This window comes from Arachis hypogaea, chromosome 18 (genome assembly GCF_003086295.3).
Source record: "Arachis hypogaea cultivar Tifrunner chromosome 18, arahy.Tifrunner.gnm2.J5K5, whole genome shotgun sequence".
Classification (NCBI taxonomy): Eukaryota; Viridiplantae; Streptophyta; class Magnoliopsida; order Fabales; family Fabaceae; genus Arachis; species Arachis hypogaea.
In genome coordinates, this window is record NC_092053.1 from 29,147,728 (window position 1) to 29,206,013 (window position 58,286).

Below are 58,286 nucleotides of genomic sequence, written 5' to 3' on the forward strand. Positions count from 1 at the left end.
CGGGGACCCATATCCGTCGGGGATCGGAGTCTCCGCGGGTCTCCACGGATTAAAAAAAAATAAAAAAATTCAGAAAAAAATAAAAATTAAAAAAAAAGAAAGATCAAAGATAATCTACAAATTATCATTACAATTTACAAGCATACTCTTTATAGCCTTCACAGACTTAAACAGCAACAACTAATATTGTCTCAATTCAATCATCAAACATATTAATAAAATAACTAAAATAAATCTAAATACTAAACTTATTCATCACATTCCAAAAACATAAATCTTAAGCCTTTCTATAATGGCAGTGACAATAGCTTTTGAGTTGTTTGAATCTGCATAAAAAAAATCCAAGGTTACGTAATTTTAAACATTCAATCCCAGTTTCTTCTAGCTACTACATTATTAAAAAACAGAGGCCCATATATGAGGCACAATCACAAGATACTTCTATGAAATTCAAAGAAAATCACAGAAATCACAAGATAATTAATGAAAAATGCTTCAAGGTAAATAAAATCTAAGGCTGACTTACCGGAAAAAAGAACGGCGAACGTAAAAAAGGATCTTGCTAGATGCATGCTAAGATGGAGACCGGACTGCCTCTGTTGAAGACAAAGACGACGACGGGGAACAATGCCCCTACCGTAGACGAAGATGGCGACGGCGAAGAACGATTGTGCCTCTGCCGAAGATGAAGATGACGACTGTTGGAGATAAGTGTGTATGTCCAACAAAATACTATTGTGAATTATTATTATTATTATTATTTCTTTTTATAAGAATAAACTTTTATAATTTATGATAGTGTCCTTAATTAAAATTAGAAACGAATAATTACGATAGGGATTGTAATAATGAGATATACGTTTTTTTAGTACTTTTAATTTAAATTGTTCTTAATCGTAGAATCACTAAAAATGGGACATTAGTGATTCGGATAGATTAATATATATATATATATATAATAGTCTTCATTGGATGAAGATTAATAGATCTCATTTATTAAATTATATATATAAATGGTATATATAGAGATATAACCATTGAACTGACTCACTCTAAGAATTCCTAATGGTTATAGTTACCGTATATTTGTCAATAGGATATTCTTATGATGAACATAATATTAGAATTTTCCTTTGACCTGCGACTATCATAGTAATTGATAATGTATTTGTTATACTTTGATTCCGGACACCTAACACCCTACGGTGTTAGTTGAATGGACATTGGGTATGATTTAAATACTTGTAGAATTAATGATTAGTCAAAATGGAATCCATCAACTATGGTAATGAGTTTGAGCTCTACGATTATAATGAATGAAATAAACAATGCCTTGGCCAACGGGGTTTGAATGAATTAAGAAATGAGTTTCTTAAGTCATTCATAATTCATTATAATAATGGTAACAAGTTAGAGTTTGACAATTAAACCGTACTCTAAAAGTTAGCCAAGAGCTGAAAAGATGGAATGAGTTGTATTTTTTGTTCATCTTGGGTTCTTAGTAAAAATATTATTACTTCATACTATCGGGTCGTCAAGGAGCGTTGCTAGACGCCAACCTTGATTAGTAAATTTAGTATGACTAATTTACTACCCGCTTAGTATTGAACCTATGGGGTCACACACTAATGAGTGTTCTAATCCTTGGTAAATAATCGTTTAATTATTATTTTGATAAGATCAAATAAATAATTATATTAATTCAAATAGAATATTAAATAATTAATTATTTATTCTATGATGAGTTTTAATTATGGATAAGATCCCAACTGATTCTGTTTCAAATTAAATTGTAATTTGATTCACAAATCAGTCACCAATCTCATACTATATATATATATATATATATATATATATATATATATATATATATATATATATATATATATGTGTGTGTGTGTGTATATGATAAAAGAAAGAACCAACAAGTTTTTCTTTTACCTCCACATACACAAATATTCCAATTCTTAGTGAAGAATTGCTGGTGCAAGGAGCTGCAAGAAATTTTTCAATTAAATCCATTGGTCAACGAGTTGACAACAAGGATCCATTCACTAGGGTACTCAGGTATTGGCATCTAACCCATCTTATTTCAATAAAGTTTTAAGCACAAAATAGATCAATAGGATTACTTTATTACTTCCGCTGCGTGTTAAGAACACTTGTAATCCTACAGTGGTATCAGAGCCATGGCCCTTTTGTGTTTAAAATTTTATTGCAAAAATTTACAGAATTAATAGAATTAATTTAAATTTTGTTATTATAGTGAATGTGATTCCTAATAATGGCATGGGATGCTATTATTAAAATTATAAATTTATAAAGGATAAAATTTATATATATGTATTTGATACATGGAATGAATTAATTTTTACTTGAACCTACACAATCAGGAGATTCGTACTCAAGGTATAAAATATAATTCAATTAAATAATAACCTGACAACCAGGTAATTATTTGGGATTAAAATTGTATGTGATACATTTAATCATCTGTTTAAAAATGTATGAGTAATAACTTGATAACCAAGATACTCATTCATGATTTTAAATATTTTTTTTTAACACTTAATTTAAGAAATAAAGATTTCTTAATTTTCTATAATAATAATTATTGTAGAAAGTGTTATTTGTATGTGTGAATACGTACTTATATTTATTTTTTTCCTTTTAGATTCATGAATAATATGTCTACTCTATCACTGCGTGGCATACTTGAAAATAACAAATTGGCTGGAGCCAATTATGATGATTGGCATCGCAATTTGAGAATTGTTCTCATGCATGAAAGGCTAATTGATATAATCGATAAGCCTGCTGTAATGGCCCCAGTTCCTAAAGAGGATGGAAGTATTGATAATGAGGCAACCAAGGCTTATGAGAAGTACTTGGAAAATTGTCTTACTGCCAAATGCATCATTCTGGCATCCATGGGTTCTGATCTTCAAAGGCAACATCAGGATATGGATCCACCAACTATTGTTGAACATCTTAAGAAGATGTATGGTGCACAAAGTAAGACGGCCCGATATCAATTGTCCAAAACTTTGTTTAGATCTACACTTGATGTGGACTCTCCTGTTGGACCCCATGTTCTTAAGATGATTGATCTTATTGAACAACTTGAGAAGTTGGGATGCAAATTGGGCAAAGAACTTTCACAAGATTTGATCTTGCAATCTCTTCCAGAAACCTTTTCACAATTTATTGTTAGCTTTAATATGATTAAAGTAAGCTGTGATCTTCATGAAATGCTCAACATGCTAATTGATTATGAGAATCAAATTGCATCTAAGAAAAAGAAAGGAGTTGCTGTGGTAGTTGGCAGCTCTTCTAAGAAGAAAGGAAAGTGGAAAGCAAAAGGAAATGGAAAGAATAATTTTAAAAGAGAACCCATGGCACCTAAAGGTGGTGTGACCAAACCCAAGGAAAAACAAGAAAAGGCTGACAAAAATAATGCTGAATGCTTTTATTGTAAAGGCAAAGGTCATTGGAAAAGAAACTGCAAGGAGTACCTTGCTTCTTTGAAAACCAAAGAGGAAGGTAAGACATGCTTGAAAACAGTTTTCATGATTTCTTTAGCTACTATTAATTCTTCTATATGGGTATTAGATACCAGAAGTACTCATAATATTTGCAATTCGTTGCAGGGACTACGAGTAAGTAGATGGCTGAAGAAGGGAGAAACTTACCTTCAAGTCGGGAACAGAGCAAATGTTGCTGCTGTAGCTATAGGATCTATTTCTTTAGCAATGCCTACGGGTAAGACATTAATATTGGAGAATTGTCATTATGTTCCTAATTTTGTTGCAAATGTTATTTCTGTTTCTATGTTGGACAAACGTGGTTTTTATTTTAATATTAAAAATGGCATTTGTTCTACTTATTATGGTGATGACTTATACGTAAATGGCTATCTCCAATATGGCATTTATATTCTTCCCGATTTAAATGGTAATTCTGTCATGCATGTTTCTACTCTCAAAAGAGAGAGGAATAATCAAGTAAATGAATCATATCTTTGGCATTGTAGACTTGGTCATATAAAGGAAAAAAGGATTTCTAAGTTACATAAAGAAGGTTACCTTAACAAATATGATTATGAATTATATGTAACTGGTGAATCCTGTCTCAAAGGAAAAATGACCAAAACTCCATTTATGGGACATGGAGAAAGGGCTACAGAATTATTGGGACTAATACATACAGATGTTTGTGGACCAATGAGAATTCAAGCCAAAGGAGGATATTCCTATTTTATCACTTTCACTAATGATATGTCTAGATATGGCTTTGTGTATCTTATGAAACACAAATCTGAGTCATTTGAAATGTTCAAAATTTTTCGCAGTGAAGTTGAAAATCAAACAGGTAAAAGCATTAAGGTGCTTAGATCTGATAGAGGAAGAGAATATCTAAATGATAATTTTCTTGAGTACTTAAAGAAAAATGGGATTCTTTCTCAATTGACACCTCCTGGTACTCCACAACACAATGGTGTTTCAGAGAGGAGGAATCGAACTTTATTAGATATGGTTCGATCCATGATGGATTTTACTGATCTTCCATTGAATTTATGGGGCTATGCTTTAGAAACAGCAGCATATCTGCTAAATAAAGTACCCACTAAAGCCGTTTCTTCAACACCATATGAGATATGGAAAGGACGAAAACCAAATCTCAAGCACATTAGAGTTTGGGGATGTCCAGCATATGTTAAAAAATTGCAAAGTAATAAACTTGATGCTAGGTCCGATAAATGTAGATTCATTGGTTACCCTAAAGAAACAATAGGTTATTATTTCTATCACCCTTCTGATCACAAAGTGTTTGTGGCAAGAGGTGGAACCTTTTTAGAAAAGGAATTTCTTTCCGAAGGAAGACAAGGTGAAGAAATAGAACTTGATGAAGTTCAAGAAACCAATGAAATAGTACAAGCTCAAGAACATGAAATTCAAGTTGAGCAACCAACTTTGGATGTACTCAAACTAACACCAAATTTATCATCTTCAAGAGTTGAGGATAACGAACCAATAGTAGTTCAAAGAGAGATTAATGAACCAATCCTTGAACTACCTTTGGTACAAGAACTACCTCTTCGACGATCTACAAGAGAACATCGTCCATCACTAAGGCTAAACCTAATGGTGCAAGATGATGTGAAAAATGGGATCGATTATGATGATAATGATCCTAAGACTTATGAAGAGGCAATGCAAAGTTCCGAAAGTCTAAAATGGCAGAGTGCCATGGAATCCAAAATAGAATCTATGAGGATCAACAATGTTTGGACTTTGGTTGAACCCTCAAAAGACATAAAACCTATTGGTTGCAAATGGGTTTACAAGAAAAAGATTGGAGCAGATGGTAAGGTAGAGACCTATAAAGCCCGTCTAGTTGCCAAGGGATACCGTCAAAAGGAGGGAATAGATTATGAAGAAACATTTTCTCCTGTGGCAATGCTCAAATCTATTCGAATTCTACTTGCTATAGCAGCTTACTATGATTATGAAATATGGCAAATGGATGTGAAAACAGCTTTTCTCAATGGAGAACTCAAAGAGGAAGTGTACATGACACAACCTGAAGGTTTCACACTTCAGTCTGATCATAGTAAAGTTTGTAAGCTGCAACGCGCCATTTATGGGCTAAAGCAAGCTTCTAGAAATTGGAACATTTGCTTTAATAAGACAATCGAAAAGTTTGATTTTATCCGGTGTGAAGAGGATCCTTGCATATACAAAAAATTTAGTGGGAGTACAGTCATTTTCTTAGTACTCTATGTTGATGACATATTACTAATAGGAAATGATGTACCAGCATTGCAAAATACCAAAACTTGGCTATCTCAACAATTCTCCATGAAAGATTTGGGAGAAGCAGCCTATATTCTAGGAGTAAAGATCTATAGAGATAGATCTAAAAGATTGCTCGGACTCTCACAATCTATGTACATTGATACCATATTGAAAAGGTATAACATGGAAAACTCCAAAAAGGGCTATTTACCAATAGGCACTGGAATTACTCTCAGTAGAAAGGATTGTCCTAAAACTTCTGAAGAGAGAGTACGCATGAGTAGAATACCATATGCTAGTGCAGTGGGAGCTATCATGTATACCATGACATGTACACGTCCTGATGTCGCATATACGCAAGGAGTAGCCAGTCAATATCAGGCAAATCCAGGTGAGGAACATTGGAAGGTGGTTAAATCCATTCTTAAATATTTAAGAAGAACCAAAGACCAATTCCTCATCTATGGAGATTCTGAACTTATACCAAAAGGGTTCACTGACGCAAGTTTTGCCTCAGACAAAGATGATAGCAAATCTACTTCAGGTTATGTTTTCACCTTAAACGGTGGTGCAGTGAGTTGGAAAAGTTCCAAACAAGCTACTGTAGCTGATTCAACAACTGAAGCTGAGTACATAGCAGCAAGTGAGGCTGCTAAAGAAGCTGTGTGGATGAAGAAGTTCATAAACGAGCTTGATGTGGTGCCTTCAATTAAAGAACCACTTCCATTACTGTGCGACAATAATGGAGCCATTGCACAAGCAAAAGAGCCAAGATCACATCAAAAATCTAAGCATATCTTGAGAAGGTATCATTTGATAAGAGAGATCGTTGAACGTGGAGACGTTGAAATTCAAAAGGTTGCTGGGAAGGATAATGCAGCAGACCCATTCACTAAGGCACTTGGATCAAAAGAGTTTGATAAGCACATGTGGGAATTGGGATTGAAATATATGACTGATTGGCTCTAGTGCAAGTGGGAGATTTTGTTGGAAATACATGTATGCCCTAGGCCCAATCTGTCATTGGCTCTAGTGCAAGTGGGAGATTGTTGGAGATAAGTGTGTATGTCCAACAAAATAATATTGTGAATTATTATTATTATTATTTCTTTTTATAAGAATAAACTTTTATAATTTATGATAGTGTCCTTAATTAAAATTAGAAACGAATAATTACGATAGGGATCGTAATAATGAGATATACGTTTTTTGAGTACTTTTAATTTAAATTGTTCTTAATCGTAGAATCACTAAAAATGGGACATTAGTGATTCGAATAGATTAATATATATATATAATAGTCTTTATTGGATGAAGATTAATAGATCTCATTTATTAAATTATATATATAAATGGTATATATAGAGATATAACCATTGAACTGACTCACTCTAAGAATTCCTAATGGTTATATTTGTCAATAGGATATTCTTATGATGAACATAATATTAGAATTTTCCTTTGACCTGCGACTATCATAGTAATTGACAATGTATTTGTTATACTTTGATTCCGGACACCTAACACCCTACGGTGTTAGTTGAATGGACATTGGGTATGATTTAAATACTTGTAGAATTAATGATTAGTCAAAATGGAATCCATCAACTATGGTAATGAGTTTGAGCTCTACGATTATAATGAATGAAATAAACAATGCCTTGGCCAAGGGGGTTTGAATGAATTAAGAAATGAGTTTCTTAAGTCATTCATAATTCATTATAATAATGGTAACAAGTTAGAGTTTGACAATTAAATCATACTCTAAAAGTTAGCCAAGAGCTGAAAAGATGGAAGGAGTTGTATTTTTTGTTCATCTTGGGTTCTTAGTAAAAATATTATTACTTCATACTATCGGGTCATCAAGGAGCGTTGCTAGACGCCAACCTTGATTAGTAAATTTAGTATGACTAATTTACTACCCGCTTACTATTGAACCTATGGGGTCACACACTAACGAGTGTTCTAATCATTGGTAAATAATCATTTAATTATTATTTTGATTAGATCAAATAAATAATTATATTAATTCAAATGGAATATTATTTTATTCTTTGCTAGCACCATGAATATAATAATATGATAATTGAGAATATTAAATAATTAATTATTTATTCTATGATGAGTTTTAATTATGGATAAGATCCCAACTGATTCTGTTTCAAATTAAATTGTAATTTGATTCACAAATCAGTCACCAATCTCATACTATATATATATATATATATATATATATATATATGTGTGTGTGTATGTGTGTGTGTGTGTATATGATAAAAGAAAGAACCAACAAGTTTTTCTTTTACCTCCACATACACAAATATTCCAATTCTTAGTGAAGAATTGCTGGTGCAAGGAGTTGCAAGAAATTTCTCAATTAAATCCATTGGTCAAGGAGTTGACAACAAGGATCAGTCTCGGTGTGGATACACATAGTACCTTTGTACTATCGAAGGAGAAAGTTTTTCATTCACTAGGGTACTCAGGTATTGGCATCTAACCCATCTTATTTCAATAAAGTTTTAAGCACAAAATAGATCAATAGGATTACTTTATTACTTCCGCTGCGTGTTATGAACACTTGTAATCCTACAACGAAAATCGGATTAACTTCAATCGCACCACAAGTGAAGACATCATTATAACCGATAGAATTTAGGATTGAGTGGAAGGGAGTACTAGAAGAGGGAATCACCTAACCAACTATTTCTTTGTGGGAAGCATCGGTTATGCTGGAGAAGAAGGAAGAGAACGGTAGGAAACCTTATGCAGAGAGAGTGTGCTAACGAACCTTCGCGACTCGATCTAATCCTTCTTTTGAAACCTACATTGACATTCGATCCGGAGCTCTTCCTAAATAGCTTGACTACCTTTCTAACTTTACTCCTTGTGCACATGAATATTATTTCTTCCAGGATGAGTCTGAGCTTGTCTTGGTATAAGCGCGTAATCCTTGAATCTTGTGTGCTCGCTATTACTAGAGTTGCCCCTATTCGCAAACCATGTTCTTCAGAGTCAGCTGAGACTTCTTTGACTCTGTACGCTCTATTCTTCCTACCAAAGGTCTCTAATTTGAACTCTTTTCTTGAGATGCACCTAGGTTCCTCTCCTTGTGTATTCCATCATTTCGGTATAATCCTGAACAACCGTGTACAAAATTTCCTTTTTGACTCATTACGAACACCGTTTGTATTGCTCATTCATTTTTCGAGCTTAATGTCCTTTTGAAAATCAACTCGAGCCTATATTAGTATCAGGTATAAAATATAGTTGTGGCTGTGGAGATGTTGATTCCTTAAGAGCATGACTTTTGGATACGGAAGATGAAGCAGGTAAGCGTGCACCGTCAAAAAGAGTTTTGGAGTTTTAAATTCTTGTCGACCACAAAGCCTATGATTAGTTTAATGCGCTAGAAATACACCGGTTACATAGATACCCGAATAGAGCTTTCAAACTCCAAGAGAAGGATTAACCCCAAATCCAGTAATTAGAATACCCGAACTTATTTAACAACTCGGAATTAGTGCGATACATTACCAGAAGGGTTTAGGATACGTGTAAATACAACATCGTGAAGTGGTAACGGATGCCCTGAGTAAGAAGTTTCTGGAGAAATGCTTGGATATAAATTTCGGAGAAAGGAAAGCTAGATAAGTTGGAACTTTAAATTGAATATTAAGGATATAGCTAAAGGAGTCAAACTAAATCTATTGCGGTTTTAAAACATAGCAAAGACAAAATGCAGGAAGCGTGAGGGGACGATAAAGACCTACCGAGGATGTCGAAGTCTGGCAAACGAAAGGGAACTAAGAAAAGATTTATATGTTTAATGTCGAAATAGAGATTGTAAAGTCAAAGACTTAAGGAGTGCAATAACGGTGATAAGGGGCTACTAAGAGTACTGAAACCGGTTGAATCCAGAAGACACCAAGAGAAGGTTATGTGTTGAGGTCGGAAGTTGAAATAAGAAACTGTTGTTCGAAGCTTACAGGAGAAAATTTTTGAAGTTACCTTGAGATTTCTAAAACCTACCACGAATCAAAGAAGATATTTTGAGCAGACAGAAATGAAGAACGAGGTGGAAATCTATGTGATTACAAGTTTGACGTATGAGAAAGAAATGAAAGACCACCAGAAATTGTTCGAAATGCCACAACCGTTGAAGGTTCTACAGTAAAGAAAAAAGGGAATAGCCATTGATTTCATAATAGGTTACCGAAGACTAGAACAAAAGGTGATACTGTTAGGGAACTGTGGATCAAGCGACCAGGCCCGTTTTGCCCATCGGAGTAAACCACTTATTGGGGATATCAAAGAGACTATACATCAGGGAGAAGGTGAGACTTCACAGTATGCTAAACACCTTTGAATTAACCGAAAACTGGAATATCAAACGTCTTAGTTCCTGAATTTGACAGCCGAAACAACAGAGGAAGAGTTACGCAAATCTAAGTTAGAATTCTCACTATGAAAGCCGACAAAAGAGTTAGGAGGATCTAAGAAGAAGACTTCTCAAGTTGGAAGGAAGGGGATACCTATTTCTGAAGATCACTTCAATGAACTAGAATCGGATAATCAATCAAACACTAAAAAGCTAAATGCCTATCACATCGGACAAGTGGCGTATAGGATCGCTTTACTACCACATTGTTCGAACCTGCATGACGTGTTTCATGTATCGCAGCTTCGTAAATACAATTTTGATCCTAGTCATGTCCTAAAGCCGGAATTAATTCAAGTGAGAGAAGATCTGACGTTTCCAATAACTCTCGTTAGAATTGATGATACCAGCATTAAGCGTTTACACGGGAAAGAGACTTTCTTAGTGAAAGTAGCTTGGTGTTGGGCTGGTATTGAAGAATATACCTAGGAGCTTGAGATAGAGATGCGGAAGGACTACCCACACCTCCATTCAGGTAACGCACTCTGAATTTTGAGGACAAAATTCCTAATTAGGTGGGTAGGATGTAAACCCCGCTAAAATCGGTATATAATTAGTCAATAAATTGAATTTTTGATAGGAAAATTAAATATGCAAAACTAATATCAAAATAGGATAGAGCTCGGCAAAACGAGAATTTTGATATCACTTTCGAAAAATTTGGCCCAAAATCGGACCGGAAGGACCGAACCGGTTGAACCGGGCCCCGAACCGAGCCCGTGGGTTCAACCGGACCCAAACACTTAAAGAAGACAGCAGCTCCTTCTTCCCCCATTTGCATGCAACGCAGGAAAACAGATTTGGGGAGGAAGAAGAGCCCCAAACCCTTAACCTCCTTTGATCCACCATAACTCTTCCGTCCGGGCTCCGATCGCCGCACCGTTCGCGGCCACGCGCTCAGCGCGTCGAGCTCTACCTTTCTATCCGAACAATTTCACTGGTAAGCCTCCTATTAAGTTCAGAATTCCTATCCCTCTTTCTTTGGTAAACTTGGAAACCTATGGTGAATCTTGTCCAATTTCTATGTTCTAGGTTCAAGTTAGCTTCCGGAACTTGTGGGCTCAAGCTATTGAGCATATGGGTATGGTAAGAATACCCTAACCCTAGCTCAATCTTGTTTTTGGTAATAGAAAACTGAATTGGAACATATATATGTGTATTAGGTGTAGTTTAAGAGGGTGTTTATGCATTGGACTTGAATTTGGATTACTTGGAGCTTTGTTGGTGACAAGGCTTACTTTGGGGCTGTTTGATTGAGCTTGGAGGGGCTGTGATTTTGTGTTGAGAGGCTGCCTTGGGTGAATTAAGTGATCGGCCAAGGTATGGTTTAAGTTTCGCACGTTTAATATTTACGGTGTTGTGAAAACTTAGGTTAGAGGAACCATAGAATAAGTTGGATTGTTTGTTGTATTTAATGATTAGCCTTGTAATATTGTTAGAATAGATTTGTTAGTGAATTTATATATTATAATTATGAGGTGTGAAAGTTATTAATGGTGTGCTCTTATATTTATTTATGATGGATTAGAATTGGTGTTTGTTAATAAGGATGTAGAGTTGTGTTGTGGTGGTATTGTATATACTGTAACTAATTATGTAATGATCGGAATTGTATGAGACCAAGTTTGGGCTAAACTTGGAAATATAAGGAACTAAACTGAAAAATTTGGGACCTTTTTGTTAAATATACAATTTATGGCAATTTTTTAAAGTTAGGTTGTTAAATCTGTCCAGCAGCAGAAAAGATCAAACAGGGCAGCAACTTATTTGTCTTGCTGCGACTTCTACGAGTTGAGTTTTGGAGCGAAACCAATTTTGTTATAAAATTTGATTAACTTGCTTTATTTCTCTAAAATTTCAGAATTTTAAGAGTTGAGGATTGGGAGCTGTGAATTTTTGAATATTGGTGGTCAAAACTGAAAAGAAACAGATTTCAGCAAGCTATGCATCAACTTCCAATGCTTGTAACTCTTAGAATTAAATAAAAATTGGGTTGCAACCAAGACACACTTGTTTTTGGATGAGCTAGGGGTTCTCAAAACAAAATTTAGCTTAATTGGAATTTTGTAATAAAAGTTATTCCAATTGAAAGGTACTAAGCTTGTTGGTTTTTAAAACAGATTTTGTCTCATTTTTACTTAACTTCCAGGTAATGTAACTTTTTCATTAAAAATGGTATTGACTCAGAACCAATTGAGAAAGAAACCTGGATGAGTAAAGTTTAACTACATTAATTTTCAAAGTCATTGGATTTAACTTGGATTTTATATTAAATTTTGAATATCACATGCTGCTGCTGTTTTTCTGGTTTTATGCACTGCAGAGCAGTCACGGTTTCTCCTTTATTCCTGAGGCTAGAAAAATCAGAAAATTATGATATTTAGTTTTTTAGAAAGCTTATTTCAATATGAACGCCTGGACATAAAGTTTGTGCAATTCCGAGTTCATTTGCTATATTAGAAACAGAAAAGAAAATAGAGTGTCAAGGATGTCTTAGTGATAGTCATGAGTTCGAGAAGTTAAAGTTCAATCCTCGTGTGATGTGATTGATTTAATGTTAGAGTTGAGTTGATTTTAAGAGTATTCGATATTAAGAAGGATGAGAAGATTTTGATAAAAAGTTTGGTCAGGACCCGGAAAGGGTAAACGTAATGAATTATAAGGGAATGATGATGAAAAATGTGAAAGGGAAGTTGTTGATAAAAGAAGTTAACCTACCATGGCTTGATGAATGATTAAATAATGATTATGATTATGAAATGGCTTATGAATGATGATATCTGAGATACGAGTTTCCCTGGGTAAAAACCGTGGCTCGCCATCACGTGTTCCAGGTTGAATCTCGATACTCTGTTGACCCTACGTCGTAAGGGTGACCGGGCACGTATAAATTCCCGGGTATGGATAGCCCCCATTGAGTGATTTTATGAAATATGAATGTGAACTCTATGCATAGACTCTTGGGGATGCGCGACGGGGGACAGTCTAAGGTTTTCGGACTTGTCGGGTTGGCTGGATAACCGACAGATGGGCCCCATCAGCCATAGGACAGGCATGCATCATATGCATTTGTTTGTATTGATTGCTATGCATTTTTTGGGTATGCCTAATTGATATATATTACCTGCTATTTGTTATACTTGCTATTTGTACTATTTGATCATTACTTGTGCGTGAACTTGTTTGGTTGCTTGTTTCTGTTACATTCTGAATGATGAAAGGATGGAGAAAACGGAGGAAATGGTTTGATGTTAGGTTAAGCTTGAACTTGAGTAAGTTAGGCAGATTTAGAATACCTACCCCTGTTTATGGCTTCTGTTTAGTACTTAAGTTGGATAATTGAATAACGGAGTTCTAGGATTGCCTATGGCATTCTCAGGACCGTATTTCTTATACGCGTGGCACTTTTACCATGCTGAGAACCTCCGGTTCTCATTCCATATTGTATTGTTGTTTTTCAGATGCAGGTCGAGAGGCTCCTCGCTAGGCGTCTGGATTCTGGAAAGCGAAGTAGTCCTTGGGTATATTTTGGTTTCTATTTGTATATATGTATGTATATGTGTAGCTTACTCTCCAAGTAACTTATGTATGCTGCTCCTCTTAGAGGTTGAGGGAGAGATAGGAGTTTACTTTGGTATTTTGGTATATTTTGGGGACACTTATGTATGTTTATATGTATATATGTATCCTCCGGCCAGCCTTAGCTTCGCAGGCTGAGTCAGAGGCTAGTTATGTTGTTCCTTGGCTTTTCTTTATCCCTTCGTTTATTGTTTTATCATGTTCCTATTAGGTTTCTTAGCACACAAGTAATCCTATTCCTTGAGCGTTGCGCTTTTTATTTTGCGATTTTTGTTTACCCGCTCTGTTTCAAGGCTCCTAGTATATTATTTCTTTCAGTATTATATGTATATCCTTACTATTAAAGGTCTGTAATACCACACTACCTCTGTTCTATGACTTAAGCATAAAACACTGTGTAGTAGGGTGTTAAATTATGGTATCAGAGCAGTTCGTTCCTATAGAGCCTGAGGGACGGACTGATTATGCCTCTGGGCATACTCTAGGTGTCTATACATGCTATTTAGGGTATCTAACTGATATATGAGGCATGAATGTTCATGAGCATGCATTTGGGACTTTGAAATGCTAAACTAGAGATATTGAGACTGATCACCTTGATATCACTTGTTTGGTGTGAACAGGAACCAAATGGCATCTCGTGGGCGCAGTCGTGAGCGTAATCGGGATCAAGGACGGAGAGCTAATGAGGTAACCATACCAATAGATAGTTTGACCGATATCGTGACCGCAATGACGAGTGTTGCTGCTGCCATTGGTACAGTTGCGGCTGCGACCATCCGAGTAATGGGTGGAATGGAACCACAAGCTGGAACTGGCAACAATGATGATAATGAATATGAAGGTGGACATAATGCTCCGAATACAGGGGTACCACTTAGTTATCTCGAGCAGGTTAATGTGGGTCAGACAATGGGAGAAAGCTCAAGGAGGGCTGAGGTAGCAAGAAGTAATCACCGAGAACCCTTCACAAAGAAAAAGGGAAAGATTACACCGAGGAGCTAAACTTTCAAAAAGAATCGCTTTGTCGCTTCACATTCTCAGTACTGGAGCAATGACCGAAGGAACGATAACCGTTCGGATCCGAATGCTAAAGGGAAAACTAGTACTCAACTGGATAATTTAAGGTGCCCAAGGTGCAAGAAGTACCATCCAAACAGACCGTGCAGGGCCGGATTAGGCGTATGTTACAAGTACGAGAAGTCGAGGCATATAGCTCGAGACTGTCCACACAAGAAACGCCAGGATGCAGTCGAATCCGATCTTCAGACCCGAGGTAATCATAAGCTAGCAGTTGAGTTTTTAACTACCTTGCGTATCATTAATATATGTATGATCCATTTGTGAAGCACGACAAGTTTTGATGATCGTGGAGTCCGAACCGATGGTTAGTCGAAGACTACTAGTTGTTAAGATAGAGCGATACTTAACTAACTTAGATGAGTGACTAGGTTCTTAAAGGATGAGAGTCAAAATGACGCAGTGGAATCAGGGTGGTTAGACTTTTGAAGGTTAAGGATTAAGTGACGTAGTGGAAGCAGGTTGGACCATATCTAAGGAATCAGGAGTGTTGAGGGTTACGCGGAGTTATTGTTTGGAATTTAGTGACGGTGAAACTTTGAGGAAGAGGAGTAGAGCGAACACAACCTTTAGATGTTAATTGTTCAGAGGTAAGTGGAGATGAAACCAAATCTCTATACGAGAGAGTTTCTAAGACAATTCTTGAAGGTGTGTCAAAACTTCCATTCCAGAGAGAAGCGGGTTTGCGATAGGCTTAGTACCGAAAATCGGATTAACTTCAATCGCACCACAAGTGAAGACATCATTATAACCGATAGAATTTAGGATTGAGTGGAAGGGAGTACTAGAAGAGGGAATCACCTAACCAACTATTTCTTTGTGGGAAGCATCGGTTATGCTGGAGAAGAAGGAAGAGAACGGTAGGAAACCTTATGCAGAGAGAGTGTGCTAACGAACCTTCGCGACTCGATCTAATCCTTCTTTTGAAACCTACATTGACATTCGATCCGGAGCTCTTCCTAAATAGCTTGACTACCTTTCTAACTTTACTCCTTGTGCACATGAATATTATTTCTTCCAGGATGAGTCTGAGCTTGTCTTGGTATAAGCGCGTAATCCTTGAATCTTGTGTGCTCGCTATTACTAGAGTTGCCCCTATTCGCAAACCATGTTCTTCAGAGTCAGCTGAGACTTCTTTGACTCTGTACGCTCTATTCTTCCTACCAAAGGTCTCTAATTTGAACTCTTTTCTTGAGATGCACCTAGGTTCCTCTCCTTGTGTATTCCATCATTTCGGTATAATCCTGAACAACCGTGTACAAAATTTCCTTTTTGACTCATTACGAACACCGTTTGTATTGCTCATTCATTTTTCGAGCTTAATGTCCTTTTGAAAATCAACTCGAGCCTATATTAGTATCAGGTATAAAATATAGTTGTGGCTGTGGAGATGTTGATTCCTTAAGAGCATGACTTTTGGATACGGAAGATGAAGCAGGTAAGCGTGCACCGTCAAAAAGAGTTTTGGAGTTTTAAATTCTTGTCGACCACAAAGCCTATGATTAGTTTAATGCGCTAGAAATACACCGGTTACATAGATACCCGAATAGAGCTTTCAAACTCCAAGAGAAGGATTAACCCCAAATCCAGTAATTAGAATACCCGAACTTATTTAACAACTCGGAATTAGTGCGATACATTACCAGAAGGGTTTAGGATACGTGTAAATACAACATCGTGAAGTGGTAACGGATGCCCTGAGTAAGAAGTTTCTGGAGAAATGCTTGGATATAAATTTCGGAGAAAGGAAAGCTAGATAAGTTGGAACTTTAAATTGAATATTAAGGATATAGCTAAAGGAGTCAAACTAAATCTATTGCGGTTTTAAAACATAGCAAAGACAAAATGCAGGAAGCGTGAGGGGACGATAAAGACCTACCGAGGATGTCGAAGTCTGGCAAACGAAAGGGAACTAAGAAAAGATTTATATGTTTAATGTCGAAATAGAGATTGTAAAGTCAAAGACTTAAGGAGTGCAATAACGGTGATAAGGGGCTACTAAGAGTACTGAAACCGGTTGAATCCAGAAGACACCAAGAGAAGGTTATGTGTTGAGGTCGGAAGTTGAAATAAGAAACTGTTGTTCGAAGCTTACAGGAGAAAATTTTTGAAGTTACCTTGAGATTTCTAAAACCTACCACGAATCAAAGAAGATATTTTGAGCAGACAGAAATGAAGAACGAGGTGGAAATCTATGTGATTACAAGTTTGACGTATGAGAAAGAAATGAAAGACCACCAGAAATTGTTCGAAATGCCACAACCGTTGAAGGTTCTACAGTAAAGAAAAAAGGGAATAGCCATTGATTTCATAATAGGTTACCGAAGACTAGAACAAAAGGTGATACTGTTAGGGAACTGTGGATCAAGCGACCAGGCCCGTTTTGCCCATCGGAGTAAACCACTTATTGGGGATATCAAAGAGACTATACATCAGGGAGAAGGTGAGACTTCACAGTATGCTAAACACCTTTGAATTAACCGAAAACTGGAATATCAAACGTCTTAGTTCCTGAATTTGACAGCCGAAACAACAGAGGAAGAGTTACGCAAATCTAAGTTAGAATTCTCACTATGAAAGCCGACAAAAGAGTTAGGAGGATCTAAGAAGAAGACTTCTCAAGTTGGAAGGAAGGGGATACCTATTTCTGAAGATCACTTCAATGAACTAGAATCGGATAATCAATCAAACACTAAAAAGCTAAATGCCTATCACATCGGACAAGTGGCGTATAGGATCGCTTTACTACCACATTGTTCGAACCTGCATGACGTGTTTCATGTATCGCAGCTTCGTAAATACAATTTTGATCCTAGTCATGTCCTAAAGCCGGAATTAATTCAAGTGAGAGAAGATCTGACGTTTCCAATAACTCTCGTTAGAATTGATGATACCAGCATTAAGCGTTTACACGGGAAAGAGACTTTCTTAGTGAAAGTAGCTTGGTGTTGGGCTGGTATTGAAGAATATACCTAGGAGCTTGAGATAGAGATGCGGAAGGACTACCCACACCTCCATTCAGGTAACGCACTCTGAATTTTGAGGACAAAATTCCTAATTAGGTGGGTAGGATGTAAACCCCGCTAAAATCGGTATATAATTAGTCAATAAATTGAATTTTTGATAGGAAAATTAAATATGCAAAACTAATATCAAAATAGGATAGAGCTCGGCAAAACGAGAATTTTGATATCACTTTCGAAAAATTTGGCCCAAAATCGGACCGGAAGGACCGAACCGGTTGAACCGGGCCCCGAACCGAGCCCGTGGGTTCAACCGGACCCAAACACTTAAAGAAGACAGCAGCTCCTTCTTCCCCCATTTGCATGCAACGCAGGAAAACAGATTTGGGGAGGAAGAAGAGCCCCAAACCCTTAACCTCCTTTGATCCACCATAACTCTTCCGTCCGGGCTCCGATCGCCGCACCGTTCGCGGCCACGCGCTCAGCGCGTCGAGCTCTACCTTTCTATCCGAACAATTTCACTGGTAAGCCTCCTATTAAGTTCAGAATTCCTATCCCTCTTTCTTTGGTAAACTTGGAAACCTATGGTGAATCTTGTCCAATTTCTATGTTCTAGGTTCAAGTTAGCTTCCGGAACTTGTGGGCTCAAGCTATTGAGCATATGGGTATGGTAAGAATACCCTAACCCTAGCTCAATCTTGTTTTTGGTAATAGAAAACTGAATTGGAACATATATATGTGTATTAGGTGTAGTTTAAGAGGGTGTTTATGCATTGGACTTGAATTTGGATTACTTGGAGCTTTGTTGGTGACAAGGCTTACTTTGGGGCTGTTTGATTGAGCTTGGAGGGGCTGTGATTTTGTGTTGAGAGGCTGCCTTGGGTGAATTAAGTGATCGGCCAAGGTATGGTTTAAGTTTCGCACGTTTAATATTTACGGTGTTGTGAAAACTTAGGTTAGAGGAACCATAGAATAAGTTGGATTGTTTGTTGTATTTAATGATTAGCCTTGTAATATTGTTAGAATAGATTTGTTAGTGAATTTATATATTATAATTATGAGGTGTGAAAGTTATTAATGGTGTGCTCTTATATTTATTTATGATGGATTAGAATTGGTGTTTGTTAATAAGGATGTAGAGTTGTGTTGTGGTGGTATTGTATATACTGTAACTAATTATGTAATGATCGGAATTGTATGAGACCAAGTTTGGGCTAAACTTGGAAATATAAGGAACTAAACTGAAAACTTTGGGACCTTTTTGTTAAATATACAATTTATGGCAATTTTTTAAAGTTAGGTTGTTAAATCTGTCCAGCAGCAGAAAAGATCAAACAGGGCAGCAACTTATTTGTCTTGCTGCGACTTCTACGAGTTGAGTTTTGGAGCGAAACCAATTTTGTTATAAAATTTGATTAACTTGCTTTATTTCTCTAAAATTTCAGAATTTTAAGAGTTGAGGATTGGGAGCTGTGAATTTTTGAATATTGGTGGTCAAAACTGAAAAGAAACAGATTTCAGCAAGCTATGCATCAACTTCCAATGCTTGTAACTCTTAGAATTAAATAAAAATTGGGTTGCAACCAAGACACACTTGTTTTTGGATGAGCTAGGGGTTCTCAAAACAAAATTTAGCTTAATTGGAATTTTGTAATAAAAGTTATTCCAATTGAAAGGTACTAAGCTTGTTGGTTTTTAAAACAGATTTTGTCTCATTTTTACTTAACTTCCAGGTAATGTAACTTTTTCATTAAAAATGGTATTGACTCAGAACCAATTGAGAAAGAAACCTGGATGAGTAAAGTTTAACTACATTAATTTTCAAAGTCATTGGATTTAACTTGGATTTTATATTAAATTTTGAATATCACATGCTGCTGCTGTTTTTCTGGTTTTATGCACTGCAGAGCAGTCACGGTTTCTCCTTTATTCCTGAGGCTAGAAAAATCAGAAAATTATGATATTTAGTTTTTTAGAAAGCTTATTTCAATATGAACGCCTGGACATAAAGTTTGTGCAATTCCGAGTTCATTTGCTATATTAGAAACAGAAAAGAAAATAGAGTGTCAAGGATGTCTTAGTGATAGTCATGAGTTCGAGAAGTTAAAGTTCAATCCTCGTGTGATGTGATTGATTTAATGTTAGAGTTGAGTTGATTTTAAGAGTATTCGATATTAAGAAGGATGAGAAGATTTTGATAAAAAGTTTGGTCAGGACCCGGAAAGGGTAAACGTAATGAATTATAAGGGAATGATGATGAAAAATGTGAAAGGGAAGTTGTTGATAAAAGAAGTTAACCTACCATGGCTTGATGAATGATTAAATAATGATTATGATTATGAAATGGCTTATGAATGATGATATCTGAGATACGAGTTTCCCTGGGTAAAAACCGTGGCTCGCCATCACGTGTTCCAGGTTGAATCTCGATACTCTGTTGACCCTACGTCGTAAGGGTGACCGGGCACGTATAAATTCCCGGGTATGGATAGCCCCCATTGAGTGATTTTATGAAATATGAATGTGAACTCTATGCATAGACTCTTGGGGATGCGCGACGGGGGACAGTCTAAGGTTTTCGGACTTGTCGGGTTGGCTGGATAACCGACAGATGGGCCCCATCAGCCATAGGACAGGCATGCATCATATGCATTTGTTTGTATTGATTGCTATGCATTTTTTGGGTATGCCTAATTGATATATATTACCTGCTATTTGTTATACTTGCTATTTGTACTATTTGATCATTACTTGTGCGTGAACTTGTTTGGTTGCTTGTTTCTGTTACATTCTGAATGATGAAAGGATGGAGAAAACGGAGGAAATGGTTTGATGTTAGGTTAAGCTTGAACTTGAGTAAGTTAGGCAGATTTAGAATACCTACCCCTGTTTATGGCTTCTGTTTAGTACTTAAGTTGGATAATTGAATAACGGAGTTCTAGGATTGCCTATGGCATTCTCAGGACCGTATTTCTTATACGCGTGGCACTTTTACCATGCTGAGAACCTCCGGTTCTCATTCCATATTGTATTGTTGTTTTTCAGATGCAGGTCGAGAGGCTCCTCGCTAGGCGTCTGGATTCTGGAAAGCGAAGTAGTCCTTGGGTATATTTTGGTTTCTATTTGTATATATGTATGTATATGTGTAGCTTACTCTCCAAGTAACTTATGTATGCTGCTCCTCTTAGAGGTTGAGGGAGAGATAGGAGTTTACTTTGGTATTTTGGTATATTTTGGGGACACTTATGTATGTTTATATGTATATATGTATCCTCCGGCCAGCCTTAGCTTCGCAGGCTGAGTCAGAGGCTAGTTATGTTGTTCCTTGGCTTTTCTTTATCCCTTCGTTTATTGTTTTATCATGTTCCTATTAGGTTTCTTAGCACACAAGTAATCCTATTCCTTGAGCGTTGCGCTTTTTATTTTGCGATTTTTGTTTACCCGCTCTGTTTCAAGGCTCCTAGTATATTATTTCTTTCAGTATTATATGTATATCCTTACTATTAAAGGTCTGTAATACCACACTACCTCTGTTCTATGACTTAAGCATAAAACACTGTGTAGTAGGGTGTTACAATTTGCATATGAATTTTCAAGTTCAAAATTCAGTTTCATAGCTTCTAGATTTGTTGTGTTTATCAGTTTTTTCTCTAGTAGAATGAATGTTATTGTAATGTCTTATAAACATAAAATTATACCCCAATAAAAAAGCGTCACATCGTGTGTCACTTATCCTACACAGGAGTGTTCATTTCAAGAAATACTATGGAACATTCTTTGTAAAATATGTCACTGTCCGTATTTTCATATTTTGCTCCTCTTGTATTTTGGAGGTTTGGTATTTTGGAGAGTTGTATAAAGTTAGTAATATCAAAGGTATTGTTTGATGAGATTGTTTTTTTATATTTTTTTTGGGTATTTATTAAAAAAATTTAAAATTTATATTTGTATTCTAAATAATTTTACAAATTTTCCATTTTTGTGTTCTATTCTGTGTTTCCTTTAAATATTCCAACAAAATTTTTGAAAACTAATAAAAAGTAAGTAAAATTATTTAATTTATGTTTTTAATTATTATTTTTTCTTATTTTATATTATGTAGTTACTGTTAGAATAAATAAATAATTTTAAATATTAAATTAAATAAAATTACTTTGTTATTGTCTTGCATTTTCATATTTAAATATTATCCCAAGATAACATTTTTTTGTTTGGTATCTTTTTATATAGCTTTTATGGATTTCATTAATTCAAACACAATTTTTATATATTTCATATTAGATAGAACTCTTTTATAGTTTATGAAAACTAAATATAATTGTGAATATATAAGAAAAACAAAAGTAATAAGGTAAGTATATTTTCAAAAAAAAATATATATATATAAGAAACTTATAAAATTTAGATAAAAAATAAAATAAGTTTATGAAAATTTTTTAAATAAACTATTAAATTTCTAAAGGAAAATTAAGTTTCTCGAAAACTGTAATGTTTATATTTTTATTTTTATATTAGTCTATTCTTTTAGACGAATGCTCATGTAAAAAATAGAAATTTAGATCCTCTAAATTTTGAATTTCAGTTTAGAAGATAAAGTGTGATTTTTTACCATTTATTTCATAGAATCATATGTAGGATCAAGAGAAAATATGATAGAAAAACTATTCAAGGATGAAAAAATCATACTTTACTCTCTAAAATAAAAGTTCAAAATTTAAAGAATTCAAATTTAAAAAGTAGAGTACAGTACTCATTAAAACATGATCTGCTAATAAAAATAATAAATAAAATACATTTTAATTTTTTTTATTATTTATACATAAAAAATAATAAAATTAACTAGTATGTAATTTGTATAAATAATTATATTATTTTGTATATTTTTAATTAAATCATCAAATTTCAGAATAATTAAATCTGCCACAACAAAATAATTAAATCTGTAATAACTGAATAATAAAATTTATTTATAATAATTTTTTTATAAAAGATCAAATACATATTTCAATATGCAATTTAATGATTGATTTTTGTGAATGTATAAGATGATTGATTAAAAATATAAGTCTAGCATTATAAGGTTTTAAATACTTATTGGATTTCCAAAAACTTAAGTTGTAATTTTTTATGAGGAAGTATAGGGAGCCAATAGAATAGTTGTATAATGTGTACAATGGAGGCTTAGGGATGTCCGATTCAGTATTAGAGATATAACCATTAGTGTTACCTTTTCCCATTAGCTTAAGCTTTTGGAATGAGTGGTTTCATGACATGAGATGTTTATTATCCCTATACCCGGATGATTATTCTGATAGTATGGGTGATGTTCATTTTTTAACTCGGGCCAAATAAATATCCTCGGACTCATTTTTTATAGGGTGATGTTCATTTTTTAACTCGGGCCAAATAAATAACCGGGACTCATTTTTTATATATTTTTAGAATCTATTAAAAAAAATTAAAGACCCTACAATGAACACGTGAAAATGGAGAAACTTAAATAGCAAGGCCACTGCAGTAACTCTCTTATCCCTTTATAACACAGCTCTCACTCCAATTCACACTTAACTCTTATCACATTTCACAATTCACAACCAAAACAAAAGACTTGTTTCTCTTTTCGCTCTTCATTCTTATTCAATGGCTATGCACATGCCAAACGAATAACCACACCGACAGAGACACACATTGCCGCCAAAAAGGGGGCCGAGTGATTAGAATATTCAAGAGCATAGTGGCTGCTCCGGCCGTTACAAGGAGCGGGAAGACAGCGTAGAAGGCAGCTACTACTACGATTTTTCTGCTCCTGATCGTCCTCTTAGCTCCACATCCACAACTCCGCCGGTGTTGAATGGCTACCCTTCCAACAAGTAACACCACGATGATAATGATTATTTTCAAGATGCTCTGTTATTGTTTTTTTTTTTCTTTCTTTTTGGTATAGAATAGTGCTGTTTGTATATTACTACCTTTTTATGTTTTAATTAATTAATTAATGTATATATGTATATATATCTATGGTTGTAGACTTGTAGCTGTTAATTATGTATATCACCATTTTTTGTTACATTGCTCTTAATTTCGAGAACAACAGTGTTAAAATTTTTAGAATGATTGATTGTTCTTTCGGGGCTTGGACTCTATGGACTACGAAATTGTTGAATTGGGTCATGCCATTATGTATAGGCTTATATGGAATCATTTTTATTCATAAAAATTTAGTCTTAATAAATTTATTCCCAAATAAAAATATAAAATTAATGTTAAACTATTTTATCGCACATAGACCAATTTTTTGCAAGTGAAAATGTTAATTCCATTTGTTGCATCTTTCTTTTTCTCTGTTCTACCTTCTTATATGTTATCAGGTAGCCATATAAAAATTGGGTAGAATATTTTTTTAGAAAAATCAGAGTTTAGTAAGTTATAGTAAAAACTATAGAAAAGGAACAATTCGATGTTTCAATATTCAAGATTGATGTCTGATAGTTTTGTTAAGGATAATTAATAAAAAATTAAAAGAGTACATAAAAATAAAAAAAATATTTTGTTATATATATTTTTTAATTTTTTTATTATGGTATCAGAACTCTTCTTGAACTCTCCTGACATTTATGAATAAATCAACCAATTTAAATTTTAAAACTCTTTTAACTTTCTTCAATTTTTTATTAATAATATTGTAGAAAATAAAATACCAAATGATTAATTTACCTTATAGAAAAGGCCAAGAAAAATGGGTCGTACGAATCGATCGCATGAAACCTTTTATGATATTGGCATTCACATCCACGTGGATATGTGATATAACATGAGTATGTGACAGAAAGAATTTAATGATTAAATTTATCATTAAAATGTTATTTAGTTAAAATCTGCCTCTTTCTCTTTACAATGTGATGTATTTTAAGGGTTTTTTCCTCTTCTTAACCATTAAAAAACATTTTAATATATAGAAATAAAAGATTTAATTCCTCTAAAGTTATATTGTCACTTTAGAAAAAAAAGTATACCATTAATTACTTTTGGATTAAGATAGTGAAACTTACAAATAATAAATATTATAAATTCAAAAGTAATTAAAGTATCACTTTATCATTTTATTAGTATTATTAATTTAAAAGATCTTTTTTCAAAAATAAAAACTTATGTATATATTTATATTTGTGTGAAATTAATAACTAAAAACTATTAAATAATAATTTATTTAAATATATTAAATTATTTAACATGGAGTGGGTTCCTGTATTTACATGAAACAAACCAACTATATTCTCTCCATGATTATTTCCGATCCTGAAATGCCTGGCAATGAGATAGATGTCTACCTACAGCCCTGATTGATGAGTTGAAGTAGTTGTGGGCTGGGGTTGATACGTACGACACTAGCGAGAAGAAAACCTTCACGATATATGCTGTGTTGCTGTGGACAATCAACGATTTTTCAGACTAGAAAAAATTATCTGGCTAGAATACATATGATGGGAGAGCTTGTCCCACGTGCAATTTGGATGCTGAGACTAAGCGACTCACCTTCAGTCAGAAATTGTGTTTCATGGGCCATCGTCGCTTTTTGAATCACGATCACATATATAAATAGTACCAGAGTAGATTTGATGGTAGGTAGATAATAGATCTCCACTTGTCAAATTGACTGGCATGGATATCTTGAGACAGTTGGAGGGTGTGAACGTCTCACTTGGCAAGGTACAAGCAGTGGCTGGGAAAAGAAGGCGCAGACAGCAAACCGTCGTGCAAGACGAGTCTCCTTGGAAAAAGAGGAGTATGATCTTTGATCTCTCATACGGGGAGAACAATGAATTACATCACAACCTTGATGTGATACACATAGAGAAGAATGTGTGCGACAACATTGTTTGCACCATGTTGAACGAGAATGGTAAATCCAAGGACCACCTAAAAGTTCGAAAAGATCTCTAGTTGATGGGAATCAGCCATGATATATGGCCACTTGAAGGTGGAAAGTATCCCTCTGCAATCTTTACCATGTCCAATCCATAGAAGGATATCTTTCTTAGGACCATCCAGAATGTGGTGTTTCCATACGGGTACTCTAGCAACATCTCTCGCTGTGTTGATTTAAAACAACGCAAGTTGTCGGGCTTAAAGAGTCATGACTGCCACATTCTAATGGAACATCTATTGTCAATTGCGTCAACAAATGTATTGCCCACCCCAGTGACCACCGTCTTGGCAGAGTTATCAACTTTTTTTCCAACAAATATGCAGTAAATCCATGGATCCTCAGCAACTTCCTCTCCTTTAAGATCGTGTGGTCTATACTCTGTGCCACATGGAGATGATTTTTTCACCTTCTTTCTTCACAGTCATGGTTCATCTAATGGTGCATCTAGTCATAGAGGTATGCCTTGGTGGCCCAGTGCATTACCGTTAGATGTACCCCATCGAAAGGTAATCATATAAATAAGCCTTTTCGACCTATTTTATTCAGATAGCCTGAAACTAGTAATTTACTTGTTATGTTTTCGAAGTTACCTATGTCGTCTCAAGCAGTGCGTGCATAATAGAGCACAACCGGAAAGCTCAGTTACAGAGGACTACTTATCCGAGGAGATTCTCACATTTTGTTCAAGATACCTAAATAATGTCGAGAGTAGGATCAACCAACTGACGCGCGTTGATGATCGGCCGAGCAAAGCTGCATCGAACGAGATTGCCAGCATGTTCCCATAGGTTGGAAAGACGGTCAGGGATGCTTTATTTTTTACTCTAATAGCAACTGAAAACCTTCAAGCACATCGTCATGTACTGGTCAATTGCATTACTGTAGAGAAATTCTTGGAGTAAGTATAGAGTGTGAGTTCTAAAAGTATGAAGTGAGCCAATATAGTATTGAGAGTATTGACCTTGAATCAACTTTTTGTATGCACAGTGAGATCAGAGCCATCACAAAGAGAAGGCTGCAAAATAAAACAAGGTCCCAATCCCACATAGATAGTGTTGTGCATAGAGAATTTTTCAATTGGTTTAGGCATGAGGTAATCCTTTATATCTTAGGATCCTACTACCCTTTGATGCTATCTTGCGTCTAATTGTTCCAGGCCAGGTCCCATTTGAAAGCACTAGACATTCGAACGAGTTGTAGTGGCTTGCCTATGGTCCCATTGCTCAGGCTAGATGCTTCAAGACTTACAACGTCAATGGATTTAAATTTAGAACCCTGTCGAGGGAGGAAAGGATGAAAACACAAAATATCGGGGTTTATGTCACTTCCAATACTAGAAGTTATGCAAGCAAACGGGATAGCAATGTTGCTGTTGGCGGTGTCTCGTATTATGGGAGATTAGTGGACATCATTGATGTACACCCCGTTACCCTAAGTCTTACCTCTAGTTGTAAAGCAAAGGATAACAAAATGCCACGACAGTTCTCAAGCTTATAATATAACATATATATATCCAAGAATTTATATAAGTAAAAGCCCGATGAAGGAATAAAGCTCAAAGGCGCATAAAGCGGAATTACAAAGCGTGAAGTGTTCACACAATTGACTAAAAGCGTAAAGGCACAAGATACAACATAGGACATAATACCATAATAGTCGAGATATATATATATATATATATATATATATATATATATATATATATATATATATATATATATATATATATATATATATATATATAGTCAAAAGAACTTTAGTCGTAGCCCGCGGAGTTTAGGCCGACTAGTTACAAATAGACAATACAGAGTTTTTAAGTTAAAACAACTTATACAATTTATCTCTCAAGTAAGCCTCTAAGGCAATAAAATATAAAATACAAAAGGTGAGAGAATAACTACAACAAAAGTAAAGTAAAATAAAGCATAAGAAAGATCATCCTTCGCTTTGTTACCATATCCGCAAACTCATTGAGGTGGTTTGCGACCTGAATCTGAAAAATAACAACAACATATGGTATGAGAATCGGTGGTTCTCAGTATGGTAACATTGCCCAATATATAAGATATAAGGTTCCGGGATGCCAAAGGCAATCCTAGAACTTCACATTGAAAACAGATATTCAAGCTTAACAAAATAAATAACTTAAACCATAAACCATAAACAGGGTTATCTAAACTTAGGGGATTTCTAACTAATACTAATCACACCGCTGTATCCCACAACCTTCACCATCCTAACCTCCTTGCGATCCCATCACCACCACCTACCTAACCTCCTTAGCACTAGACAATCACAGATAATCCAAGCAAGTAAAACACAAGTAGTATACATGTACGGCAAGTAAGCATATTTTACATTTAGGCAAAAGATACAATTAGGCAGAGCAAACAAAACACATAGAAGATGCACATGATGAATGCCTATCCTATTAGCTCGTGATATCACTGGTCGGTCCATAAATGCCAACCCGACACATCCTTTCGGATGTCACCTTTCTGCCACGTCCGAGGATATAGCACCTGGCACGCTTTTGTTCCGAGGATATAGTGCCTGGCACACTTGCATGCATCATTCCGAGGATATAGTGCTTGGCACACTCTTGTGGCAGAGAAGGAAAACAACAACAATATTTGTTTCATCATAAATCATTCCAGGGATATAGTGTCTGGTACACTATCATTCCAAGGATATAGTGCCTGGTACACTTTCAACATCCAACAAGTCCATCAACCTCAAATCATTGTCAATCACCACCATTTCCTCCTCTCAATCCATTTTCAACTCTCAAGTCTCAACATTCCAGGGATATAGTGCCTGACACACTATCAATCCAAGGATATAGTACCTGGCACACTATCTTTCAATATCCATCAAGCTCATCATTTCTTTCCAAGTTCTCAACTCATCATAACCATCATCAATTTCCAATTCTCAAATTTATTATCAATTATCGTCACCTCTTAAGTTCTCTGAGTCATCACCAATATAGTACTCCACCCGCTCACCCACAACTTTAGAAGTCTAAGCCTCCGTCTTCTAAAGTCATACAAAAATTTACTCATTTAGTTTACTAACCCATCTCTATTAGTCTTAAGGCCTAATTACTAGTTAGCAATCTTGAACAGTAGATAAAGAAGTTTGGAAAGTTACAGAACCCTTGAAAAATGAAGAAAAATAATTTTTTTAGCAAAACAGGGGTTGTGCGTACGCACGCCCCTGCTGTGCATATGCATGCGTTGAAAAAGTGAGGGTCGCGTATGCGACTCCTCTCTCGTGTACGCTAGATTCCTAACCCGAGAGGAATCCCCGCGTCGCATGTTAAAACTCGCGTACGCATAGCCAAAATCTACATGCTCGCATACAGAACCTAGTGCCCGCGTACGCGAGACTCCCAGGCAGTGGAGAATGCGCGCATCGCGTGCACAGGTTCGCGTATGCATGCTACATCAGACTTAGAAAATTAAATGCTGCAGAATTTCAGTTTTAAACACCAAACTTTAAATACTCATAACTTCCTCTACAAAACTCCATTTTCCTCAAACTTTATATCATTTTAAAGATCTTTAAATGGTCTTCAATTTAAAATAAATTTCAATCAATTTTGAAAATTGAATCTCAAGTTATGATCCGTCAAAATTCACCAAAAATATATTTTTACCTAAAATTACAATTCTCTAGTTTTCCAAAACTTCCTAAACCTAAACAATTCAAAACATATCCAAACATCATAAAACACTACCTCATACATTAATTTACTATTTCATAGAATTTTCATCTATTTTCACACCTATTTCTCTCAATCTTTCCGCCTCTTTCTACCATAATTCATCAAAACCACAATCTTCCAAATCAAGATATCAATATCAACAATTTTGCACAATATAACCAATCATAGACATGATTCATTCGATCTCATCTTCAATCCTCACAATTATCATTAATCAACCCCAATATCACTACTCAACATCATTCATTAACAACAACATCATAATCTCATCAAAATCATCACATTCATCGAAATCATTATACATCATCAATCTAACAATTATCAACAACAAATCCAATCCTATCCTAAGGTCCACTAGCCTAAGTGTCCAAAAACATTACATATTACATAGAGAAAACCGAAATCATACTTTGGCTGATTCCCAATATGCACAAACACTCAAAGCTTGATTCTAACAAGATCAACAAGTCTCAAGTACCAACACCACTTTCAAAACTCACCAATTATCAAGTTATACACATATAACATACCAAGAATCAACACTATGGCTAACCAAAATATCAAACCACAAGAGTTTGAAGAGACTTACCTTACCCAATGATATTAGGGGCAAAATCCAACAATAATCTAATGCTAGATCACCCCTAAACAAACAAAATCACAAAATCTACTCAAAACCAAACGTAAAAACACAAAATATTTAGGACTAGAAATTGGAGATTGAATTTCAATTTTTTACCAATAATGCCTAGCTAGAAATGAAGATCTCAATGAGAGCTTCTCGTGGCCATAAACAGCTCGTCAATCGGAGCTCCGTAGCTCAAGATATGGCCAAAAGAAGGAGGAGATGAATAGTGCACTCTCTTGTTCCTCTCTTCTCTCAACTCAGCGCCCCTCACTCTCTCTTTAGGTCAAAATGAGCTAAAATGCTCATTAATTGGCACTTATATATGCTGGACTTGGGCCCTATTTAGGCCCAGTCCAACCCGTTAGCGTTTTAGGTCAGTTTGGTCTAACTTTGAGCAAAAACCTTTAAGATTAGTGCCCTATTTTCAATTCTAAATTATTTTTGCCCTTTCAAAATAATAAATTTAATTTTCAAAATCTTATTTTTTCTCAATACACAGTACAGGACAGACTAGAGTTGGTACTGCCGGCTTAAGCACCGGTACACATTTTTACAAAAATTTTCTGGAAAAGATACATTTTCCCACTCAGAAAAATTCATTGAATTCAAATTTCACCTTTATATTTTCAAATTATTATTTCTAAATTTTTGAACCTATTCTGGGCAGTTAAATTATTATTTTATTAAAGCGGTTATTCCAGTTCTTACAATTGAGCTAAATTACAGTGGTCAATTCACGGTAGTCTTGTTCAAGTGTCTTTGGGCAGACAGGCAGAGGCATACAACAAGATATTTTGGGCCACACCTATGTCAACTTTGCGACTCTGATTCACACTAGTGATCGAGAAGACGACAATCCATACATCTTAGCATCTGAGGCGCGTCTTATGTTCTAAGTGGATGATGAAGTTGACAACAGATGGAGTGTAGTAATCCATGTGAAGTCAAGAGATTTGTTTGACATGGGTGAAGATTATGAACATTGTAAGGTCGACTTTCATCCCCAACCTTGTATGACTAGCTTGCCTGAATTTGATGTCGAAGGCCTATGGTTGACAAGAGATGGCGATTTAGAAGAATCTACTAATGATGACTTTGAAGATTGTGATGAGGCCACCAATTCATAAATAGAATTCTCCAACATGCATGTAGATCAATAGATAGGAGATTCTGTATATGTATTACTATAATGCTTCAACAATAAGTTATTAGCTCAAGTGAACCATTGCACTGAAGCACCTTTTCCTTCCTCAAGCCTTTTATTGTAATTTTCATGCATTATTGTGTCTTTAATGAAAAACCAGTGAATAATCATTTCTGCAATATTCAATTAATTTATAATGGAATGTATTTTAGTTATATCATTAAACAATAGATTGAATTGATCGATATATTTTAGTAATTTAAAATTTTTTTCTGTCATAGAAAGCTCTTTTATATAAATTTTGGTAACAAGTATAATTTTAAGAGAGTGATGGACGTAAGAACATTTAGAGAGTTATAGTACAATAATCTAATATCAGTTACAAATTTCTTTATGTTATCATGCATCTCCTCAATCTTAGGCTAAATCAGACCAAGAATCTGAATTTAGAATAGTAGAGTGTTGCAGACATAAGTGGAGTACTTAATTTCTGGGTTGACTTGCTAAAAAGATGGAATTAATGAACTTCTCGAGGCATCTATTGTAGACACATGGCCGCTCTAGATGAACTATGTGACCAACTTTCTTTATTCCTTCTAATGTGCTGCTATCTCCCAGTTGTAAACTTAATACTCAGGGCTATACAAAAAAATTATGTTAATGTATCACTTTTTAGTAAGTGCCAAAGTTTTATTGGGACAATGTGAGATCATGATTTCCCAAATATAAATTAAAAGAAAAATTATTACGACTTATAGTATACGTATTAAAGAAGTTCAATTCATGTTCATTTCTCTTGTTGGTTTTTCACAATGCTATGATTTTTATTCAAGTCTTCTTGCAACCACATTTTTTTCTATCCTTGTACATTATTTTTATATCTGTGGCCTATCAGGGAAATTGGAGAGCCGAGACTTCTTTTTAGTTTGCACCAGCATCTGGTTTGCAGAGGCGATGATAAATGCATCTCCGTTTTCTTCGCTAGACCACGCAACATCCTTTGCAAGACAGTTGTGGTTTAAAGAGTCTTGTATACAATCATGGCTAAATGTCTTCTCTAGACACCTTCATCTCACTGATGCCATTGGTCATGCACCTGCTTTAATGAAGAAGGTTTGATCTCTACTGCCCAACAAATTTTGATATGTGTTTCATATTTTTGGATGAAACCCGACAGAGATTTCAGGTGGTTATGTTAAAATTTTAGGACTTGCTTCAATGGGACCAAATGTACAAAGCTAAATTTGGATTTGCGTTTATAACAAGTACGGACACGTGGTTCTCACAGAAAATACTTAATGAAATGAAGGTAAATATTCAGGTGTTTACTTTTGTATTTATCTATGTCTGACATATATAAAAACTCTTTATTAGCAATAAGGAGCATACAGTAGTCTATATATATGTATAAGTAAATCTCTTCATATTTATTTTTTATATTCACGTAATTTAAACCTGAGATCTTATTAGAAATTAAATTCTAACAAGAATAATGTTCCTATTTATTTATATATTTGCCATGTATAATAGGAACCAAAAGGATCAGGTTCTACGAGTGCATAATATTAAAGCATAGATATCCTTAGGTGAAATACCCTTATCCATCCATCCATTCATCAATTCTGTACAAATCCATAATCTCATAATCAGAGTACTTTGATCTATATCCAGGAGATGCATAAAATTCATTGTTTGTGTCCATGATTTGTTTTATGTCAAAATTTGGATGTGAGTGAACCAAATTAGAGAATACTTTGGTCTTTCAAACTTCTTTATTTTATTCGAAAGCTAAATGTCGAAATCTTGTATTAGAGAACTTATCAGATGAGCTCAGATATATCAAATTAATATAAGACATGTCACTAGGAGAATACTTTATTCAAAAGTCACACAAATAAGAGTGAGGTTAGCAAATTCTGTTTCATATATCAGCCTAACATAGTTAAAATTGTGAAGCTACCACTAGAAACAAATGAGTATCTCTTCACTTCTAAATAAATCCACCAAAAACAACTAACTATATGAATATATATAGAAGACTTCTTTTTTTATTCAATTAGCTTATAAATGTGCAACTTTAATACTCCTATATATTGTGTTCTAGTCTCAATCTAATATATTGACTTCTTTTTTCCTTCTTATTCTATACTATATGTGTGCATCCGGTTTCTAGTTTCAACTATTTGAATGTTTTGACATGTTTTACTTAAAGAAATAGGCAAACTGGTTATGCTATTGTAATTGTAAGTGTTTCAGGCAATGTTCTAAAAACCAGACCGGACCGGCCGGTGCGACCGGTTTAATCGTAAACCGTTAGCTAAAACGGTTCGATTTGCTATGCAAAACCGTTAATTTGAAAACCGGATTTAAATCGTTGAACCGGCCAAGAACCGGTCGGTCGGATCGGATTGGGACTTGGCCGGTTCTCATCAAACGATGCCGTTTCGCGTAAAAACCAAACAGAAGCACGCGTGAAGCCAGCAGTCAAGTCACAACCAACCCAATCTCCAATTCTTCCATCTTATTCCTCCTCTCCAAAGAAACGGAAACCCTAGCCTCACCGTCGCAAGCTATAAGAAGTGAGCCACCGCCGCTGTCCATCACAATCAGGGGCAGGTGTGAAGCACAGAAGCCTCGCCTCCCAACCCTAGAGCCCCTTCTCTGGTTTATTTTATCTGCTTCCTTCTCCCCAAACAAAAACGGAAACTCTAGCATCATCACCGTCCGTCACAGTCAGGGGCTCCTCTCTTCATTCCGTTGGCGTCTTCCAAAGAAGAACCCCTGTTGGCTCTCAGTCTTCGTACTCTACTGTCGACGTTGTTTGCTCGCAATCGTCCTTCGAAGTCTTTGTTCTCTTCTGCACCCTCCGTCGTCCCGCTCGTCGCCTGGTCTCCGTCTCCGCCGCGCTTCTGCCCCTCGGCTCAGACTGCTCAGAACGAAGGCAAAGGCTTCATTTTTTTTAATTTTCGTTCTCTGTTCTTCATTCTTTACTCAAAACATTGTTTATTTTTGGATTCTACTAATGCTACTATATTCAAATGTGAATCTAGCTGTATTATACTTTGTTTTCTTGTTTGGATTGAATCATTAAATGATTAGTTGATTTATTTTGCTAGTTAATCTTTGTTAGAATTGTGCTGCTTCAGTTGATTTAGTTCACTACTTAATCTTGTTAATCTTCATTAAAATTGTGTGCTATCTTTTGTTTTGTGTCGTGACTCAATTGTGCTTAGATTGTGACTGACTTAAACTTGTGCTTAGATTGAATGATTAATTGATTATTGATTAGCTATGGCCGTTTTGATGTGTTGCCGTTTTGTGTTTTGTAATTTTTATATACAGTGATGTGCTGTTGTCTTGTGTTTTGTGACTTAATTGTGCTTAAATTGAATGATTATTAATTGATTAATTGATTATTACAATAGCAAAAAAGAAATCGTTCTTACAACTATATGGTCAGTATCATTTTATCTTGGAGATATTGTAGCTATGTTGGTTTACTCTCCTTCGGTATATATGTTCAGCTGAAAAATTGTTAGTTCAGAATAGTTGCAGAGCTTGAGATCTTTGAATCTGCTGCAAGCGTGCTGGAATTATTGTGATTTTTATATAGGATAGTTGTTCTGCCATGCTATTGCTGCCTATATAAGTGTGTAGTTTGTAACCCTCATTAAATTACCTCAGCTATACCATCAATTAAATATCCTGAATACTAATATGCAGTTGCTATTTCAATCTGCATTCTGCATAATACTGTCTAAATATGCTGCTGCTACTTCAATCAGCATTCTGCAATATGCTTTAAATCTGTTTCTTATGATCTCAAATCTATGTTTTGATGTTTTTTGAGGTTGATCACTGCCTTTTCCTTCGTTGTCTTGTCTTTTTGCTCCTTTACTACTCTCCGATACTCTATATTTTTGCAGTGTAACCTTTGCTCATTCTTTCTCTCTAAAAAGGCGATTATTTATTCAGGATTTGATACTTGATGTTAGTTTAGAAGAAGCCATTTTAGAATGAAATCAGGTATACATCTTATTAGTTTGGTGTTTGTTGACTGAACCAGATTAGTTAAGATTTTACCAAATTTTTTTTTGTATATTTCTAATAAGAACAATTATTATTATTCTAATTTCAAAAATAAAAAAAAATTATTTATAAGTTTAGCTATTTTAATATTTTTATTCTTTAGATTTCTATTACAATAATCATTCCTGTTATTATACTATTATTATGACAACATATATTCATTATAATAAATATTATTATACTTACTATTATTATTATTCATATTATTATTGCTATTGTGATTATTATTATTATTAAGACCTATACCCCTTAATTTTTAGTACGGAGTTCATTATTGTTGTCTCTATTATTATTATTATTATTATTATTATTATTATTATTATTATTATTATTATTATTATTATTAAAAATAAAAAAATTATTAATAAGTTTAGCTATTTTATTATTTTTATTCTTCAGATTTCTATTACAATAATCATTCCTGTTTTTATATTATTATTATGGCAACATATACTCATTATAATAAATATTATTATACTTATTATTATTATTGTTCACATTATTATTATTGCCATTGTGATTATTATTATTAAGACCTATACCTCTTAGTTTTTAGTACGGTGTCCAGTATTATTGTCTCTATTATTATTATTATTATTATTATTATTATTATTATTATTATAACACAATTTTAAACACCTACCTTATTGTTATTTGTCTTTTGAAAGCAGCCTCCGCGCCCCCAATCCTTCTTCTTCATTTTTATACACTGTACTTCACTCCAGTTCTAATTTACAGCCTTGAATCCAGTGAACCAAGTCCTCATCCAAAAAAACTCTCACCTCTCACACTCTTGCCTCTCGCATCTGTTGCCGATGAGTACTGTTCATTTCGCGTTGCCGTTTTGATCTCTAAGAGCTGCCTATTACGTCGCCGTCTCTACCCGCGTGGTCGTCATTGATTCAAGCCTGCTACTGGCTCGTCTTCTCTTCTCCAGTAAGCACCAATATTTCTTCTTATTTGAGATGTTAATTAGTGATAATGGTATGTGTTTTATAGTCAATAATGACGAAGTGTGTGTGAAAGGTGCAACTCCTTGATTTCATTGTTTTCTGTTTACGTGAAACATGTACAATATAAAATTGGTTTGGAATGAAGATGACAACATGTTTGACTCTGATTTATGGTTTTGTAATAAATTTTTATATGTAAATACTAGGTAATTAAGCAATTAACTAACTACATGTTATATGAAGGATAATCCAAAATGGTGAGTTAAGAATGACCTTGAATTTTGTATATAATTTTTTGCTCTTATAATTTCTTAAATATTTTTTACCGAAAGCTCAATTTTTTAAGATAAAGAGCTAATAACATGATATTTGAGTCTTTATGATGATCAATTCAATTTAAAAAAATAGATTTTTTAATCTTCATGTTCCAATTCTTTTAAATAAAAGTTAAATTTCAACACAAAACAAGATAAACTTATTCATTCTTTTACACCAACCATATGGTCTATGTATTCTTAACTACGGATTATATAAAGGACAATCCAAAACAATGAGCTAAGAATGTCTTTGAATTTTGAGTGTTATTGTATTAGATTGCAATATATTTTGATTAGGTTGGAATTTTGCTTATTTAACTAGTATTTAAAAAATTTTAAATGCTCCATCTTCATAATTTGATATGACTTACTATCTAAGCTACAGAGATATAAGTGCCAACTAGAGCAATAAGTGACCTTGTAAACAAAATTCCTATTATGATAACCAATTCTATTTCGAACTTTTCAATTAATCATGTCTCATTTTTTATGAAATTCTACTCCTACAACTTCACTAACACACAAATAATTTTGATGAAATACTACTCCAATTAATCATCTCCTTTGTATCCGAAAACAACCTCACCTATCTAATAATTTGATTTGAGTATTTGACCGATTTGTGATTACTTATCTTTCTTTTATTTTTTTAAATCATATTAATTAGGATTCTAACCCAAATCACTTGTGGGGAAGATTAGGGATAGTGGGGGGAAATTTTGAGGTGCCCACTGCCCACCATAAAAAAATGCATGACAATTAAAAACTAACTATCAAAACGGACTCTACAAGATCCTAAAAAAATAGTTTAATCATGAATTAATTTATACACGGTTATATGCTTATTTTGGTTGATATGCTTCTTTTTCCTCCTGGTTTAATTTTGGTTTCCTTTAAAAATAACATAAAGAGTCTACATAGTTATAACTATGTGTTGTGTTGGTTAACTCCTTGCATTGTATAATTATATTTTTTTGGTTAATTTATATAAACATAACTTATCAGCATCATGTGTTGTTGAAGAGAATGTGATGTTTTTTTTTTCTGCATCCTTGTATTAGGAATTTAAGATGGTTAGGATGTAAAATCCGGCTAATTAATGACTAATTAGCCCATATATAAAAATTTATTTTAGAAAGCCAAAAATGTGATTTTATGGCTTAATATGATAGAGGAGATTGAAACGAGAATTTCGATATTAATTATGTAAAAATCGGCCCAAGATTGGACCGAACGGGCCAAACCGGACCAACCGGACCCATATTGGGCCCTTGGCCCAACCAAACTAAACCTAAAACCCTTATTTCAGCACTCTCTCTCCTCTCTAAACATCAAATACGCTGGAAATGGTATGAGAAAGGGGAAGAACACTCTTCCATGGTTCTATCTCTCACTTGATCTTTAAACCACCGTAACTTTTGATCCGGAGCTCCGATTGCCACACCGTTTGTGGCCACGCATTCACCGTGACGAGCTCTATAAAATCCACTACTTTATTCTTAAGGTAAGCCACGATTTTGGTCCAGTTTTCTCAGCCTTAAATTCGAATTTATTGGAAAAAAGTGTTGAGATTTTGGGCTCTTTCATGTCATAGGACCCAACTAGCTTGAAGGAGAAGAGAAATCTTATCTTCTTGATCCTTGGGTGTGGTAAGATTCTCAACTCTAGTGAAATTATTGGTTTATGATGTTTGGGTATTGAGTTGTTGTGTTAATGTGTTTGAATATGATAATTGTGGCTTAGGTAGTGCGTATGTGAATATTGAAGCTTGATTGAGATTTTGGAAAGCTTGGAAAAGGGCTTTGGTGTGATAAAAATCTGTTCTTAGAGGTGTTGAAGCTTGGCGAGCTTGTGAAAAAGTGATTTGGAGGTATTCCAAATTAAGCGAAAAAGTGGCTAAGGTATGGTCTCGGTTTCCTGTATCTAAAATGTAAGGTGTGAAAACTTAGGCTAGAGGCCCTAAGAGAGGATTTGAATGGTTGATGTTATTGAATGGTTAAAATCAATTGTATGGTCATATATGTGATTATGAATATTGATAATTTGGTGGCGTGATGCATGAGAGATATGCATGCTTTGATATATGATTGATGATTGGTTGAGGTTAAAATGTGGGTGAAACCATGGTTGAGAATGAGGGTGGTGATGATTGTATGTATTGATGATTGATTGGAAATGGTGTTGTTGGAAATTGGAATGAGGGAAAATATATATGACATGGTATTGTGTTTTAAATTGGATTATATGATGAGGTTGGTTGATATAGGGGGTTGATGGTTATGATTTTGATAAAAATGTTAACATTTGAGTTGAGGAGGCTTGAAGTTGATTTTTGGTATATTTTGGTTGATTTCAAAAGGGGTTGGAATTGGTTTCTTTTGAAAATGGCATTTTGTGGTTTTGTATGAAAGTGTGGTTTTTGGGCATACTTTGACGGAGCATAACTTGGACTCCCGATCCCTGATTTGTGCAAAATTTGTTTAAAAATAAAATTAGATCCGGGATGTTTATGCCGTTTGAAGAACGGGCGAAAAATGATTTAAAACGGAGAAGTTATGCCCGTCGGAAGATTGGGGTTTGAATCTGTGAAATTCTGCAGCTTTTTAACTTCGTAAAATTTTTGGCAGAAAGCACTCCCACACGTAGGCGTAGCAGACGCGCACACGTCGTTTTCAAAGTTTCACTACCCAGGCGTGCACGTGGTCCACGCGTACGCGTCGATGAGCGAATTCAATTGGCACAGCCAAATTCCAGAGAGTTGTGCCTGAGTTGTGCCAGTTTTGTGCCTGGGGCACAAAACGCACCCACGCGTACGCGTGGCTGATGCGTAGGTGTCACTTGGTTTTTTCTCTCCCATCCACGCGTGCACGTGGAGGGATGCGTACGCGTCGCTGTATCTTGATGCATTCTACGTGTGCGCGTGGGCGACGCGCACGCCTGATCCTATTTCCATCCCAAAGTTAATTTTTGAGTTTTTAAAGCCAAATTTCAGACTTCTAAGCCTTCGATCTCACCCCTTATGTCTTAAAACTGATGATATACCTAGCAATGAGAAGGGCTAGCAAATGTGGTAACTTATGGGTGAAGAAAGGGGAGAATTAATGATGAATGATGATCAAAGATCATTGTATGAGATACGGAGGATGAATGTGGAAGTGCTTGATATGCATTGAGCCGAAGGGATGTGATTGTTAATGAATTGGCTGGTTATGGATTGTATTTTGAGCCGAATGGCTGAGATGTTGCCGAGTTATGGCTGAGCTATTATTGAATTATGGCTGAGTATGATTGCATATATGCTTATTGAATGAAATGTGAAATGATGCACTTCCACTATCTGAGATACGAGTTTCCCTGGGAGAAAGCAATGGCTAGCCACCATGTGCTCCAGGTGGAGACTCGATACTCTGCTGACCCTATGTCGTAAGTGTGGCCAGACACTGTGAAAATTCCGGATGAGCTCGCCCCCATGAATATACACCAGTGAGGGTGTTGGATATGAATTATGATTTATGATTGAGTATAAATCGAGTTGGGGATGCACGACAGAGGGACAGTCCAATGGTTAGCTACCAGGACTTGTCGGGTTGGCTATATAACCGACAGATGATATCATCAGCCATTAGGACAGGCATTCATCATATGCATATTATGTGAATTGTTTGGAATTGCCTAATTGACTGCATATTACCTGCTAATTATCTAAATGCCATATCTGCTTCCTATCTGCATACCTCCTTGTCTGATATAATTGTGTTTGTCATATTATATTACTGTTGGTAGTTGTGAGGTCTGAAGGATTTGGAAAGGGAGGTATTAGCTTGACTGAAGATCTTTAGTCAGTTGCCATTTATGGTTTAGTCTATTTATAAGCTTTGATTTATCTGGCGGAAGTTCTAGGATTGAATTCGGCTTTCCCAGGACATTACATGTTAGATATGTGGGTACTGTTACCATACTGAGAACCTCCGGTTCTCACCCATGCGGATTTTATGGTTTTCAGATGCAGGACGTGAGGCTTCTCGCTGAGGCATGCTGGAGACTTTTGGATTAGCGAAGATCCTTGATTCTCGGGACTTTACTTTGGTTTCATGTTTTCACTTAGATACTATTATCTCCACTAAATAATGTATATAAATATACTGTTTCGACTTCTCTTAGAGGTTGTTTTGGAGAATATGTTTTGTATTTCACCCTCTGGGTTTCCTTTGGGTTTCTTGCTATATATATATATATATATACTTGTATATACTTCTATGCTCGGGCCAGCTTTCTTCGCAACCGGATCTTGAGATTTTGGATATTTGTGTTCTTGGCACTCTTTATATATATTCTCAAGTTGGTTTACCCTTTATGTGTTTCGTTACGTTATCGATCGGAGTGTTGCGCTTTTCGAGTTACGATTTTGTTTTACCATTTTTCTTCAAAGGCTCCTAGTTATAAACATTTTTCACAATACTATATGTACTAAATTTTACTTCTAGAGGTCGTAATACCTCACCACCTCTGTCTTATGACTTAAGCATAAGGCTCTGTGTGGTAGGGTGTTACATTATGGTATCAGAGTAGTTCGTTCCTATAGAGCCTAAGGGACGGACTGACTATGCTTCTATGCATTATCTGTATGTGTGTTATGTGCTATTAGGATATCTAATTGATATAACTGGCATAAACGTTCATGAGCATGTATTTGGGACTTTGAAGCACTAGACTTTTGATATTGAGACTGATCAACTTAATATCGATTGTTTGGTGTGTATAGGAACTAGATGGCGCCTCGTGGATGCAGTCGAGGTCACGAGAGAGGTCATACTAGTACTCAGGGACCGAGAGCTAACCCAAATAACCCAGTAGATTTTATGGCGGCGTTAGAGAATATGGCTGCTGCTATGCAGGCCACTGCTGCAACCATTGGACAACAGATGAACAACCATGGCAATGATGGAAGTGGAGCTCAGGGCCCGATGACACTAGCAACCTTCTTGAAGGTTAATCCACCTAAGTTCAAGGGAACCACTAGCCCGACTGAAGCCGATACCTGGTTTCAGGCTATGGAGCAAGCACTGCAAGCGCAGGTGGTACCTAAAGGGCAATGTATTGAATTTGCTACCTATTTGCTCACTGGAGAAGCATCGCATTGGTGGCAAGGAGTCCGATATCTCCTGCAGCAGGGTGATGACCCTATCACTTGGGATGCCTTCTAGGAAGAGTTCTATAAAAAGTACTTTCCAAATTCTGCTAGGACGGCCAAGGAACTGGAGTTACTGCAGCTGAAGCAGGGTGCTATGTCCGTATCTGAGTATACAGACAAGTTTGAGGAGCTATTCAGGTTTTCTTTATGTGTCAAAGAGCTTCGGGAGACTTTGAGGAATGGAAGTACATTAAGTATGAAGGAGCACTCCGGAGCGATATCTTTAGTTCAGTGGGGCCAATGGAGATCAGAACTTTCTCAGAGTTGGTGAACAAGAGCAGGGTTGCTGAAGAGTGTGTGAAGAAGGCGGTTGCGGAGAGAGGAAGCCATAAGGGACCATTCCCACAGAACCGAGGGAAGAGCTTTGATCCTAGAGGTCCGTCTTTCAAGTGGGGAGGCTCTTTTAGGAGGCCTAACAACAACAACTCCCAAGGGAAAAGGTTTGGGAAGTAGCCTCAGAATGAGCAAGCTTGTGCTAGGTGTGGAAGTCACCATCCGGGAGTCCCGTGCAAGGCCAGGTGGGGCTTGTGCTATTCTTATGGTAAGGCAGGACATAAAGCTGCCAACTGTCCAGAAAGCAGAAGCAAGGTACAGGGAGAGCACAGCAGCCTGGTCGGGTGTTCACCACCTCAGTTGTTGGTGCCGAGGGATCTGAGACACTTATCCGAGGTAACTGTGAAATGGCTGGTCAAGTTTTAAATGCTTTATTTGATTCGGGAGCAACACATTTATTCATTACATTCAAAAAAGCTAGTGAGCTAGGATTGAAGGTTGTAGTTTTAGGTTATGACCTAAAGGTGTATAATGCCACCCATGAAGTCATGATAACTAGGCTAGGATGCCCACAAGTTTCATTTAGGGTCTAGCAACGTGATTTTGTTCATGATTTAATCTGTTTGCCGATGACCGGTCTTAATCTTATCTTGGGTTTGGACTGGTTATTTAAGAACCATGTTTTGCTCGACTGTTCTGCAAAATCGGTATACTTTATGCCGGAAGATACAGAAGGGCCGGTTATGTTGAATAGTTATTACTTGAACTCTATGCTGGTGAATTGTTCTGGGACCGAATGTCAGGGTATTCTATTGTTAACTGCGGGTGTTTCGGGTGATGATTAAAGATTGGAACAAATTTCAGTTGTGTGTGAGTTTCTGGAGGTGTTTTCTGACCATATTGATGAATTTCCACCTTACCGAGAGGTTGAGTTTACTATTGAGTTGGTGCCTGGGGCTGGACCAATCTTGAGTGCTCCTTATAGGATGTCACTGCTAAAGATGGCCGAGCTAAAGTCTCAACTAGAGGATCTGTTGGGTAAGAACTTTATCCGACCAAGTATTTCTCCGTGGGGTGCGCCAGTGTTACTGGTAAAGAAGAAAGACGAGAGTATACGACTCTGTGTGGATTACCGACAGCTGAACAAGGTCACAATAAAGAATAAGTACCCATTGCCGAGGATTGACGATCTCATGGATCAGTTACAAGGAGCTGGGGTTTTCTCCAAGATCGATTTGCGATTCGGTTATCACCAGATAAGGGTGAGGGGTGAGGACATCCCTAAGACCGCTTTCAAGACTCGTTATGGTCATTACGAGTACACTGTAATGTCTTTTGGGTTGACAAACACTCCGACAGTGTTTATGGATTATATGAATAGAGTTTTTTGTCCGTTTCTGGATAAGTTTGTTGTTGTCTTCATTGATGATATACTGATTTATTCCAAGACGGAAGAGGAGCATGCAGAGCACTTGAGGACCGTGTTTCAGATACTAAAGGAAAAGAAACTCTATGCAAAACTGTCTAAATGTAAATTCTGGAAGAGCGAGGTGAAGTTTTTGGGTCATGTAGTGAGTAAGCAGGGGATAGCAGTAGACCCATCTAAAGTGGAGGCAGTAATGAATTGGGGGCGACCAACCTCAGTAACTGAGATAAGGAGTTTTCTGGGCTTAGCTGCCTACTACCAAAGATTCATCAAGGGCTTTTCGCAAATAGCTTTGCTATTGATAAAGTTGACCCGCAAGGATGCACCGTTTGTTTGGACTCCTGAGTGTGAGAAAATTTTTCAAATGTTGAAGCAAAGGTTGACCACCACGCCTGTGTTGGTGTTACATGAGCTAAATGAATCATTTGAGGTGTACTGTGATGCCTCACTGAAGGGTCCAGGGTGCATGCTGATGCAGCATCGTAATATGGTGGCATATGCCTCACGACAGTTGAGACCTCATGAAGTTAACTACCCTACGCATGATTTGGAGCTTGCTACGGTTGTGTTTGAGCTAAAGGTGTGGAGGCATTACCTCTATGGGGTTAAGTTCCGAGTCTTTTCTGATCACAAGAGCTTGAAATACCTCTTTGATCAGAAAGAGCTCAATATGCGGTAGAGGAGGTGGATGGAGTTATTGAAGGACTACGACTTTAAGTTGCCATTCGGGGAAAGCAAATGTAGTGGCGGATGCGTTAAGTTGAAAGTCGTTGTATGCGGCTTGGATGATGCTTCGAGAAGAGGAGTTGCTCAAGGCATTCGAGAGTCTAAAGATTGATGTTCAAGAAGTTTCTGGAACTCTGTGTTTAAGTCGATTACAGATCTCAAGTGACTTTAAATCCGAACTCCTAAAGGCTCATGAAAATGATGACGTGTTACCGAAGGTGTTGCCAGCTATTGAGCAAGAAAAAGCGGTGGAGAGTGTCAGAGGATCAAGATGGACTATGGAGATTCAAGGATAGGATCATTGTGCCGGATGTTGGTACTTTGCGACAAGATATCTTAAAGGAAGCAAACAAAAGCGGGTTTTCTATTCTCCCGGGGATTACTAAGATGTACCATGATTTAAAGGCGATGTTTTGGTGGCCGGGTATGAAGAATGATGTGGCGGAATATGTTTCCAAGTGCTTAACTTGCTAGAAAGTAAAGATTGAACACCAGAGACCTTCCGAGACGTTGCAACCCTTAGAAGTTCCGCAATGGAAATGGGAGAGTATTGCGATGGACTTTGTGTCTGGATTGCCAAGGACTAGGGCCGGTGTTGATGCTGTCTGGGTGATTATGGACCGACTGCCGAAGTCGACTCATTTTCTACCCATTTGGATGAATTACACTCTTAAGAAGTTAGCACGGTTGTACATAAAGGAGATTGTGAGACTTCATGGTGTGCCTACCACTATAATTTCTGATAGAGATCCTCGTTTCACTTCAAGATTCTGGGGTGCATTTCAGAAGGCTTTCAGAACCCGATTAAGCTTGAGTATGGCTTAGCATCCTCAAACTGATGGTCAATATGAAAGGACGATCCAAACACTAGAGGATATATTGAGGGCTTGTGTTTTGGACCAACCGGCGAGTTGGGATCGGTATATGCCATTAGTAGAGTTTGCATACAATAATAGCTACCATGCGAGCATCGAAATGGCTCTGTATGAGGCTTTGTATGGGAAGAAATATCAATCTCCGCTATGTTGGCATGAAGCTGGGGAGAAAAGCTTGTTGGGGCCGGAGATGATAGCTGAGACCACCAAACAAGTCAAGAAAATCCGAGATAGGATACTCACTGCGTAGAGTCGTCAGAAAAGTTATGCCAATCAGAGGCGGAAGCCCTTGGAATTTGAGGCAGGAGACCATGTTTTCCTTAAAGTTACTCCAACCACAGGAGTAGGTAAGGCAATTAAAGCGAAGAAGTTGAAATCCTCGATACATCAGTCCATTTCAGATCCTAGAGAGGGTTGGACCGATAGCGTATCGGATGGCTCTACCACCCCACCTTTCAAACCTGCACGACGTATTTCACGTGTCGCAGCTTCGGAAGTATACTCGTGATGCTAGCCATGTGTTAGAACCTGAATCAGTTCAGTTAAAAGAAGATTTGACGCTTTCAGTGACTCCGGTCAGAATTGACGATACAAGTATCAAACGTTTGCGTGGAAAAGAGGTCCCGTTAGTCAAAGTGGCATTGAGTCGAGCCAGTGTTGAGGAGCACACTTGGGAGCTTAAGTCGGAGATGCGAACTAATTACCCACACTTATTCTCAGGTAATTGAATTTGAAATTTGTGAGCGAAATTCCCAATTAGGTGGGTAGAATGTAAAACACGGCTAATTAATGACTAATTATCCCATAAATGAGAATTTGTTTTGGAAAGCCAAAAATGTGATTTTTATGGCTTAATATGATTGAGGATATTGAAACGAGAATTTCGATACCAATTTTGTAGAAATCGGACCAAGATTGGACCGAACGGGCCAAACTGGGCCAACCAGACCTATATTGGGCCCTTGGCCCAACCAAACTAAACCTAAAACCCTCATTTCAGCACTCTCTCCTCTCTAAACATCAAACACGCTGGAAATGGTATGAGAGAGGGGAAGAACACTCTTCCATGGTTCTATTTCTCACTTGATCTTCAAACCACCGTAACTTTTGATCCGGAGTTCCGATTACCACACCGTTTGTGGCCACGCATTCACCGTGACGAGCTCTATAAAACCCACTACTTTGTTCTTGAGATAAGCCACGATTTTGGTCCAGTTTTCTCAGCCTTAAATTCAAGTTTATTGGGAAAAAGTGTTGAGATTTTGGGCTTTTTGATGTCATAGGACCCAACTTGCTTGAAGGAGAAGAGAAATCTTGTTTTCTTGATCCTTAGGTGTGGTAAGATTCTCAACCCTAGTGAAATTTTTGGTTTATGATGTTTGGGTATTGAGTTGTTGTGTTTGAATATGATAATTGTGGCTTAGGTAGTGTGTATGTGAATATTGAAGCTTGATTGAGATTTTGGAAAGCTTGGAAAAGGGCTTTGATGTGATAAAAATATGTTCTTGGAGGTGTTGAAGCTTGTTGAGCTTGTGAAAAAGTGATTTGGAGGTGTTCCGGATTAAGCAAAAAAGCGGCTAAGGTATGGTCTCGGTTTCCTGTATCTAAAATGTAATGTGGTGTGAAAACTTAGGCTAGAGGCCCTAAGATAGGATTTGAATGGTTGATGTTGTTGAATGGTTAAAATTAATTGTATGGTCATATATGTGATTATGAATATTGATAATTTGGTGGTGTGATGCATGAGAGATATGCAATCTTTGATATATGATTGATGATTGGTTGAGGTTGAAATGTGGGTGAAACCATGGTTGAGAATGAGGGTGGTGATGATTGTATGTATTGATGATTGATTGGAAATGGTGTTGCTGGAAATTGGAATGAGGAAAAATATATATGACATGGTATTGTGTTTTAAATTGGATTATGTGATGAGGTTGGTTGATATAGGGGGTTGATGGTTATGATTTTGATAAAAATGTTAACATTTGAGTTGAGGAGGCTTAAAGTTGATTTTTGGTATGTTTTGGTTGATTTCAAAAGGGGTTGGAATTGGTTTGTTTTGAAAATGGCACTTTGTGGTTTTGTATGAAAATGTGATTTTTGGGCATACTTTGACGGAGCATAACTTGGACTCCCAATTCCCGATTTGTGCAAAATTTGTTTAAAAATGAAATTAGATCCGGGATGTTTATGCCGTTCGAAAAACGGGCAAAAAATGATTTAAAACGGAGAAGTTATGCCCGTCGGAAGATTGGGGTTTGAAACTGTAAAATTCTGCCGCTTTTTAACTTCGTAAAATTTTTGGCAGAAAGCACTCCCACGCGTAGGCGTAGCCGACGCGCACGCATCGTTTTCAAAGTTTCATTACCCACGCGTGTGCGTGGCCCACGCATGTGCGTTGATGAGCGAATTCAATTTTCCCAGCCAAATTCCAGAGAGTTGTGCCTGAGTTGTGCCATTTTTGTGCCTGGGGTACAGAACGCACCCACGCGTACGCGTGGCTGACGCGTAGGCACCACTTGGTTTTTTTCTCCCATCCATGTGTACGCATGAAGGGATGCGTACGCTTCGCTGTATCTTGATGCATTCCACGCGTGCGTGTGGGCGACGTGCACGCGTGAACCTGTTTTCATCCCAAACTTTATTTTTGAGTTTTTAAAGCCAAATTTCAGACTTCTAAACCTCCGATCTCACCCCTTATGTCTTAAAACCTGATGATATGCCTAGCAATGAGAGGAGCTAGCAAATATGGTAACTTGTGGGTGAAGAAAGGGGAGAATTAGTGATGAATGATGATCAAGGATCATTGTATGAGATACAGAGGATGAATGTGGAAGTGCTTGATACACCATGAGCCGAAGGGATGTGATTGTTAATGAATTGGCTGGTTATGGATTGTGTTATGAGCTGAATGGCTGAGATGATGCCGAGTTACGGCTGAGCTATTATTGAATTATGGCTGAGTATGATTGCATATATGCTTATTGAATGAAATGTGAAATGATGCACTTCCACTATCTGAGATATGAGTTTTCGTGGGAGAAAGAAATGGCTAGCCACCATGTGCTCCAGATGGAGACTCGATACTCTGCTGTCCATATGTCGTAAGTGTGGCCGAACACTGTGAAAGTTCCGGATGAGCTCGCCCCCGTGAATATACACCAGTGAGGGTGTTGGATATGAATTATGATTTATGATTGAGTATAACTCGAGTTGGGGATGCACGACAGAGGGACAGTCCAATGGTTTGCTACTAGGACTTGTCGGGTTGGCTATATAACAAACAGATAATATCATCAGCCATTAGGACAGGCATTCATCATATGCATATTATGTGAATTGTTTGAAATTGCCTAATTGACTGCATATTACCTGCTAATTGTCTAAAAGCCATATCTACTTCCTATATGTATACCTTCTTGTCTGATATAATTGTGTTTACCATATTATATTACTGTTGGTGGTTGGGAGGTCTGAAGGATTTGAAAAGAGAGGTATTAGTTAGACTGAAGATCTTTAGTCAGTTGCCATTTATGGTTTAGTCTATTTATAAGCTTTGATTTATCTGGCGGATGTTCTAGGATTGCCTTCGGCTTTCCCAGGACATTACATGTTAGATATGTGGGTACTGTTACCATACTGAGAACCTCCGGTTCTCACCCATGTGGATTTTGTGATTTTCAGATGCAGGACGTGAGGCTTCTCGCTGAGGCATGCTGGAGACTTCTGGATTAGCGAAGATCCTTGATTCTCGGGATTTTACTTTGATTTCATGTTTTCACTTAGATACTTTTATCTCCACTAAATAATGTATATAAATATACTGTTTCGACTCCTCTTAGAGGTTGTTTTGGAGAATAGGTTTTGTATTTCACCCTCTGGGTTTCCTTTGGGTTCCTTGCTATATATATATATATATACTTGTATATACTTCTATGCTCGGGCCGGCTTTCTTCGCAATCGGATCCTGAGATTTTGGATATTTGTGTTCTTGGCACTCTTTATATATATTCTCGAGTTGGTTTACCCTTTATGTGTTTTGTTACATTATCGATCGGAGCGTTGCGCTTTTCGAGTTACGATTTTGTTTTACTATTTTTCTTCAAAGGCTCCTAGTTATAAACATTTTTCACAATACTATATGTACTAAATTTTACTTCTAGAGGTCATAATACCTCGCCACCTCTGTCTTAGGACTTAAGCATAAGGCTCTGTGTGGTAGGGTGTTACATAGGACAGGTCGTTATATGAAAAAATCAAAATTAGGACCAGCATGTCAGCAACCTTAAACGAGAGCGCCTGTGGCTTCGGCTTCTCACCACGATGACTCTCAAATTCCCCCGGCCAGTGGTGATGGTGTCCCCCCAACTTCATGCCCATTCCATCTACCCCGCAGTAAACCAAGTCCTACTCCACAGACGAGCACAAATAGTGCCTGGAACTTGGAGCTAGGCCACGAAAACTTGGACGCTAATGTAAATGAGGAAGATTCTCTTGATCAAGAAGTTGAAGATCTCTTTGTTACTTCTTGAGCTCAAAGTCGCAAAGAATTTTGGACGATTAAGATCATCGGTAACATATATATAATTTTTCTTATTCAACGTGATTTAGACTCTATGTTATATATTAATTTTCTTGCATGTTGTCCACAATGGATACATATATAAAGTTATTCTATTCTTTATAGATTCCAATGGCACAATCAAGCCAGAAAAATTAAGTGTGAGGGAGGCTATAGAACGGCCTAATGGTAGAAGGATCATGCTCAAGTTCAACAACGAAATGCAACCAATTAAAGATGAAGCTGGACTGTTGAGTGACGTTCTTGGTCTGGTAGGAGCTGACTATGGAAAATTTCCTATTTATGAGAAAAGTTGGCATAAGATTACCACTAAAGACAAGGTGTATAATGAATGTGTAAAGGTAAAATTTTATATCCATGTTGAATTAAATCTACTTCGTTTGACAATTATTAACAATTGTATTATCTATGCAGCAAATTTTCTACTTTGATGAAGATAGTAAATGAACTATCAACAAAAATATTTTGAAAAGTATGGAAAAGTCCTAAAAGGATACAAGGCTGAGATTGTATGATGATTATTACAACCCAACATCAACGACTGAACAAAATATTGAGAACCGCCTGCCAAGAATTGATCGAGAGCATTGGAGATGGTTCCTTGACTATCGCAGTAAACTTGAGATGCAGGTAATCTAGTATATCATTTGTAATACAACAATACTATTTATCTTGCGTTGAGTCTTTTTAAATTAGTTTCTAATCACCCTTTATCTCTGATAGACCACAATAGGAGAAGTGTAGGAAAAACACGATGAATCGATCAAAACAACTATATACCCACACTGGCAGTTCGAAAAGCTTGGCAAGGCAGAGGGAAGAAGAGGTACTTTACTTTTTTATTCACTCTTTGGACTATCTATGTGTCTACATTCTCCTTAATTATGTGGAATACGGTAATGGCATAAACTTTGTTGTTACAGTCGGAACAATAAGGGAGGAGAGTCGGTAGAGGAGAGTTATGGATCACAGTGCACCAAAAAAAAGATTCCTATATCAATGATGAAGCAAGAGCAATTGGTGTAAGTACGACTTATTATAATTGATCGATAAAATTATGATCTCTCATAGGTTAATTGTTTAATTTATTGTGTTTTACCCAATTATTTTTTGAAATAGATCCCTTTATTAGTATGAGAGTATAAGTTGTTGACTCATTAATATACTTATAGACTTGTAGTGGTTGAATGTTATTTTACTGTGATGAAAGTCATGCAGTTAATTATCCTATTTGGCGTGTTCTTGACATAAGATAGACCAATCAATAAAAATATTGTATTTGCAGATTTTTGTCTGTAGGAAAGACTTGAGGAGATTGAGCAACAGGACGAGTTTCTAGAGTGTTGTCTCAAAATGATTCTTTTGCTCAAATTCTCGGAAAAGAGAAACTAGGTAGAGTGCGTGGTGTGGGTTTCAGACCGACTCTTAGACAACTCTTCTGTTTGAATTCGCATCCGTCAGGCAACGGAGTTCAAGTAGAGGAGACCCAGAGGAAGTTGCTTGAACTATAGGCAGAGTTGGAAGCTGAGAAATTGAAAAGGAATGCGATGGAGGATGAAGTAGCAGCAGAGAAGAAAAAGTGGCAGGCGATAGAGAGTGCTCCGAGATATCTATTTCAACGGCAGGGTGAGGAGCTGCCACCAGATATTGTCAAAAATAGTATATTAGGATTGAAATTATTTTGGTTTGAAGCAAACATTTTTTTTAAATTTGACTAAGCAACTCTTTGCAAGAGATTTGTTTTATTGATATTTTTATAAATATATTATTTTATTTTGTAGATAATTTTTTTGTTTTTGCCACAAGTTTAGATTCTAGGGCTAAAAATATTAAGACTAAAAATATTAAAAAATCCAAAAAATAAAAAAAATAAATCTATAATATTTTTAAAAAAATATGCGATTTTAAACAAAACCCAAATTTTTTTAAAACTTTTTCTGAATTTAGCGGCGATTTTATACCGCCAAAAAGGTCTTAAATTTTGAAAAATCCATCTTAGATTGATGCTGTTTGTAACCGTCAGTAAACATGCTCGAAACCTACAGTTCGATATTAAGGCAGTTTAAAAACCGCCCAAAATAGCCGTAAACCTGAAAAAAATTGTGTTAAATAGCGGCGGTCCGTAACCGCTGGTAAACATGAGCGAAAGCGTGACATTGACATCTTGCGGCGGTTTTTTAATTAGTTGCCGCAAAATATTGATTCAGCGGCGGTTACTGGAAAAACTGCCACAAAACCCTATCCCTGCGCCAATAACCAGGATAGTTCCCTAAGCCACTGGCGTTTGATTTTGTGGCAGTTTAAAACCACCGCTAATCATGAAAAAAGACCGCCACTATGTCCCGTGTCCTCTTGTAGTAATATTTTGCGTTATTGTTGTAACAAATACTAGACTATTTAATGCCAACGAGCTATAACTCAAATGGCATAGTCGCTCCATACTCATCTAAGAGGTCGCAGGTTCGAGTCTCCCTATCTTCGGTAAAAAAAATACTATACTATTTAATATTATAATATTTAGTATATGTAAAAATTGAATATATTTACAAGAGATTTTTAATTCAAATTAAAAAAATTAATTATTTTTTTAGTTTTAAATATTATTTACTAATGTAATGAAAAAGTAAAAATAAGGGTTAAGTACGATTTTGGTCCCTAACGTAGAGGCCGAAATTTTTTTTTGTCTCCGACCTTTCTTTTGCTACAAAATGGTCCCTAAGGTTTCAGTTTGTTTAAAAATCATCCTTCGGAACAAAATGCCCTTCCCCCCATCTTCTCCAAAATGTAGAAACAGAAGCAGAATGCAGAAGCAGAAAGCAGAAGCAGTAAAACAACAACAACAACAATTAGAAGAACAACACCAACAACAATAATAGATAATGAAATCAAAGCAACAACAAAAGCAAAACCAGAAGAAGAAGCAGAAATAGAAAAATTAAAGGAAAAAGGGTTGCGACGGTGGTGAAAAAGGAGGGGCTGCAGCGGTAAACTGTGAATCGCGAGGAGAGGAGAAATGCGGTGGTGGTGGCGAATCGCGTGGAAAGGGCTACAACAGTTGTGGCGACGCCGCGAATTGCAACGAGAACGGCAAGGAAGCAGCGGTGGCGGCGGCGGCATGACGGCCACCTTTTCCACACCCCCTGTGACTCTCTTTCCCCCTCTCTTTCTTTCCGGGCCCCATTCTCTTTCTCCCCCCGTTCGTTCCCTTTTTTCTTTTTTTTTATTTTATTTTATAATTTTTTTAGTTAGGGGTAAAAAAGTTATAAAAATAAAAAATTTGGTGAAAATGACAATTTTAAAATAAACTGAAACCTTTTGGACCATTTTATAGCGAAAAAAGGGCCCAGGACGAAATAAATTTTCGGCCTCTATGTTAGGGACAAAAATCGTACTTAACCCTAAAAATAACAATAATCACTCACATAATTAAAATAGATAATCCTAACATATACATGACACTACATATATCAAGGATTATTATGTATGATAAATATTTTTTTTCTTTTTTTATGATTATTTATATAATTTATTGCATAATTTTTCTCATTTTAATATTTAATGAATTTAAGATACAAGATATTATTAAATATACAAAATAAGTAACTTAAGTCATCATTTAAGACAATAAATATAATAGTGTAAATACCTAGCTACTTACTTATTAGCAATGAAAAATATGTAAATAGTATAAATTGATATTTTTTTAGTATAAAAACAATAATAAATATTATTAATTAAGTTAATTACATAATTAAAAATTATGAATAATTTTTTAAATAACAATAAAAAATAAGATTACTATTTTCACATACTACAAAGTTTATAAAAAAAATTAGACAATAAATTAATCCTCAAAAGATTATACAATAGTCCTGTTAAAAAAATAAATAAAAGTAAAGTATTGTTTTTGTCTCCAACATTTGGAATAAGTCTCAAAGTTGTTCCTAACATTTAAATCGTCTTATTTAAGTCCCTAACATTTTAAAATTGGCTCAATATTATCCTGCTGTTAGGGATCTGTTAACAGAATTGACGGTGGGACAAAATTGAGACGATTTTAAAACGTTAGGGACTTAAATAGAACGAAAACGTTGGAGATAAAAACGATACATAAAATAAATTTTAATTTTATCCTTCAATAATACCATTTTTTTACTGTACATAGTTATTTAATTATTTTTTAATTACATCTAACTAAATTACACTTAATCACATTACTTTCATGCTAAATAAATTTATATTTTTTTTTATAATTTTACTCTTAAATATTTTTACTCATCATAAAATATTGGTAGAATGACTAGTACATAAAGTTGTGAAAAATAAAAAATGATACATATATAATAAAGTATAAATTGTACATTTTGTCTCTAATATATCGAAATTCTTTAATATTTAATTTAGTTAAACTTTATGTTTAATTTTATTCTTCAATAATATCAAATTTTTACGGTAGAATATTATTCAATTATTTTTTTAATTTTATTCTTAATCATATTATTTTTTTATAAGTGGATTTATTTTTAATTAAGAGAAAAATTAAAAAATAAATTAAGTAATTATTTATCATAAAAAATTGAAATTCTTAGAGAAAAGATTAAAATTTATTAAAATGTTAAAAAAAATTTCTTCAATAATTTTAATAATTTTAATTTTTAATAAATTTTAATCTTTTCTTCAATAATTTAATTTTTTTATGACAAATAATTACTTAATCTATTTTTTAATTTTGCTCTTAATAAAAAATAAATTCACTTAAAAAAAATGTGATTAAGAATAAAATTAAAAAATAATTGAATAATTATCTATCGTAAAAATTTGATATTATTGAAGAATAAAATTAAAAATAAAATTTATCTAAATTAAACATTAAAGAATTTTGATACATTAAAGATAAAAGGTGCAATATATATATATATATATATATATATATATATATATATATATATATATATAAGAATTTTTTTCTGCAAGTTTATGTACTAGTCATACTACAAATATTTCATTATGAGTAAAAATTTTTAAGAGTAAAATTATAAAAAAAATAAATTTATTTAGAATGAAAGTAATGAGATTAAGTGTAATTTACTTAAATGTGATTAAAAATAATTGAATAACTATGTACAATAAAAAATTGATATCATTGAAGGATAAAATTAAAATTTATTTCTATGTATCGTTTTTATCCCCAACATTTTTGTCCTATTTAAGTCCCTAACGTTTCAAAATCGTCTCAATTTTATCTCACCGTCAATTCTATTAACAGATCCCTAACGGCATGACAACACTGAGCCAATTTTAAAATGTTAGGAATTTAAATAGGACAATTTAAACGTTAGAGATAACTTTGAGACTTATCCCAAACGTTAAGGACAAAAACAATACTTTACTCAAATAAATAATTAATATATTAAATATTATTATTTACGTGTGTATATATATATATATATATATATATATATATATATATATATATATATATATATTATTGATTATTTAGTTTATAATTAATTTTTAACCCACTTTTTGGAAACTAAAATTTAAATTATTGAAAAATGCTTAATATTTTGCACTTAACCAATTTTATTTTTGTTATTGAAATTAAAAAAAGATGAGCTATTAATCAATTCTAAATTTAAATTTAAATTTGAATAAGAAGATAAAAAATATTTTAAATTTTATCTCACTAACCAAAATTAATTTTATGATTAGAAAATCCTTTGTACATCATATTGTAGGATAATGTGGTCATTTACTATTCTTTTATGGCAAATATTATCAAATAAAATAGTGTAAGAAATTAGAAGAAAATAAATATATTTATTAATGAAGAAAATACTAATTTATTTGTCGATAGAATAAATTATATATTGAATAACAAAAGTTGTTATTGATTTCTCTTCACACTAACTAATACTCAACGATAGTGTTTTGGTACACCATGTTACTAAGAAATATATTAATCAATCTAATAACTATAATGACATAAGTCTATATAAGTTTGAAAATTTAAAAATCATGTCATAAAATGCAAAGTTTTAACAAATAACAACGTTCATTATATTGTTTTGACTTCAAGAATAAATACAATACCAACAAATAAAATTGTCCCACATAAATTTTAACAAAGACAAAACTCCATAAGTTTTGCTATTAATGAGAAATTGTTCTATTTTAAAGACAAATACAATTTTTTTTTACATATTTTCTAACTCGGCAGGTCGATGACTAATTCACCACGTATTGATATTCTATTTATTAAGGGTCTGCCGCTAACTAATAGATTGTTACACACATAAGGCGAGATTCAAATTCCAAATACTTGCTTAAGCGGACAAATGAGATGATCATTCAACCAACCTAAAATGGTTAAGACAAATATTAATTATTTTTAATATTTTTAAGTTGTAAAATATTTATAATAATAATTACTATATATTTTTTATTTAATTTTTTAATTAAAAATTTTATATAATTTTATCTATTATCCCGTACAGAATACAGGAATATACACTAGTTTTAGTTAAAAATTTGATAATCATTCAAAATAATATTAAGTAGTTAAATAAAAATATTTTTAATAAGATCAAAATATTTATTTCAAGATAAGCTTTATTATTATTATTATTATTATTATTATTATTATTATTATTATTATTATTATTATTATTATTATTATTATTTTATATATATATATATATAGTCAAATTCGTTCTTGAAAGATGAATCATTTTTCAAATTATTCTCTAAAAAATTCATCATATTAATCCCTGAAAAATAAAACGTAAGTCAAATTAATTTTTTCGTTAGTTAGATGAGAACATTTCATGTTAAGTGCCACGTAACATGATAATGTGGTAGATTAATGCTACATGTCATAAAATAATTGGTTGACGTGTCAGGTTAGAGACGTGACATGCCATGTGTGTCACATGTCATAAATTTATTTAAAATCAAATTAATCTCTAAAAGTATATTCATAAGTTATTTTCATCCTTAAAATTTTAAAAATTGATCAAATTAATCTTTATATAAATTTTTCTTAATTTTTTATAATATTAAATTTTTAATATTTTTTAATCCTTCTAATTTTAATCCCATTTTTTACGCCTTAATCAACAAATTTTTTTTTCAGATAAAATAATAAAAATAATCAAATTATTACAAAGTTATTTTCTTATTTGTATTTTTAAATTTTACATTTTCAAATTCTAATTATTTATAGTTAAATTTTTTATACAAATAATTTTATCATATTATTATTAATTATATACTAAAAGTTTTAATCATTTAATCTCATTAAATAAATATAATAGTTATTTTAAATTTTAAATTTTTGAATCTCACCCAAAATTTAGTCTAACTATCACTAGTTGCCAATTTTATCTTTTTATATTTGTTTTAGTTCAAAATTTTTTCAATAAATCAACTTTAAAAAAAAAAGAAAAAATATGACAATTGAAAATACACAGAAAAATGGTGATAACTAAATAGTAATAATATTAAAAAAATTATATTAAGATGTTAAAATTCATTGAGTGATCCCACAAATTGATTTTTTAATTATTGAATTCTATCGTATAAACTAAACAATAACAAAAATTTTGAATTTAAAAAATCTAAAAGATTTAAATTTTAAAATAATTACCATATTTATTTAATAAAATTTAAAAAAATTAAATTTTTAAGTATATAACTAATAATAATACTTTGATAAATTATCTAAATAAAAACATTTCACTAAAAAAAACTAAAATTTGAAAATGTAAAATTTTAAAGGGTAAAGTATATTTTTTGTCCTTGAAGTTTAACAAAAATTTCAAAAATACTCCTAAGTTTATTTTATTTCAATTTTGTCCCAGAAGTTTTCGATTTGCATCAAATATACCCCTACTGGCTAAATTTTCAAAAAAATTAAGACCAATCTAACAATAATGCATGAAAATTATGCTTGATTCGCTTGTGTTGAGGGTTGTTCTTATGAAATTGTTGTTGAATTGGTCTTAAATTTTTTGAAAAATTAGTCGTTAGGGGCATATTTGATGCAAATCGAAAACTTTTGGGATAAAATTGAAACAAAATAAAATTTAGGGATATTTTAAAAATTTTTGTGAAACTTCAGGGACAAAGAGTATATTTTACCCAATTTTAAAATACAAATGACAAAATAATTTTGTAATAATTTAATTATTTTTATTATTTTAAGCAAAAAAAATTATTTATTAATGTCTAAAAAATAATATTACAATTAGTAGTATTAAAAATATAAAAAATATAATATTGTGAAAAAATAAGAGAGATTTATATAAGGACCAATTTGATTAATTTTTAAAATTTTAGGGATAAAAATAATATATATATATATATATATATACCTTCAGACTGTATTTGATTTTGAGAACAGGATAAGACAGTACACTAAAAATAGGACACAATGAACAGAAACATAAAGATTAGTATTTTTATATTTTATTTTAGTAATAAATTGAATATAAGATAAAACAAACAATAAAAAGTCCAATGTTACGTTTATTTTTTCTTTCAAACAAAATTTAGAATGA

The 58,286-nt window shown here is 34.7% G+C and overlaps 2 long non-coding RNA genes across 2 annotated transcripts; both read left to right on the plus strand.

The window, feature by feature from the left end:
- The first annotated feature begins 11,011 nt into the window (after positions 1-11,011).
- On the plus strand, positions 11,012-13,979 carry LOC140181618 (uncharacterized). Its single transcript, XR_011876591.1, has 4 exons — positions 11,012-11,179; positions 11,272-11,325; positions 11,403-11,559; positions 13,701-13,979. It is a non-coding gene; the product is annotated as an uncharacterized lncRNA (long non-coding RNA).
- A 4,238-nt stretch (positions 13,980-18,217) lies between these two features.
- LOC140181615 (uncharacterized) lies at positions 18,218-21,185 on the plus strand. Its single transcript, XR_011876589.1, has 4 exons — positions 18,218-18,385; positions 18,478-18,531; positions 18,609-18,765; positions 20,907-21,185. It is a non-coding gene; the product is annotated as an uncharacterized lncRNA (long non-coding RNA).
- The last annotated feature ends 37,101 nt before the right edge of the window (positions 21,186-58,286 follow it).